At 40.8% G+C, this 65507-nt stretch overlaps 2 protein-coding genes across 2 annotated transcripts; both read right to left on the bottom strand.

Annotated features, from left to right (window-relative positions):
- Nucleotides 1-10748: 10748 nt before the first annotated feature.
- Nucleotides 10749-18128, bottom strand: LOC114568387 (probable histone deacetylase 1-B). Its single transcript, XM_028597988.1, has 12 exons — nucleotides 17916-18128; nucleotides 16624-16736; nucleotides 16180-16297; nucleotides 16013-16087; nucleotides 15090-15228; nucleotides 14342-14483; nucleotides 14163-14255; nucleotides 13885-13993; nucleotides 13415-13798; nucleotides 12998-13153; nucleotides 12870-12915; nucleotides 10749-11712 (listed from the first exon to the last, which is right to left on the bottom strand). The coding sequence occupies exons 1-12, from the start codon at nucleotides 17962-17964 to the stop codon at nucleotides 11685-11687; spliced, it is 1452 nt and encodes a 483-aa protein (XP_028453789.1). The 5' UTR covers nucleotides 17965-18128; the 3' UTR covers nucleotides 10749-11684.
- Nucleotides 18129-21401: 3273 nt separating this feature from the next.
- Nucleotides 21402-24165, bottom strand: marcksl1b (MARCKS-like 1b). The gene is made up of 2 exons (XM_028597600.1): nucleotides 23852-24165; nucleotides 21402-22872 (listed from the first exon to the last, which is right to left on the bottom strand). Exons 1-2 carry the CDS (start codon nucleotides 23936-23938, stop codon nucleotides 22324-22326), a joined length of 636 nt encoding a protein of 211 aa, XP_028453401.1. The 5' UTR covers nucleotides 23939-24165; the 3' UTR covers nucleotides 21402-22323.
- Nucleotides 24166-65507: the final 41342 nt, after the last annotated feature.

Here is a 65507-nt window from a genome sequence, read left to right as displayed (position 1 = left end):
CCATGTTTCCATAATCATAATATACAATAATAATAATAATAATAATAATAATAATAATTACAAGGTCCTGATTATACAGATTCCCTGGATATTACATTTTGATGTGATGTCATAAAAAAGATTTATGTTAACATGGCACACTAATAAACAAGAAATTTTGAAAATGGCACTTCATATCAAAAAGGTTAGTATGTCAAAAAAAAATCATAAAAAAGCCATAGTATAGGATGTCGAAAGAAGTGATGAAAACGCCATAGTATAGTATGTAGAAAAAAGTCATAGTATAGTTCATCGAAATAAATCATAAAAAAGCCATAGTACGGTACATTGAAATAAATCATAAAAAAGCCAAAGTATAGTATGTCGAAACGAATGATGAAAACGCCATAGCATAGTATGTCTAAAAAAGCCATAGTATAGTATATCGAAAAAAGTGATGAAAACGCCATAGTATAGTATGTCTAAAAAAGCCATAGTATTGTACATCGAAGAAAATCATAGAAAAGCCATAGTATAGTATGTAGAAAAAAGTGATGAAAAAGCCATAGTATAGTATGTAGAAAAAAGTCATAGTATATAGTAAATCGAAATAAATCATAAAAAAGCCATAGTATAGTATGTCGAAAAAAATGATCAAAACAGCATAGTATAGTATGTCGAATAAAGTCATAGTATATAGTACATTGAAAATAAATCATAGAAAAGCCATAGTATAGTATATCGAAAGAAGTGATGAAAAAGCCATAGTATAGTATGTCAAAAAAAGCCATAGTGTTGTACATCGAAAAAAATCATAAAAAAGCCAGAGTATAGTATGTCGAAATAAATGATCAAAACGCCATAGTATAGTATGTTGAAAAAGCGATAGTATAGTATGTAGAAAAAAGTCATAGTATAGTACATCGAAATAAATCATAAAAAGCCATAGTATAGTACATCGAAATAAATCATAAAAAAGCCATAGTATAATATGTCGAAACGAATGATGAAAAACGCCATAGTATAGTATGTCCAAAAAGTGAAAAAAAAGCCATAGTATAGTATGTCTAAAAAAGCCATAGTATTGTACATCGAGAAAAATCATAAAAAAGCCATAGTATAGTATATCGAAAAAAGTGATGAAAACGCCATAGTATAGTATGTCTAAAAAAGCCATAGTATTGTACATCGAAGAAAATCATAGAAAAGCCATAGTATAGTATGTAGAAAAAAGCCATACTATGTTGAAAAAAATTATCAAAACGCCATAGTAAAGTATGTCGAAAGAACTGATAAAAAGCAATAGAATAGTATATCGAGAAAAACCATAAAAAAGTCAAAAGTATAGTACATCGAAATAAATCATAAAAAAGCCATAGTATAGTATGTCGAAAAAAATGATCAAAACAGCATAGTATAGTATGTCGAATAAAGTCATAGTATATAGTACATCGAAAATAAATCATAAAAAGCCAAAGTATAGTATGTAGAAAAAAGCAATAGTATAGTATGTCGAAAAAAATCATAGAAAAGCCATAGTATAGTATGTCGAAAGAAGTGATGAAAAAGCCATAGTATAGTATGTAAAAAAAGTCATAGTATAGTACATTGAAATAAATCATAAAAAAGCCATAGTATAGTATGTCGAAACAAATGATGAAAACGCCATAGTATAGTATGTCCAAAAAGTGATAAAAAAGCCATAGTATAGAATGTCTAAAAAAGCCATAGTATTGTACATCGAGAAAAATCATAAAAAAGCTATGTATAGTATATCAAAAAAAGTGATGAAAACGCCATAGTATAGTATGTCTAAAAAAGCCATAGTATTGTACATCGAAGAAAATCATAGAAAAGCCATAGTATAGTATGTAGAAAAAAGCCATACTGTGTTGAAAAAATTTATGAAAACGCCATAGTAAAGTATGTCGAAAGAACTGATAAAAAGCAATAGAATAGTATATCGAGAAAAACCATAAAAAAGCCATAGTATAGTATGTCGAAAGAAGTGATGAAAAAGCCATAGTATAGTATGTAGAAAAATGTCATAGTATAGTACATCGAAACAAATTATCAAAACGCCATGGTATAGTATGTCGAAAGAACTAATAAAAAAGCTATAAAATAGTACATCGAGAAAAACCATAAAAAAGCCATAGTATAGTATGTCGAAAGAAGTGATGAAAACGCCATAATATAGTACATTGAAAAAAATCATAAAAAAGCCATAGTATTGTATGTCGAAAGAAGTGATGAAAAAGCCATAGTATAGTATGTCAAAAAAAGTGATGAAAATGCCATAGTATAGTATGTCGAAAGAACTGATAAAAAAGCCATAGTATAGTATGTAGAAAAAAGTCATAGTATAGTACATCGAAATAAATCATAAAAAAGCCATATTATAATATCTCGAAACGAATGATGAAAACGCCATAGTAAAGTATGTCCAAAAAGTGATGAAAACGCCATAGTATAGTATGTAGAAAAAAGCCATACTATGTTGAAAAAAATTATCAAAACGCCATAGTAAAGTATGTCGAAAGAACTGATAAAAAGCAATAGAATAGTATATCGAGAAAAACCATAAAAAAGTCAAAGTATAGTACATCGAAATAAATCATAAAAAAAGCCATAGTATAGTATGTCGAAAAAAATTATCAAAACGCCATAGTATAGTATGTCGAATAAAGTCATAGTATATAGTACATCGAAAATAAATCATAAAAAAGCCATAGTATATTATGTAGAAAAAAGCAATAGTATAGTACATCGAAAGAAATCATAGAAAAGCCATAGTATAGTATGTCGAAATAAGGGATGAAAAAGCCATAGTATAGTATGTCGAAAGAAGTGATGAAAAAGCCATAGTATAGTATGTAGAAAAAAGTCATAGTATAGTTCATCGAAATAAATCATAAAAAAGCCATAGTATGGTACATCGAAACGAATGATGAAAACGCTGTAGTATAGTATGTCCAAAAAGTGATAAAAAAGCCATAGTATAGTATATCGAAAAAAGTGATGAAAACGCCATAGTATAGTATGTCTAAAAAAGCCATAGTATTGTACATCGAAGAAAATCATAGAAAAGCCATAGTATTGTACAGTATGTAGAAAAAAGCCTTACTATGTTGAAAAAATTTATCAAAACGCCATAGTAAAGTATGTCGAAAGAACTGATAAAAAGCAATAGAATAGTATATCGACAAAAACCATAAAAAAGCCATAGTATAGTATGTTGAAAAAAAATGATCAAAACGCCATAGTATAGTATGTCGAATAAAGTCATAGTATATAGTACATGGAAAAAAATCATAGAAAAGCCATAGTATAGTATGTCGAAAGAAGTGATGAAAAAGCCATAGTATGTCGAAAAAAGCCATAGCATAGAAGTGGAATTTTTTTTTGAAAATGCCATAGTATAGCATGTAGATAAAAGTCTTGGTATAGTATGTTGAAAAAAGTGATAAAAAAACCATAGTATAGTACATTGAAAAAAATCATAGAAAAGCCATAGTATAGTATGTCGAAAAAAATCATAAAAAAGCCATAGTATAGTATTTCGAAAGAAGTGATGAAAAAGCCATAGTATAGTATGTTGAAAAAAGTGATAAAAAAACCATAGTATAGTACATTGAAAAAAATCATAGAAAAGCCATAGTATAGTATGTCGAAAAAAATCATAAAAAAGCCATAGTATAGTATTTCGAAAGAAGTGATGAAAAAGCCATAGTATAGTATGTAGAAAAAAGTCATAGTATATAGTACATCGAAATAAATCATAAAAAAGCCATAGTATAGTATGTCGAAAAAAAATGATCAAAACAGCATAGTATAGTACATCAAATAAAGTCCTAGTATATAGTACATCGAAAATAAATCATAAAAAAGCCATAGTATAGTATGTTGAAAAAAGTCATAGAAAAGCCATAGTATATCGAAAGAAGTGATGAAAAAGCCATAGTATAGTATGTCAAAAAAAGCCATAGTGTTGTACATCGAAAAAAATCATAAAAAAGCCAGAGTATAGTATGTCGAAATAAATGATCAAACGCCATAGTATAGTATGTTGAAAAAGCCATAGTATAGTATGTAGAAAAAAGTCATAGTATAGTACATCGAAATAAATCATAAAAAAGCCATATTATAATATGTCGAAACGAATGATGAAAACGCCATAGTATAGTATGTCCAAAAAGTGATAAAAAAGCCATAGTATAGTATGTCTAAAAAAGCCACAGTATTGTACATCGAGAAAAATCATACGAGTGTGAAGCAGTTGGGGTTTTGTTCGCAAGTGAGGGGACAATGGAGCGGGAGATTGGTCGGAGAATCGGCGCAGCGGTTGCGGTATTACATTCAATTTATCGCACCGTTGTGACGAAAAGAGAGCTGAGCCAGAAGGCAAAGCTCTCGATCTACCGGTCAGTTTTCGTTCCTACCCTCACCTATGGTCATGAAGGCTGGGTCATGACCGAAAGAACGAGATCCAGGGTACAAGCGGCCAAAATGGGTTTCCTTAGGAGGGTGGCTGGCGTCTCCCTTAGAGATAGGGTGAGAAGCTCAGTCACCCGTGAGGAGCTCGGAGTAGAGCCGCTGCTCCTTCGCGTCGAAAGGAGCCAGTTGAGGTGGTTCGGGCATCTGGTAAGGATGCCCCCTGGGTACCTCCCTAGGGAGGTGTTCCAGGCACGTCCAGCTGGGAGGAGGCCTCGGGGAAGACCCAGGACTAGGTGGAGGGATTATATCTCCAACCTGGCCTGGGAACGCCGATCCCCAGTCGGAGCTGGTTAATGTTGCTCGGGAAAGGGAAGTTTGGGGTCCCCTGCTGGAGCTGCTCCCCCCGCGACCCGATACCGGATAAGCGGACGAAGATGGATGGGTGGATAATTTGTGTTATTAGTATATTTAGTTAAATAAACTACCTTTTTTCTCTCAATCTGTGTGTGACCTCTCTTTTGTTGCCGGCCTTGAGCCAAACCGTAACAATAGTACATAAAAAAAAAAAATCAGAAAAAAGCCATAGTATAGTATGTCCAAAAAGTGATGAAAAAGCCATAGTATAGTATGTCCAATAAAGCCATAGTATTGTACATTGAAAAGAATCATAAAAAGCCATAGTATAGTATGTCCAATAAAGCCATAGTATTGTACATTGAAAAATCATAAAAACACCATAGTATAGTATGTCGAAAAAAGTGATGAAAACGCCATAGTACAGTATGTCAAAAAAAGCCATAGTATAGCAAGTGGAAATATAAATATATATATATATATATATATATATATTACTCTTTGGCTCACGCAGTGAAAGAATAAAAAGCGGTACATTACATATGGGAGAAAGAAGTGATAGAAAAGCCATAGTATATCCAAAAAAGTTATAAAAAAGCCATAGTATAGTATGTCCAAAAAAGCCATAGTGTTGTACATTGAAAAAAAATCCTAAAAAAGCCATATTATAGTATGTCGAAAAAAATTATCAAAACGCCATAGTAGAGTATATCCAAAAAAGTGGTAAAAAAGCCATAGTATAGTATGTCCAAAAAAGTGATAATCAATCCATAGTATAGTATGTCCATAAAAGCCATAGTATTGTACATTGAAAATAAATCATAAAAAAGCCATAGTATAGTACAGGGGTGGCTAACCAGTCCAGCATAAAGAGCCAAAAAAAAAACACATGCACACCCACACTACAACAGCGGCTTACAGTTCTAATGATGTCATAATACAAAGCAGAACAGTTTTATAGGTTTCTTTCTTACCTAGACTGACTCAGTGGGAAACTTGGCAGTCTTTGTTATCCACAAGCCTTTTCAGATCTGGCTTTTACTCAGTTGTGGCAACTCGAAGCAACTCTTTCACTTGTGTGTCGGTAAGAACAGAACAATGTTTTGACTTTACTTGTTTCAGTGTAGAAAACACTGATTCACAGACATAAGTTGCTGCAAACATTGACATTGCAGCCTGTTTAACATTGGGATATCTGTCTGTGGGCACTGTTTTCCAGAACTCTGTGGTTCCTTCTCTCAACACAGATTTCAGTCTGTCATCCTCAAAAAGTTCAATCATCTCCAACTGGGACGCTGCTTCATTTGTCACTAAAGGGGCTTTCAAACAGTCAGATTCAGCAGTGAAAGGGTTAATGAGGAAGGTGATCTGTGGCCGTTTTTCCCTCAGGTTGCAGAATCTGTCCTCAAAACTCTGCTGCAGATTTCCAACCAGTGTTGCATAGCGTGCAGTGCTCCTTTGTAAGACCTCAGCTGCTCCTCCACTTGCCTTCAACAAGGATGGGAAATGTGTGAGATCTCTCTTTTGAAGATGGTTCTGGAATAGCTTGAGCTTGTTGACAAATGTGAAAACACTTTGCACCAGGTCAGGCAGCATTTTTAACTTTCCTTGCAGATCTACATTCAGTTTGTTCAGATGATGCAGCATGTCGACCAGAAACCCCAAATCTGAAATCCACTGGGGGTCATGTAGCTGAGGATATTCCTTATGTTTCACTCCCAGAAACAGCTTCACTGGGTTCAACATTTCAAAAAAGCGGGAAAGCATGTTACCTCTTGAAAGCCATCTCAGAGTGCAGTGGAAAAGCAGATCACTGGGAAGATCCTCATCAAGTTCAGCTATGAGGTTTTTGAACGGTCTGTGATTGAGAGCATGAGTGCGAATAAAATTCACAATTTCTAGAACTGGTTTCATGACGTGGTCCAAGTTCAGCTTCTTGGACACCAGATGCTCTTGATGGATAATGCAGTGAAATGTCCAAAAATCCGGGAAACGGTCATCAGCTTTACACAGCCCAACAAGGCCATTTGCAGCTCCTAACATAGCTGGCGCACCGTCTGTGGATATATCTGTCAGTTTTGACAACTGCAAATTTGCCTTCTCAGCAACAGTCATGAGTGTCTCTTTCAGGTCGATGCCACGGGTCCTGTCTTTTAACGGAACAATGTCAAGGAGCTCTTCCTTAATGATGCAGTCTTCTGACACAGACCATAAAAATATTGCCAACTGAGGCTTATCTTGAATGTCACAACTCTCATCCAAAGCAATGCTGAAATACAGGCATTTCTCAAGGTCCGTATGTAACTGTGTTTCAATGGACTTGTTAATATCCGATATTCTCTGTTCAATTGTGTGCCGTGACAGCTGCAGGTCTGACACAGACCGCTTTAAATTGTCATTTTCAGGCGCGAGGATAGCAATGACATCTTTGAGACATGTCTTCACAAAGTCCCCTTCACTGTATGGCTTTTTGGCACGAGCAATGTTCCATGCTACCTGATATGATGCTAACGTGACAGTCTCGGAGTGCTTCGCGAATTTTCGAAAAAGCTGAGTCTGCTTCTCTGACTGCCGTTTCAACGCCTTTACCTTGTGCTTGCGAAGTTCACTGCCTTTGGGGAAATCCCGAGCGATGTTAGCATGGAGTGAGGTGAAGTGGCGCTCCAGGTTTGATGCTTTAAAATGCGATAGCGAAGTCTCGCAAATCAAGCAGAAAGGCTTCCCATTTCGTTCCACAAAAAAATACAGTTCCTCCCACTCAGATAAAAATGTCTTGTGCTCCTCTTCATATTTGCGCTTAGCTTTACTTTTCCCAACTGACTCTGCCATTATTCACTTACTCACTAGCAGCACCTACCCTGCATTGTCAATACACGATATACAACTAGCTACGGCAACACCACTTAAACAAACCACATAGTTACTGTCCTTACCAATGGTCCTTACCATATGGTCCTTACCGACCGACGCGATACGAAACGCGAAAGGGTCCATATATAAATATATACACAGTATATATTTTTTTTAACCCAGCGCCCAGCCGCTCAGTAAGAGCCTCACAGGAGCAGGCAAAGAGCCGCATACGGCTCACGAACCGCAGGTTCGCCACCCCTGGTATAGTATGTCGAAAGAAGTGATAAAAAAAGCCTTAGTATAGTATGTATAAAAAAGCAATAGTATAGTACGTTGAAAAAAGTGATATAAAAGCCATAGTATAGTATGTCGAAAAAAATCATAGAAAAGCGATATTATAGTATGTCGAAAAAGCCATAGTAAAGTAAGTGGAAACATATTTTGGAAACGCCATAGTATAGTACATCAAAAAAAATCATAAAAAAGCCATAGTATAGTATGTCCAAAAAGTGATAAAAAAGCCATAGTATAGTATGTCGAAAAAAGCCATAGTATAGTAAATCGAAAAAAATCATAAAAAAGCCATAGTATAGTATGTCCAAAATGTGATAAAACAGCCATAGTATTATACTATGGCTGTTTTGAACGCAGTCAACTCGGGTGTGACGACATTCCTGTCTTGCCTGAGTAAGAAACCTTATTTATCGATACATGTGTAGAATTCTACAAGCTTTAGCCCACACGTGATTTTTAGCTCTGTCATGTATGCATCTAGTCTGTGGAGACATTGGCGCTCCTGTTTGTATATACTGTAAATTACAGGTGAAGGTTGTTGACCTTTAATTAATTTATATGAATTGTACTGTATATTTATTGTTAAATGTTTGTAAATATTGTCAATTTTTAAAGTACTATGGACCTCTCATTTGTATCCTGAATAAAGTAATTATATTATTTTTTGTGTACTATGGTTAGTTTACAGTTACAGCAGTGGAGGAGAAGACGGATACACAAGGATTCATCACTTTGACCCACAGTACTTTGACTTTGAACTGGAGGCTCCAGCTAACACCAGAGGAAGGAATAATTTAATGTCTACTAACCACCTCGACTTATTCCCTTCATCTGAACTGATCTGTGAATCAGTGTCCTTCTCGCAGATTACTTCAAATAAATGTAATGAGGTCAAGAGATGTGACTGTGTCTTAGTGACCAGAGGGTTTCTGCTGTTTTTTTAAGTCATTTTTCTAACATCACTTGGAAAGCAATCTTTTCTACCGTGGACCTGCAGAGCTATTGTGTGAACTGGACTTGACTGGCTTTCCAGTTACACATTCTGACGGGTCACAGATTTCGGTGTAACACCGGAAAAGCCTGGGTTTGAGTATCTCGCCAGGTAAAAGGTAGCAGGAGATTTCTTTATATAGGCCTAGTTGTATATTGTATAGAAGTTAGGGGTTACTATTTTATTTTTTTCCCCCTTTACTTGTGTAAAGCATCCTTGGGTTTCATGAAAGGCACTATATAAAACAAGTTATAATTGTGTTGGTTGCTACAAAAAGCTCTTGCTAATGCTTTGGCTCTTGACAGTGATAGTGACAGTGATTTAGCCCAGGATACAGCCAAAGTAGGCTAAGTTAGCGTATACATTACTTGAAATGCAACGATGCATCGGTAACGTATTCTCTTATTGTAAATGAATGATTTTCAGTCTTTAGCAATACATTCATCGCAACTGTATGACCTCCTGCTAACGCTAACTCTGTAACACAGTGGGTAGTACAGCATCAGCAGGCGCACTACAAAAGGTCTTTACGACAGCAGGTGTGGTAGTAGAATTTGATTTGATATATTTTCTGTTGTAAGCCATTCCACCCCAAGTCACCATAAAATCACTGAATTTAATGGTGCCATTACATGAAAATTTCACTTTATGAGGGTTTTTAACATTAATATGCGTTCCCCCAGCCTGTCTATGGCCCCCCAGCGGCTAAAAATGGTGATATGTGTGTAAACCGAGCCCTGGATACCCTGCTCTGCCTTTGAGAAAATGAAAGATCAGATGGGCCGATCTGGAATCTTCTCCTTATGAGGTCATAAGGAGCAAGGTTACCTCCCCTCTCTGCTTTACCCGCCCAGAGAATTTGGCCCACCCATGAGAGAGACATCATGGCTTTCAAACGAGCAAAGTGGCAGTTGGTCAAGGCCACACCCCTCTCTCCTCCTCAATAGCTACAGACACAGAAATGCCACATCCTAAGGAAAGCTCATTGTGGGACTGGCTCTAGTGGCTGTAATTCTGCACCAAGGCTGAATTTTGGGAAAGAGACTTCAGATACAGTATTAGGGGACCACTAAGGCCGTTATTAAAGAGACTTCAGATACAGTATTAGGGGACCACTAATGCCTATATAAAAGAGACTTCAGATACAGTATTAGGGGACCACTAATGCCTATATAAAAGAGACTTCAGATACAGTATTAGGGGACCACTAAGGTCTATATAAAAGAGACTTCAGATACAGTATTAGGGGACCACTTAGGTCTATATAAAAGAGACTTCAGATACAGTATTAGTGGACCACTGAGGTCTATATAAAAGAGACTTCACATACAGTTTTAGGGGACCACTGAGGTCTATATAAAAGAGACTTCAGATACAGTATTAGGGGACCACTAAGGTCTATATAAAAGAGACTTCAGATACAGTATTAGGGGACCACTAATGCCTATATAAAAGAGACTTCAGATACAGTATTAGGGGACCACTGAGGTCTATATAAAAGATATTTCAGATACAGTTTTAGGGGACCACTAAGGTCTATATAAAAGAGACTTCAAATACAGTATTAAGGGACCACTAAGGTCTATATAAAAGAGACTTCAGATACAGTATTAAGGGACCACTAAGGTCTATATAAAAGAGACTTCAGAATGCAGTATTAGGGGACCACTAAGGCCTATATAAAAGCACCAGAGCACCATGTCATGGGACCTTTAAGTTGTGTCTGCGTGATCTATGCAACAACTGCTAATTTATTAACATAAACCTTCTAAATGTAATGCAATATTAAGCAAAAGAATTGCAAATATATGTATAAAAAAAATTAACTCTGGAGCAAAAACAGTGTAACAGTTTTTTTTTTTATTTTGTATTACAAAGTTATGATAATGCACATTTCACAAGGATAAAACTCAGAACAATCACATGTAGAGGGGGCATTTAGCCAGCTTACTCCACCTTTATGTTTAATGGTGCAAAATATCTTAAAACAAGTCACTCACTTCCAAACACAAGCCTCTGAGATGTTCACACCCATTCATACTTCAACATAGAAACAATGCAGAAATAATAAAAAAAAAATATTACATTGAACAGATATTCATATGAAGATAAAGGGACCGACTGTTCATGATTTAAAATAAGTTACTGAGCAGAGATCAGGGCCCATCTGGCCAAAGGGAGCAATATGAACATGGTAAAGGCAAGATCATTCTAAACATGCATTCACTGATACATTAACGCAGCAAGCCAAAACAAGTCTGTCCAATGCTGGTTATTCTAACAGTATCATAAACAAATGTTTAAAAACTGACAGAAAAGCCTTTTTGCATGTGAGCACTAGACTTATAAATCATCTACATCTGTGCAGGTATTTCAACGTGAGCCCCACAAACTTGTTTGAATCTGAAACACCATGATAGGAACAGTAATAATTTGAGTGCTTTTCTTCACATTAAAGCAGACCTGGTTCACGCAACAGCTGGAGAGGATTTGTGTCACTTGTTTTATGCTACATGAAGCTCCAGTTGGGTGGGGTTTACACCCAGGGGCACATTTCCAGATAGGCAGCTGTAGTTGTGCAACGCCCACTCAACTGTTGCTTCACTGAGGCTGGAAACAAATGTAAATAATACAATGTGAACCAGGTTTGCCCATAAGAACACACAATAAAACAGGAATACAAAAAAGGGTCCTATTGTGGCAGCAGGAGAATATAGGAACCGGTGGGGTGGGGGGGGACAACAGTACAACCAACCATTTCTCCTTGCGCCAGACTTCAAGTTGCCTTCACCTCTTCTTTTGGTCTGAAACACAAACCGTTGAAGAATTTTAGCAACAAAATACCAGACACGCTGTCAGGTCTAGGCTGTCATTTACTTCAAGTCAGTCTGTTCGGTGTGTTCCGTGCTGTCGTCAGTCGGAAGAGCCTTCGGCATTGACAAGTAAAATTCGGTCAGTGGGCAGTCGGACTCAATGACCAATCCGTTTGGTGGAGTGCTAACCCTTGACTAGCGAATCAGTGCTTCTTTCACAAGAAGAAGCCCGAGAGCTGACAACGGCAGTATCTTCTTATTGCTAGCCATCGTATTTTCTTCAGTTCAGCGAGTAAACAACGATCTAGGGCTGGGCGATAAATCAATTTTATCGATAAAGTTCAACGTCAATTTTTTTAAATGAAAAATTGGTTCTCTCCTTAACATTCTCCGACTCTCCCCTCTGGGCTCCCGTAGTTCCGAACGGGCTCAGCCGCCCCGCCCCCCCGCGCGTTTGCCATAGAGATACACAAACATGGCAGCGACAGGGGCTAACATTAGTTCTATTCTTAACTAGTCCTTTCATTACCTACTTAACCGTAATCTCCGCAGAAATGACCGGCAGCTTGCGGTGCTCTGTACACGGCTGACAGTCACGTATTCTCGTATAACTGAACTACCAGCTAGTGCTGACCTGAAGGAGCACCACAGCCGGTGTTGAGGAACTGTTGCAGCTCATCACATCTACTAAATGCTGCTGATACGACCGAGCTGTGACGGAGGTCTGTAGCGGCTTAAACAACTAGCAACCGCCGCTTTGTAACACGGAGCTCCTCTTCAACAGTTTTTTTTTTTTTTTTTTTTTTACCGCTAGCTACTTTGAAGGAGCTTGCTACAGGTATGCTACATTCAAGAGACCATGGGATGTTAATGCACGTTACTCAGCAAGAGGTGAAAATAGGGGCTAGGTTGCACGACTAAAGTCCAAATGACTTGAACTTGTAGGCGAGGAACGAGAAGTGAATTAGTGCATGTGAAAACAGCTCTAAGCTCAAAGACTGGTGTAGTGTACATAAACGTTCAGCTTTTAATTTATTCAGTAGTGCTTCTTGCAACTTGAAAAAACTGTTACTATCCACATGTTTTCACCCTACCGGGTTTAAAATGTTCATATTCTAATAATTAAATCAGAATGTGCTTGATCTTACCCTGATGTGTCCATCTTCTCTTCCTCCTTCTCCTCCTCTTTCACTTCTAGGAGGCAGAAAAACAAGAGTGATTATTACAATATTTACTCCTCTACAAATACCAGTGGGGCTTGAGAATCAAGTCTTACCTTTCTTTTCCTCTCCTTCCTTCTCTTCCTCCTTCTTCACTCGTTTCACCTTCTTGTGGTTGGCCGCGTTCCTGCGGCCTCCTCCCTGCCCCTCCATCTCATCCTCAGAGTCAGAAAACTCCTCCTCGCAGGCTATCCTCTTGTCGTGGGCCCGGACTGAAACACAGAACACACACCGTTGGTTTAGGCATAGGTCATTCATTTTCCTTTAAGAGCAAACACAGACTAGAGCTGGACAATCGTGTAGGATACATCTTACTCTATCTGTAGTGTCCTGGGATAACTTCTGTAATGATCTGACACTATAAATAATAAATTGAATCTTTACAACCCGAGCCCTGTCACGTGTATCACGTCGATGCAGGTGACCATTTTCTTGTGATCCCGTCTAAATCTATGCCTGTAGAAGTCTCTTACTAGAGACGCGTTTGTCGGGGTCCTCCTCCTCCTCCTCGTCGCCGCTGTCCGGGTGGGGGGCATCCTCGGGGATCGCCTGCATCTGGACACCAGGGGCGTGAGGCAGCATACGGAGGTTTTCAAACAGACGCTGCTTGATCTTCTCCAGGTATTCGTTGGTGTTCTGGTTGGTCATATTGGACGGGCTGATGTGCAGCTTGAAGTCGGGCCCAAAGTACTCAAAGTAATCGTTGTAGGGCAGCTCGTTGGGGATGGAGCAGTCCAAGGCCACGGCGGTTTCGTACGTCCAGCAGCGGGCCACGTTGCGAATGGTGTAGCCGCCGCCGCCCAGCATCAGCAGGGGCAGGTTGAAACTTTTGATGTACTCAACGCATTTGGCGTGGCCTGGAAAGAACACACAACTGTCAAATTCTCCGAAGCGCAAAAGGACTTTGCGGTATTGTCGTGGGAAGAGTGAATTGTGTTTATACCTTTGATGGTGAGGTTGAAGCACCCCAGTCGGTCCCCAGAAAGAGAATCCGCTCCACACTGGAGTACAACAGCACTTGGCTGGTACATCTCCATGACTTTAGCCATGATCTAACACACACACACACACACACACACACACACACACACACACACACACACACACACACACACACACACACACACACACACACACACACACACACACACACACACTGACAAACAAGCTCGAAGAAACCGTCTGATTGATTACGTAGTACCTAAATAAGAGCAGACTTACAGGTTTGAAGATGGCTTCGTAGGACTCATCGTCAATACCATCTCGAAGCGGGTAGTTTACTGCATAGTACTTGCCCTTTCCAGCTCCGATGTCCTGCACACATTGGGAGATATTGAATTAATGCCCGCATTTGCACAAGACACGCCGATGATCTTAAAAAGGGAAAAACAAAAACACACCCTGAGGTCTCCAGTGCCAGGGAAGTATTCCCCATACTTGTGGAAAGAGACAGTCATGACCCTGTCTGTGGTGTAGAAGGCCTCCTCCACTCCATCACCGTGGTGGATGTCAATGTCTATGTATAACACCCTCTGGTGGTACCTGGAGAAGAAAGAGAATTCAGTTCAGGACATTTTAAAAAGGGCATTCACATAACATAGACACCAAAAACATATCAGGGCAGAAATCAGGCAGCCTACACAGGATAATGTGGCTTAAAAGGTTAATTTGCTCTAGTAGGTACTTCTACAAGACAAGTTTTTTTTTTTTTTTAAACGGGCCTTCAAATGATGGGGGACGGAGGTGGGAAGACTAATTCAGGTATACAACTAGTCCTGATGCATTTGATATCCACCTCCAAAAAGCGGCCCAAAGTGAGTTCGACCACCTTAGCAGCAAATCAAACTACTCAAAATACTCAAACAGAAACTTGCCAAAATAATTTTTAAAGATGGCATTGATTGTCATTTCTAAAAAAGGCAGAAACACTGCGAGAAAATGACGAAGGCAGCAATCTAGTGTTTGGCACGGAGTTGTCTGATTGTGTGCATTTTATCAGAAATAAAGCTCCATAGCAGGTGTAGATCTAATTCAGCTAATCTAAAATGTACATTCCAGATTTCTTTGAGGGCCCAGATTAACTAAAACCTGACAGATGGTTGGAAAGACAGGATGATTCAAATTTAAAAAAGGAAGGCAGGATCTTACTTGAGCAGCTCGAGGATGGCCAGGACAATATCGTTGACGTAGCAAAAACCTGAGGCCTCAGACTTCTTGGCGTGGTGAAGTCCGCCGGCCCAGTTGATGGCGATGTCAGTCTGCTGCTTGTTCAACTTCAATGCCCCAGCTAGAGGACAGAATGAACAGAGTTAAATAAACATGAGTTTAATGGCCTTTGCGTGTTTTTTTCCGATACCGGTGCTAAGGCGAAACTTTTAAAAACGGTGCCTGAACCGATACTTTTTAAGAAAGTAAAAAAAAAAAAAAAGAAAAGAAAGAAGGGTACTAAACAGTCAGCAAAGGGTATTTTACAATAACTGTTACGTCCCGGTGTTGGAATCCTCTCCAGTGAAATTCAGTCACACTTTACACCGTTTAGCTGTCAGCATTTTAACCGTGTTTAATCCAGCTGCTAACTAATGGTAGGCTAACGTTAGCTGCTGTTGAGTGTAGTGTTAACTAGCGTTACGTGCAGCGATGCAGAACCGTTGCCTCTAATGTCCATTTTCGGAGCATCAGTGAGCAGCGCAGGCATATCAGTGGCACCAGAATGAGGCACCGAAATCCGCGTTGCTATTCGGACCAGTCGTTAAGGCACCGGTGCCGTATTAGTACCAGGTCTTGGTACCCAAACCTAGTCTTAACACTTATAAATGTGCAAAAAATGTTCTTGTAATCCAATATAGATTTTCTAAGCACCCTCTGGACAGTGCTGTGTGGACATATATTTCCCAGCAAGGATGACCACTGGTAGTTGAAATTATGTTTAACTTAGTCCAAGACACCATAATCACTAGACTAAATTAAGGCCTATACTTAAGATTTATTCCATGCACACAATCATGAATATCCCTCTTGTTTTAGGGTGGTACACCAGAGGGATTATGGGAAGTGTGGTTTGAGTAACTTACCGACAGATCCACCTGTTGAGAGCTGGCAGAACTCAAACAGACCATCAAACACTGGACAGTCCTCTCCGACGTTGACTGCGAGAAAAAGAACAAGACAAAAAGATTTAACATTATGCGGAGAGTAAGAATACTCCAGCACCCGTTGGAAGAAAAAAGCGGACACTCACATCGCTGCATCTGTTTGCTATACTCAGACATGTTGTCTGGTCGGATGGACCTCAGGAACTTAATGTAGTCATCGCTGTGGTATTTTGTCATCTCTTCACCACTGGCTTTGTGTGGTCTCTGGAAACAAACAGAAAGACGATGAGGAAGAAAGTGACAGCTGACAGACACTTCCCCATTCATCAGTAGTCATTGGGTTTGTCCGATTTTGACACGTTTCTATTCACTTACATGTGACAAGGTCATCCAAATATTCAAACACCAACTAGCCAATTAAATATGAAAAATACTCGGATCACAGTCAGAAACTATCAACAATTATGTTCTCATATGAGACACTAGCTTTAAAGATTATGAGACTCTATGCTTTAAAGAATATGGCGTAAAGACACATACGTTTGGATCTGAGTGTTGGGGAATGGTTTGTGTGGAGTGATATAACTCACATAGATCTCCATTTTCCTGTACAGTCCATAGTTGAGAAGGAGGTTGTGTGTCATGCGGATCCTGTGAGGTTTCATGGGATGGCCCTGGCCATAGTAGTAGTTCCCCACGTCCCCTTAGAAAGAAAACATTATCCAGACAAGTTTAAATTACAAATGTTGCTTAATAATCTATTGCCACGACCCAATTTGCCTTTTCTGACTTGGCTGTAAAGACAATTTAATGCCAAACTCCATTCGAAAATGTCCTGTTTATCTGCAAATGTTAGAACGATTTACTTACAACAATTTTATGTTTTAGGGTAAACCAGTCTTCAATCCAATCCACCAAGCCGTTTTTGTTGCAACGTTTTTTTTTACAGATTCGCCTGTTATTCACACAATTTTCAATTGCAGATTACACTGTAGGCACTAACATGACCTGATCTTAAAATCTGAGAAATAAAAATAGGAGATGGTCAATTCGCTGGATTGTAACGTTAGCTTGATTTATTCATATGCTACTTGACCTAGCTAGCTATATGTTTGCAGGCGATATAGGGCAATAATCAGCTGTGTTTGTACCTGCAGGTATGGGATTTAGTTTGGTTTTTTTGTTCCATATGACAAAAATGTAATTTTCATTAGAAAGCCCGAGAATAATCAAACCCTAACCCTTACAGTAATTAGCAGCTTAACCATCCCACTTGTACTTTCTACACTTGACGTTGCGTACGGTGTGTATAATTGTCCTAAGAGTGCTTATGCATAACAGAAAAGATAAATGCAATATAACTTAACGGCACTTATTTGAACGAAAACTTTTCGTTAAATAATCTAACTGACAACCGGTACACCGGTCCCCACTTCTTGGAAGTTAATAGCAATTTGGGGCAAAATTGATGTGATTAGCGCCGGGTAGATCCATGGCTCTCGGTTCCCCAAATGACCAAGTTACCGCAGATACACACATCACAAGCCAATAAAAGATTTCAATAATTTAAGGGCATTGTTCTGGTTATTGGGTAACTTGAAAATGAAATGAACACCGGATGATACATCGCGTGCAGTTTCAAGCTAACAATTAGCTAACGTCCATAGATATATCTATGGCTAACGTCAAGCATACCATGTAGCTAAAACAGGCTAGTTAGCTAACCAATCGTGCAAGCTAATGTTAGCTCGCTACACCGGCTAGCTAGCATGGTCGTACTGTACACTTTAAAAAAATACATGTGCAATTTCCTATACAGCTACACGCCTTCAAGGCCGCTTCAATCATGGGAGAACCCGAGGTGCACAAGTTGAATATTTACCGTCATAGTAATAGCAAACTTTTTTCTTTGTTCCTTGAGACAGCGCCATTTTACACCAATTACCCCAATGTTCCGTGCCCACCGGTTCCTCTCTTGCACCAGGAAACTAGCGTGGAGCTCCAGTCAACCAATCACAGACGTTCAACCGCCCGACTGGGAGGCGCCGGTATCCAAACCAAGGACCGCCGACTCGAGGTTGAAACTACATCCAGACAATGTGTAGAGATACTGTCTATGGTAGAGACCGGTGGAGCACAGCACAATTTTGTCTTTTAATTGAGTTATGTAGAGGCGATCTTATTTGTAATCCCCAGCAATTGATAATTAGTTAATTAATGACATGAGCAGCTTCTTCTGTCTTAAGTCATTGGGGTTCAGTGTTATGCCCAGTTGATTGTGTCAAGGAGGACAGGGATAGGGACACTTAGGACATAAACTAAAAGCAAATAGACAAAAAGACCCCACTTAGTGCTGTCAGTGTTGTCATGTGTCTTGCTTGTCCCCAGGACAAAATTATTTTCAAAGCCCCCCCCCTTCCCTTGGCAACCCTCCATTCTGAAAACCCACCCTGCAACCACACTGTACCAGTAACACCATTATTTCATTGATTTACAATTTTGTAATTTGTCAATATAATTGTATTCTATTATTGATTGGTTAAAATGAGTAGTCAGCCCCAGTTTAATTCTGCTAAATAATAAACCTTTATTTCAGCCTTCAAAAGTTAATATAGTGCTTAAAGATGGGTTTCCTCTACATTGATTGATGATTCAGTGATCTAGTTTTATTAAAGTATAAATGTATCTAAGCTTAGATCTTGGCGTTTGAAATCTACAATACCCCTATCTACATATGCATATGCCTATTTCCTCTATTATTTCAGCTTAAACCTATAACAAGAAGCCATGTCCTTTTCAGGTGTAGACATTTAAAAACTTAAAATGCCACGTTTTATTTATGTCTGTTTTTTTTTGTGGGGCATTTTTTCAATAGGATAGCTGAAGTCATAAAGGGGGAGCTAGAGGGGGAATGGCACGCAGCAAAGGGCCGCACGTCGTAATCGAACCCGCAGCCGCTGCGTTGAGGACTATACCTCTGTAGGCTACATGGGGCACAGGCTCAACCAGGTGAGCTACCCCAGGCACCCCTTGACAAAATATTTCTACATTTATTTTATTTCATTTGTTTATTTGACAGGGACAACTCTCATTGATCAAGAAAAATGTGTCCTTGGCCAAATCTTAGGAAGGTACCCTAAAATAGAATTTAAAAAATCTACTCACTGTCCTTTTTTATAGTGTAGTGTACAATAAGAATGATTATACATATTGATGCAGGCTTAGTACTGGAACAGATTGGGAAACCAGACAAGGGGAGGAAGGTCTGGCAAATGTGATAATAGACAATAGGTGATCAGCTTTGTGGCATTCCACACAATGGCCACCAGGTGACAGTGTAAGCTTACGTTTTGTTTGACTGTAACTCCCAAATCTCTGCAGACCCCTTCACTGCTGAATGAGAAATGCAGCAGCACCCCTAATCTGATCACTCACATACTATCATGTGTAGTATGCTGTGCAAACAAAACACTGGAAAGATCAACTCCTTGTGGAGCAGCCATAAATTATTTACAGCTTACCGTACCTGCTGCCACGCAGTGTAAGCTGTATGTGGAAGATTGACACAATTTAGGTATGAGTTGTGATGAATTTGCTTTGGTATTTAGAGACACTTACAATGAAATAGCTGTTCGAGCTTATTAAACAGTTGGCTTCAAGAGGCAGAGAGCCGTATCAACGCGGAGCCCCGGTTTTGTTTAAATAATCCACAATTGTTTGAAGGCTGGGTCCAAATGTAGCTCAGATCTCAACTCATCATATCACCATGTGAACTAGGTCAGTTCACCCAGAGCAGGACTGCTGTGTTCAGTTAGCCACGTTCAGGGAGGCCAGTCGCCTCCTTCAAATGGAAGGAATACTGTTAGATGTGAAGGAGGAGGGGGAAGTGTGTGTGTGTGTGTGTGTGGGGGGGGGTAATGGTGCTGATCTCAGGGCCAAAAGCCTAATTGAGGGCCAGGTGGGGGTCATTGGAGCCAACATGGTAGTGTTTGATTATCGCCAAACCCAATAGAGCTAAAAACACGTGGGTGTTTTCTTGTTTCAGATTCACAGTGATGTGTCGTGGGGGAGTGCCACCTAATCTCAAGACACTGAGCGTTTGCTTTAATTATTATTAGCAGTGGATCATTGCCTTTGTTGTTCAATTATTTTTGTTTATTTATGTTAACGACAGAGGGTGTCGAATGCTGTACAGATTGTAGAACCCCCCCCCCCCGTCCCCCCGTCCCCCCCCATTGAGGCAATAGCGATATTGGGCTTTATAAATAAAATGAGTCTTGACTTGATATGTTTGTTTGAAGCTGGGCCAGAGTGAGTGACAATCCAATAAAGGCTAATAATTACATGAATTAGCAGAATACAACTTTATTGATGTCAAAGTCTGGCCTTAGTGGGTTGCACTAATAAACCTTATTACCATGTGCTGTAAGCACCTTTTGTTTCCTTGTGAAAATGACAATGACAAGCAAAACTAGGTCTATGTGCTGAATAACAGCCACAGGTGACAATTTACAAGAACATGGGAAATGGTCAAATGTGTGACAGCACCACTAGTAAATACCTCGCTAACACTCGCCACCATGAGCTACTGGTTATACCAGACCAAGACAGGCTGTATGTGGCAAACACCCTCAGTGTTTTGAACTGAGAAATTATGTATTTCTTGCTTATGAATTCAACATTTAATTTGAAGAAAAAAAAAAAAAAAAAGAAGAAAAGAAAAAGAATGTTACTTCATATTTCAAAAGTTACAGTAAGTTAAAATCTTTAAATTGAGTTTTGACGTCAAATATTGAAGGACATGGTGTAGCTACTCCAATTTAAGTTTTCTTATATTTGTCTTACATGCAGACACCAAAGCAATGCTAAATGTCAGACAATGAAGCATCAGCCTTTACACAGTGTCTTTTTCTTCTTTTCGATATGTGGATGAATTAAAATTTTGTGTCCCTTACTAACTTTGCTAGACTACTCCCAATGGGTGTAGATCGTTGTGACCCAGACAATAACTACTAAAGTAAGTGCTAGTCTACAGATGGCTTACTTCAAATGATTTCACTTTATTTCATCCTGGAGGGTACTCAGCATGTCCTGGTGTACCACACCGGTCATATCAAACGATTATATTTCTTTACTTTATTAGCTTTACCATGGCCTAATTATAGAAGGCATAGAAGACACTACCCAATCAAAAGACCTTAATCATTTTGGTGTCACTGATCATATTACCTTGGAACATAGCTAACAGTACAGTTACGTAAAACGTAACGTAATTTTAATATGACAAACAGGCTCCACACCCTCTCATTAAAGTATACTACTTCATAACAAATGTAATGTGTGATGTAAATAACCATGAAGACACATAAACGGGCAGGAAACCAATATTTATTTACCATTATCAACTTTACAATAAAACCAGTAACATCTGTCAACATTAGCAAAATAAAGAACAGAAATCAATCCAATGTATTTACAGAGACAAAGCAGATTCAGGCTCACATACGACAGATAAACAACTCTGCTTCATATCAAACCGCAACAGTGAACATAGCAAGCTTAAGTGTTCTTTTTTTCATAGTAAGGTAAAAATCAAAGTTGTCTATTTTTTTTTTTTCTTTAAACAAACAGGTAATAGCTTCTCTGAATCTTTAAGATGGTTCTCTATAATACACCACAAAATACTTCAAATTTGGGTTAAAATATAGGAATGTAAAAAGTTGGCGAGTCTCTTAAATTTCTGATTTCATTTTTTTTTTTTCATTTTTTTGTTGTTGTTGCTCTATTCAACAGTCATTTCAAGTGGTGATGGTGTCCTAGTATCTTATCTAGCTGCATTCCTTCAGCAAGGAGGCATCTTTGATCTGCAGATTTTTAGGGAAAAGATGCTTTGACTCCTTCCTTCTCCATCCATCCTTCACCCGTCTATATACTTCACGGTGTCATTAGCTCGCGTTCTAGCCATTCAAATCCAATTTCCGCATAGCGACCAACCCACAGCCTAAAACTCAGTCCAGGTCCACATGTTGAGCAGTAACCAGGGAGGTGATCTAGTGAATCTAGTCTGTCGTCTTGTTATCATGACGAAAAGTGGCACGTCGAAGGAGTCTCTCACATACATGTGTATATATTTACATATACATATATCCATATACATATGTATACATATACACACATATATATAAATATATATATATACTCTTAAATTTTCTCTCTCTCTCTCTCTCTCTCTCTCTCTCTCTCTCTCTCGAAAAACAGTTCACCCAGTTCATTGTGAGCTAAAGGTACAATCACTCTTTCTTTTCAGAGGGAGCGGGGGTCGAGCTGCTCTCCTCTGTTGGTTTCGTGGCCTCAGGGGCCGGGGCAGCTGCCACCTCCTTGGCCTCCTCCTTGGGGGCCTCCTCTTTAGCCGGAGCCTCCTCTGCCTTTGGGGCCTCGGCCACAGGCTCAGCGGCAGCCTCCTCCTTCACCTCCTCTGCGGGAGCAGCGGCTCCGTTCTCGGCTGGCTTCTCCTCAGAGGGGGTGGCAGCGGCGGCGGCGGCGGCAGTGGCCACTTCCTCTTTCACAGCCTCGGTCTTCTTGCTCTTCTTCAGATTCAGTTTGAAGTTGAAGGACTTCTTCAGGGAGAACTTCTTCTTCTTCTTCTTGGGGGTCTCCTTAGCCGCAGCCTCGCCTTCAGGTTTGGCTGCCTCTCCATCTGCAGGAGGCGCCGGCTCAATAGCGTCGCCCCCTGCGCTGGCTTCAGGCTCCTTGGCTGCTTCGGCTGAGCCATTGGTGGCGGCAGCATCCCCATCAGGCTTTGTGGAGACCTCACCATTGGTTTTTACATGTCCATTCTCCTGAGAGAGAAAAAAAAAAAAAGTCGACACAAAATAAGTTCTCTATTTCTAAAGCTTCACCTTCTGACACAGAAAATTATGTTTACATTTAAAAAAGCCTCTCTGTACAGCGATTTTAGAAGTGCATTTCTCGTTTCTTTTCAGAGCATCGTCGTGCTCATCCATTAACCACCGTCTCGCCTGGCTCAGAGGCGACGCCTTGCAGTACCCGAATAAGGCGATAGGCGGCGGTAGCGCCACACAGACCGCCTGAGGTACCAGACAGACATCGGCTCAACAAAGACATGACTAGAGCCCATCGATGGAAGAATTGAGACACTTCCAATTAATGTTTATCAAAAACAACTATCGTAAAATGTGAAATTGCTCAATAAATGCAATCAGTACTTAAGTAAAGTAGATGTGTGTCACCTGAAGTGTAATTAATATGTCATTTTAATTTACATTAAGATCCAATAATGGTTTTAAGTATCAAATGTATGATTAAATGTGATTCATTTAACTGATTTCACATTTTGGAAAGTGGGAAAATGGGTGTCCAGACATATGGGTGTTTTTAATCAGGGAGGAGTAGGCTAGTGCCTACGTGCGCTCGAGCCCCCCACTCCCCCCACCACCACCACCACCACCACCCTCCCCCTTTAATGCCAGGCACTATCAAACACGTTGTGCGGATTTTGGGTTAGACCTCAGTCACAAATACTCGCAAACATACTCAACATACTTCAACTCAAACTGTCAACCGACATAGACTGAATAACAACACGCTAGCTAGCTCATTTTGGGTTGCTCTGTGACCAACCCATCAGCAGCCCCACCTGACTTGCCCAAAATGTCCTCACATTCAAGTTTTGTCGATTCAACGTCGACTAAATTTGCTAAACTAATGTTTTCGTGTGAGAAATTAAACTTTTATCAATGACTACGTATCTCCTCCATTAGAAAACACAGTAATAACGGCTCGGGTAAGTGTAATTACCTGTCCGTTGGTTTTGACAGCTGCACCATCAGCGGCAGCAGCGTTTGCCTCCGCGGCCACATCTCCCTTGGATGCCTGGGATCCCATTGTCTTCGGTGAGTTTCGGAGTTTTCTAAAGCAAATTAAAAAGAAAAACTAAAAAAGAGTGGTTTTAAGTTAATCCAACCCCAGGGCGAGTTACGTATCCAGCGGTGAAACGATGAAAAGTGTATTTTTTTTCTTCAGCTACTTCCTCTCGGTTGCTCCTATGCTCGGACTTGTCACCCCGCTAGAGAGAGACCCTCTAAACTCAACACTGGTTGAACGCAACGCTTCAACATACAGCAGGTTCAAGGCGCCACCCGTGGGCGGGACCTGCTGAGGTCTGACCAATCATCTTACAGTCTAAGGGCAAGTCTAGAAAGCTCTGGCCAATCACCTCTGACTCCCTAATTGGCCCCGCCCCACAGGAGGACCCCCAGCATTGAAATTAATTTAGTTCAGCTGAATTCAGTGTTTTATAGATTTGTAAAGAAAAAAACAACAACACTGACATGATATCAAGATAAAAGATCAACATTTTAATTTCCATGAAATCATGTTCTCTCCTTTTATAAGTGTGTATGTTAGTGTGTGTGTGTTCATGTACTTCGGTTCCTATGATGGTTGAGCATTCAGTCAAAGTTGAGGAATGTCCGCCCAACTCAGGACATATTGCTGGTATTAAGGCAATAAGGAGGACTTCTTACTTTATTGTCAATTATTACAGCATTTTCATGTGTGTGGGTATGTGTCAAGTGCCTAGGTCATAGACTGTAAAAATAAGGCCTATAGACAAGGACCTTGGTTTCCCCACTACACTCATCCTTATCCAGGTAAGATAAGCAGATACAGATTGTATGATTATAACAGGTATACATGGGGTGTTTGTTTAGTCTTCTGACAAAAGTGGATAAGTTGATGTAAACATAATAAACCTGTAATAGGAAATAATGAGTTCTATTGACTCTGGTAACTATATTCACTGTAGCTATTTGCTTACACATCATCCAGATTGGCTGATAAACAAATGACAATGCTTTAGCTAACAGTTATTTTCGTTATTAAATTGATCTGTAGGTTATTGTCTGGATTAATCGCTACATTTTGCCAGAATGTTTTCAGAGCTCAGGTTAACCAATCAATCAATCAATCAATCAGCTGGTGGTTTCAGTTCTCGTTTTTCCTGATTGTCTTAGCTCATGGCATGAAGTAATGCACTCCACTGCAACAGTTTCACTTTTGGGTATGTCTTAAGCAAGCAGGGAAGTTTGAGAGTGTGTATTTTGGTTTCAGTATCACTTAAAATACTCACACATCTTAAATTACAATCTGATTCAGCACATAGTCAGAGTTTCAGTAAAGTCTATTTCAACAGGATCTTAAATTACAATCTGATTTAGCACATAGTCAGAGTTTCAGTAAAGTCTATTTCAACAGGATCTTAAATTACAATCTGATTTAGCACATAGTCAGAGTTTCAGTAAAGTCTATTTCAACAGGATCTTAAATTACAATCTGATTTAGCACATAGTCAGAGTTTCAGTAAAGTCTAATACAACAGGTGTTTCCAGAGGCATATTTTTGTCAGAGAGCTGTATAGCCATCATTTGTTGACCTGTATGACATGACAAGACAATGTTTATTTAATGACGTGTTTTATCTGTCCTACCAATACATACACTTCTCCAGAAACAAAACAACTTTACGACTCAACGTGCGACCAATTTTCATTAGCTGTAGCTGGCCGGTTCGCACGGCAATGATGCGAAATAAGTGAATTATGATGGTCACGAGATCGTGGTTACAGTCTCTCAGAAATTAGTGCAACATTTGTGACGGATGGCATGACGCAGGGCAACAATTGTGACAAAATGTACAGGTGAAAAGCTCGGTAAGAAGAGATAGAGATGTGAATTTGAAACGTTATTTAAGAGTTTCTTGCATCTATCTCTCCAGCACACCCTTCTCCTCTCTGTCTATCAGTCCATCAATAGGAGCAGCTGAATAGTAAAATGGACCTACTTTTGTCATACAATGGTCAATAAGGGCTTAATCTATTGTTCGATGTTGTGCTCTCATTGTGGGCATGGGGACATGGCGATCTGACCATAGAACAGGATCAGCGTCGGGACTAACAGCATGTCACGCTGTCTCCTCATCGCTCCATGACTAGATGTGTTGTTCACTTCCGCTTGTCAACAACTTACCAGGAGCAAAATACATCAATGTGATGATCATGCACATTCCACCTGATCATCTTCTCCCACACACATTCCTCGCAACAGCTGTTACAGCTACAAATCTCAGTTATGGGAGGAAAAGGCTTCAGTGTTCGATATCACACATGATCTTTGCTGTGACCAATCAGCCTAATTGATTTTGCAAGACTTGGGATCATTGGAATGCATGTCAGCAGCCCGTCTTGATGCTAAAATCAACCTGCTCTCTTTGCACATGTAAGTTAATGCAGACACTTATGGAGTTACTGGCCACATTGCACGATTATGAAAGAAAATGTTTGTAATGCAGTTTGGAGAGTTATGTGAGTATCATGTCTGTACGCTACATTTTTAGCTACAGCCAGCGAAAGTTACCTTAGCTAGCATAAAGACTAAAAGCAGGTGAAGATAGCTAGCCTGTCCCAAACTGTTGCCACGAAGCTGAAAGCACACGGTTGTCTAAAATATTAGTGTAAGCTGTAGCATTATATTTCCCTCGATTGGAACCAAAATTATATCAAAAAACAATAGGCCCTAGACTAAAAAAGTACAGGTAGGGGTGTCAAATTGTTAGCCAAAAAGTACTTGGCCATTTTTATTTTGAACAAACATCCATGATCACACAAAACCCTAACCACGGCCCGTAGCTGCCAGTAGCTCCTCACCTGTTGCCTATTGGTTCTGTAAGCTGGTAGTTCACACACTAACGCATTACTTGAAGTCTGACAAGATGGATTTCCGTGTAATATGAGATCCATTGTCTCAAGTCCTTTTTGCATTCTCTCAATTTAAATAAGTAGACGCACATCGCCATGTAAACATGATTACTGTGGGGAGTTGTAAGTGGTTTTATTGCTGTTTTGCAGGGCTGGATTTTTATATGCATCCAAAAGTGATAAAACGTCAATCCAGCCCTATCTACTTTCCTTCCTGCGCTTGCTTCATAGCAGTCCCACTGAGAGGACAACTTTTCCCCACACGTATCACGCCGTATCTATCTAGCCGGCCTTGTAAATGTCATAATAATGTGTCCACTGTGTACTGTGGAATGCCTGGCACGCTGGCCCTCCCGTCTCCCCAAGCCATCTTCTCCTGTGAATGGGCTTCTTCAGCCTGCTTGAGGTAACTCAGCCCTGGGGCAGAGGCAGCGAGAGAGACGCTATCATGGTTAACTTTTGCAGATGGAACTACATCAAGTGCTCCTTTCTTCTTCTTGCATGTAAAGCCAGTCCCTGTGTGATTGTAATGGCAGGCAGTGCTGAGGGCAATGACGTGGCGCAGGCTCATCTTCTTCTCATCGCCGCACTTGACACGTTGCTCTATGTAATGTGTGTCTGTGTGTGTTTGCACATGTGCGTCTGTGTGTTATGTGCATATAAGGGAAGCATTGTCAAGGGACCAGTGAGCGTCAGGGGGTGAAAGGCACAGAGAAGCAATCCTTCACACATAGACACACATTATGCACCCAGCACATACAAAACAAGGAGGGCATCAGCTGTGACAGAGTTCATGTAGATGGGACGGGGGTTGGAATGCAGAGAGGAGGAGGCCTTCTGATCTGTATGACAGAGTTGAGGCCTTAGATGGAAAGAAAAGTGACAGTTGGGGAGAAAGCAGACAACCACAGGTACTGTAGATGCAGTCACATCATTGATGGATGTGATTGGCAACAGAATGCCGTGCTGATAGCCGAGCGATTGCGCTAGACGGGGCCAGGGGATGTGATAAGAGGTCATCAAACAATCGTTAAACCCCCCCACCACATAATCTTTATGAGCGATGCATTCTGGGATTGGGAGGAGGAGGGCAAGATGTAGGAAAAGACCAGGGAAGATCCATAAAGAAAGCTGGGAAAGCAAGAGTCATATTTAAGGATCGAAGGACAGGATTTCTCCTGAAGTTCCAACTACTAGCTAGTTTCAAACTAGCTATTTACTAAATCAGTTGCACCGTTAAAACTTAAGGTATGTCTTAGAAAGTAAATACTTTAGTAATGTGTAAATCGATTTCCAGGACACGTCCATATTGCTGTCCAATCAAAAACATGCAACTATATTAGGAGGAAGTTACTGTTGTACCAGGAGACATTATTGTCAGAATATTTTTAATATTTTATAATTGTATGTATTATGCGTTACATTATCTTTCATTTAAAACCTTTGTTGTTAAACAGAATTTGTGTCAGATGTGTCAATGCTATCCCATTACCTCTTTTACTATTTTTTTTATGATGAATTTTTTATTATTTTTATATTTTTGAACACACAACATACAGAACAAACAAATACCCAGAGCGTTTAGATATGACGCTAAAGGAGACTTTTAGAGTCAATAACATTGGCATATAAATGCAGAATCTGTAGGTAACGGGACAAGATTTTGGTATCGGAAGCATTCTGGTTTCCATTTGTAGCCTGTTTGTAGCTCGAGGAGTATAATTGAACAATCACGTTTGAGGCGGGCTTTGGTTGCATGCCGGTAAACAGTCCCTGTGGAGAGCAAAAGAGACGAACGCATTGGCCGAAATAACCAGCTGCGTGGAATCTGATCAAATGGTATGGTCAATTCATGTTGGCGGCCGGCTGCTAATAAACACCTATGTTACATTCATAAATTCTGACCTGAATTAATGCTGACATTTATCCATCATATTCGAGTTGGACAAGGTTAATGGAAAGTAAAAGAACATTAGGATGATTAAAAGGAATGAGAATGAGCATGATCACATTTTCCCCTGACCTGCTGTTTAGGTAGGTAAACAAGCAATGACATTTAACTTTCCTCTGAGGAAGTCACCTAACTCTCTCATGGCTCTTTGTTTTACTGAGTCAAGGTGTGCCAGAGTGAGTAAGGTGCTTTCCAATCAGGCAGTGGTGTAATGGTAAATAAGAAGGTGGGGAAACTGAAAGGATCATATTCACAAACATTCTCCAATATGAAACCGATCAGTTCATAACATGACTTTGACACAACATAGAATGATTTTTTAATTGACCGTCCATGCTTAAATGATGGACAAATGGTACTCTGCAAATCAAAAGGTTCAGTTGAATGTACATGGTTCATGGTTTTCAAAACTAAAGCCTTGACATGAACTCCATTAAAGCTGTAAAGAGCAGATATCAGATTAGTCTCTCAGCCTGAACTGGTCATTCACCACCAACCTCAAACGGCCGGAAAAGGATTATTACGATCTTGTTACCTTATTGGAAGTCTAATTGAGCCAATCATACCCTTTAACTTTCTCCAATGCTTGCTGTCTTTGTTACAGCACACCAAAGCCTCAGGGGATAGTCCAAATTGTTCCTATCCCTTTGACCCAGTCTTCAATCACCCTGTGATCGCATGGCTGGAGCCTATCGTCTGAGGCTCATCATACAGAGGGCTTACTTGATCTCTAGATCACTGTTACCTGCCCCGTAGTCTATATCCACGATGTTCCACTTCCGGAATTGCTCCGTTTGCCAATGGAAATTCCGCCAGGGTTTCACTCATTTAGGTTGGATATCCGTTGCCTTGGGCTTTCTTTTCGTTGTCATTTTAAACTCTGTTCGATTTATGAGGACTATCGTTGACCTTTACTCAGATCTCTGCAAGGTAAATCAAGTCAGCTAGCTCGACTGTCTTTCCAATCTGAGTTTTCTGTTGCACGACTAAAAGGGGTATTTTGCAGAGGCACCGTTGCTCCGTCCGGCGCTTAGACGATTGCGATTGGTTTAAAGAAATGCCAATAAAGCAGAGCACGTTTTTCTCCCATCCCAGATTGCTGTGTGGACTAGCCAGACCCTCCTCCGCAGCTCTGTGGAGACTACCTGCCTTGCGGCTTTCATCCTATAGCAGTCGTTATTTATTTTCTATTAGCTACCTCTTTCAAGTTAGAATGTTTTATGTCGTTGTATAATCCCAAATGCCACCTCCTCATTCTCTTTTCTGCCTTGCTGCCATCGATGAAGATTTTGTATCTATGTATTCCTGGATATTGGGCTGTGCGTGAGCTCTGTCTCCCAAAGCCTCTATTATTTTGTACTTCATCACCCTATGGATGAGCATCACAAGGTAGCACTGGCCGGGTAAAGACAGATAGAGAGGTTGAAGAGACAAAGTATTATGGGTATTAAAACAGCAGAAACTGAGCTGATTACTGAAGAGAACGTACTGAAGTTAATTAATGCTATTTCTGGACGATGCCATCAAAAACAAACAAGCAATTTAATGTTTAGATGATTAAGTCAAATCTTTTGAAATGCATATAGAGTCCCTGCACTGGATTACAGTCAGCCATTTTAATCAAAGCCAGCCTAGCTGCGGTCAATATCTCTTAAGTGCTCGCTCAATCGTATAAGCACTGATTGACAGACCTCGCGGAGGGACAATAGATAGCATATGGCTTAGCGTTTGAGCCGACAGATGTCCACGCTAGACAAATAGAGAGCAGGAAAAAAAGATAATCATGACTTTTTGCTTTGAGCCCGAGTGGCCTGGAGTTAAAAGAGGGTTAAAGGGGGTAAGAGTTAGAGGGCAAAAAACAATGGTGCAAGGAAATGGGGAGGTGGAGTGTTGTAGTATACCAGTCTTAATAAAATAACAGCTAAGTAGGTCACATTAACATGTTGTCTGGAGTGACAAAGATGCAGTTTGAATTTACAGTTACAGTGGTTTATCTTCCTAATTTTCTAGGATTGGGAAGTTTCAGTGTTGAAAGATAAATTGTACTAAAAAGTCCAATAAGCAGTTTCAGAGAAGTGTTTGGGACTTTCCATTTACAACTCAAATACTACTGCTGACCCATTTAGATCAATGGATCACCCTGTTAAGCACACTCACAACATTTTACTTTCACTTTCAGCCCACTTCTTCTTTCTCCATCTCTGGTTGGTCAGAGACGGGGGAATCCCTGTGGGGATTTCCCTACAGAAGGTGTTTATGTGTATGTATCACAGTGTAAATACTGTAGTATGGAGAGGACAACGAATGTTGTAAAGCAATGCGAAAATTTCCCGTTTTTTTTTTAGGGAGTATTACTATAAGCCTTGATTTTGAAATGGGCCTACATTTTCAGGCAATAAAGCATAGATTGTCCTAAATGTTTGCTGTACACACCAATGAAGAAATTCGCTGTACACACCAATGAAGAAATTACCCGACTTAGCCTTTCAGTCTGTCTTTGTCTGACATACTGTACACACACACACGCACACACACACACAAACAAACGCGCACACACACACACACACACACACACACACACACACACACGCCTGGCACATGCAGCACTGGAAATGGTGTCAGCCCTGTATAAATCCCTTTTGACATATGAGCATGCCAGTGACCTTATTACCATGACAACAGTTTCTACAGGATTATAACGTTGTGGCAATGCTGACACAATATGACACAACAATGTAGACACTTGGTGTGCGATGTGCTGCTGAGAGTCGAACCACTTTTTATTTTTATTTTTTTCTTTCTCTGTCTTCCTCCTTGCCCTCTTGTGCTTCATGTATTTTTTTCTTGTTTTGCCCTGATTTCCCTGTGTTTCTGTGAGTGTGTGTGTGTGTGTGTGTGTGTTGTGTGTGTGTGTGTTGGGTAATTTGTAGTGCATTTGGAGGTTTCAGGTAGAGAGAAAAGCAACCAAAAAAAAAGCTTTCAAAACAAGAATGATATGCAGGTAGGTCAGGCCTATCTCTGGGCTTGTGAGCTCTCACTTCCAGTGTGTGTGTGTGTGTGTGTGTGTGTGTGTGTGTGTGCGTGTGTGTGTGTGTGTGTGTGTGTACACCCACGCACGAGTCCTAAAATAAATGCTTCTTCTTTCATACATGTGAGCACATTCAGCAGAACTGAACAACACATCCACCCCCTCCTATTCCTGTTTTCTGCCTCCTCCTCTCTCCTCCGCTTTCCTCCATCCATCCTGAGAGGGAGAGACAGGGAGAATGTCAGAGGAAAGTAGGGGAATGGGAAGACCGGGAAAGAGAGAGAATCAGGGTTTTGCATGCTTTTTTTTGGACAAAAAATACCAGAGTCTTAGGCTTGGTTTGTCTTTTTGTGTTTATCTCATGACTGCATGGAGCGCAGGCAACTTCTGGGAAGGGGAGAATAAAAAAGGGGTACAAAGGAGACTAAAGATTGTAGAAGAGCTGGGTATTCAATATGGGAGCTCAGCTTAATTCATTTCATAGAAAAGGGCCACTCAAACTAAACTTCATGAATAAAATCATCAAGTTTAGTTTGATCATCACAAGGAGTACTACTCAGCCAGTGAAAACAGTTATAATAGTTATAATGTTTTTTTGTGGTTCTGGACAGAGCTTTCCAAAGTTTGGAGACATAACCCTGATGATGTCATCATCATATGGAGAGATGCTATCTGGTTACATTATGGAAAATGTAGGACTCTGTGGTTTTGTTCGATTTTGACCATTCTTGTTTTAGTCTGTCTCTTGTGAGTACCACAACTTTATGAAAGTTAAAATACTAATACAAAAAAAACAAACTAAATGCTTCCTGTAACCATCTCACACACACTGGACTGAACCAATATTTATATGAATTTGTTTGTAATAAAACTGATCTCAGCCTTTGAGTTTGTTTCAAAGAGCACTCCACCAATTTAAGCCTTGCACTGCCATAACATTGTTGGACTCACAATGGAAAGTTAATATAATATATAATCAAAATTGATGCAGCACAACCTGAGATGTCTTTTTTTCTTCCCCCCCACGCATTCTTCTTCCTTGTCAAGATCTGGTGCCCACGTTACCCACAATGCCCCTTGAAAGTTGGCGATACAGTCAGAGGTTTGGTGTTCTATGTTTAGCGGCTAATGTAGTCTCGAGCTGCTAGCCTCAAGCAGAGATTGATTTTTTTTTTTCGTTTTCAAACTTGTAGTTTTCAGCCCCAACTGACCCTGACTCAAGTGACATCACTCGAGGCAGCTTTCCAGATTTCACACAACTCCCTCTGGAGACACAACAGGCGTTATACAACTTTTTTCACATATGAAGTCCCCAAAACCTGTACACACACTTTGATGATTAAAATCGGTGGAATCCCCCTTTAAGAGTAAGATATGAGTGACCATCCAGAAGCAATTGTGCCTCTGCAAAATAGCCTAGGGAAGGAACTTGTTTTGGTGGAACATTTGCACGTGGGGAGAAGATAAATAAACATATAAACATTTCAACCTACTACTTTCCTATCTATGACCTACTTTCACTTTATTTGGCTTAATTACATAATAGGTTTCTTCACCCACTCTGAACAAATGGCCCTATTGATTTTTAAGGAAAGTCAAAATCATCCAGTCAATATTGGAAAATGTTGAATGCTGCGTGTTGAAAGCTGCGTGGTGAACAGTGTAGCTATATGATAGCTTTGACAGACCCCTTATATGTTACAGTTTTTTCCAATTGCTAAACGACAGTGGGCACAACTGGAGTCACATGTGCAAAACTCAAACTACAGTCTGCACTACCAACAGTCACCTGAGCTAAACAGTTCACATCAGCTGCAAAACAGGCTCAGTGCAGCCAAACACTATGCACACTCCTCACTGAGATAACACACACTGTCACTCAGAACACACTGAGAGTAAAAACACTAGCATCAAACACCAATACACAAATTACAAACTTTCTCATCTTTACAGTTTGAACAATTTGAGTGACTTGACACTACTCAATAGTTTATTTAAGGAAAAGATATAGATTGTATAATATACCAGTTTTACGTAAGGTAAACAAGAATAATGAAAATCAGCAGTTTTCTTCAATATAGAATTTTATCTCTAGTAATTTATGGAATTACTGGGAAAAAAACTAAAGGTACATACGTAACAGTAACAAAGAATAGTGTGACTAATTCTGCCTCTCTCCAGCATCACGTGGCAAGTTTTCTTCATCACATTAGATGTCTGCATCATCTCTAAATACTAACAAATGTGGTGTTTCTATTGCTTTCACCTCCATTACTTTCTGAAAAACAGTAAGAATGCAGTTTTACTATTGTAAAGATATAGTGTTTTTCACTATTTTTATAGCTGTGTACATAACCTCAGACATCTTACCTGGACATATTGGTATCTTTGCTCTTTTACCTGTTTCTCTCAAACGGTACAGTGTATAATGGGTTCATTCTTATTTGGTGTTTGTATACAAAAAAAGGCTTTCTGAGCTTTCTCTATATAAATACCATATATGTTCACTAACTAGTCTAAAACAAGACACCTACTTAGGCTTTCAGCTAAAATTGCAATCAGCAGTGTTTGATAGGCACCAGACTGAAATCTATTCTGTTTTGAATGCGTGGTTAACAGTTTTGACAGCAGTGTGTTAGCATTTGAACAAAGTGCTGTAAATCTACAGTGTTGTGCACGTTGTGGTTAAAGTCATGGGATAAGTGTGTAGAGTTTTGAAAACTGTGTTCAAGCAATGAAAAACCAACTAGAGTTTGGTCCACATGAACTGCTGCTGTGTAGACTGTAGTTAGAGTTTGGCACATGTGACTCCAGTTTTGCCCACTGTCGTTTAGCAATCAAAAAAAAAACTGTAATATTACATCAGTTTTCAAAGTAGTTTTGACATGACGTTCGAAAATCTCAAATGCTGAGCTTTGCCACCACCTGCACATTTCCATCTGTCAAATCCGTGCTGGGAATCCGTTGACATTTCCACTGATATTGCGTGCATGCACCTTGTCAGCTGACCACATTTGATTTACACACCTCATTTGGCATCGCCAGTCTGAAGGAATTCATTCAGAACTCAAAAACAATCAGCATGTGGACACTTCACGAACGAGAGGGAGTGAGAGGTAGGTAAAGGGGGATGGATGGATGGAATGCGTGGTGAGTCAGAGGAGAGATGGAGGCAGAGAGAAGAGAGGGAGAAGTGCTGATGAATGGGTTGATGGCACACTGACCCACTAATGTTGCAGCTGCATTGCCAGTGGCTTCGCCTGGACTGGTGAAACACACACACATACTCACTCATGAATAAGCCCTTTTGACTGGACTTTCCTTAACATCAAACCAAGAGCAAAGGTTTTAAGCCAGTGTCACTCGTGCATCACGTGCATTTCCTATTCTTACGCTTGGATATGTGCTGCAGAATTAAGCACGGAAACCACACGCTGGCACACTTCTGCTAATATCGCTGACTGTCTGCTGTTACTTTAAAGGTCATAAAATGGAGGAAGCAGTGGCATGCCCGCACAGGAAACATACAGCGGGTTTCAGAACTTTAGCCCCCACTGGGTTTCTAAACCTGTCAAGTGTATTTTTGGGTTTGTGCGCCTAATAAGTTTCAGAGTATAGCCATTTGTCATGGCAGTGTGGGGGAGGGGGAATTTCAGGTTAAGTGTGCAACATGTCAGGTCTTCTGACAATGATCATGTGATGTTTTCAAGTTATTTGGAAGTTCACCTTTAACCTATAGCCCTGGGCCTTGAAGGCAGGACCTGGAGCTAAGGTTAAGAATATACATGAATGAATGTATGCATGTACTAAAAAGCTGTAGTAAGCGTTGGATGGAGACCCGCCGTAGATGCCGGTGTGTAATTCTGTCAACTCTGTTTCTTGTTCATACTCCTCCTCTTCTTCTTAGACTCACTGTTCCTATATGTTTCCTCTCTATTTGGTCAGGCTTAGGCTTCAGGTGTTTGGCTTTCTTTTCACGGCCTTGTTTTCATCCTTTGATTTTACCGTTGGAGTTGAGGACTCACCTCTCCCATCCTGCGGTGTGCGGCCAGTGTGGAAACTATTTTGGGTCACACTTTTTAGAGAATCCGAAGCAATGGCTGCGCTGGGTGCTGCTGTGTTCCAGCAGTGCGTAGCGCTAGAGGAGAGGCTCGCTTTGCCAGACCTTTCTCCACGGCGCTGGTGTGATGCGGTGGAAGGTCTGGTTAGTCCACACAACATTCCTGGATGGGAGAAATACGTGCTCTGAATTATTTGCATTTCTTGAAACCAATCACAATCGTCTTGGGTGGCGCTAAGCGCCGGACGGAGCAATTGTGCCTCTGCAAAATAGCCTAGGGAAGGAACTTGTTTTGGTGGAACATTTGCACGTGGGGAGAAGATAAATATAATTTGATTGTCGGTTCTAGCTCGGAGGATGTTTTCCCAAATCAACTGGAATTTTGAATGACAACACAAAGAAAGCGGGAGGTGAGGGACATCTGGTCGAAAAAATGAGGGACATCCAGCGGAACCTCCGGCGGCGCTGGAACTATCCCGTAGATGGAACGTATAGACTACTGTATAGTGAGCTAATTAAGTCAATCTGAGAGACTGCATGCTTAGATTTAGAGCTAATTAAAAGCTCAACACCTTCGAAGGACATCAGTGCTGCGAGTGATGGATGCGTCTCTGAAAGGATGTTTTATACACAAACACACACACACACCAAATAAACAAAATGACACAAATCACCAGGGAGAGAAATCACACACACACACACACACACACACACACACACGCCTGGCACATGCAGCACAGGAAATGGTGTCAGCCCTGTATAAATCCCTTTTGACATATGAGCATGTGCAGTATTAGGATGTGATATGACTGAGAGCTAGTGACAGGTTGGTGTGAAAAGGCTGGCTGGATGTCCACTCTTTCAGGGTGGCTTGACACTGCCCCCCCCCCTTTAATATCACCAATATTAGAGACCTTTCACAATGAAAACACACACCAGTGGGATGCCATCTCCTTTCTGAAAAAATAAAATAAAATAGGCCAGACAGTGTTGAGGATTCAGTGAATGCAGGGCCTTTGTTTGTATTTGTAGTTATTAGTGGCATAAAACCTTTCATTATTTCATTTGGTGTGAATAAACAGAAGAGGAAGGTGAGACAGGTTCTCTGCTGGCCATATGGGGCTTTAGCCCTAAAGTGCTGCTTATGTAAGACAAGGCAGTCAGCCGGTTAAGGGGGAATAAAGGTTTACTATGTAAACCCAAGACACTAAACCACATCCCCAGTCTAACCCAACATGGGGCTGTAGAGACTGCCGGCAGGTCACATCGTTTCCAAGGAATGTGGAGAATTTGTATCATTCTCAGTATGAGGTGAATTTGTTTATCATGTGGTCTGTGTGATTTTGAGGTAATGAGGTCAAGTATGGGTGATGGAGGAAGCAGTGTTGGAGGAAAAATGTAGACCGGTAAAATAAAGGGGAGTGGCACTGACATACTGGCAGCCTGAAAAGCTACAGTAGCAACGCTGCCCTTGGCATCAACACACACACACACACACACACACACACACACACACACACACACACACACACACACACACACACACACACACACATCGACTTTGCCCTCCCAGCACACCCTCTAGGCTGGCACATGGAGCGATGGGGGGAGGGAGGCTGCATGCCCAAGGATGAGACTGAAAAGAGAGAGGGGGTGGCAAGATGGCTGCGCGGCTCAGCCTGCCTCTCGCACTCCCATTACATTAAAGACTGTATACCGACTGTGATTCTAGACCCGCGGAATAATTCATCTGCTGAGATCAGAACATCTGCTGCTTACGCCATCAGCAATCACAGGCCGTGCTTTTAAAAAATCCATATCAAAGAAACACACATCACATATTGTGCAAATCCCAAAATGATTCCTGATGGATCATTTTTGCTGGAAATGCAGATTGTGCACCTTTGAAAGGGCGCCTAAAAGACATCTAGAATTTGATCTTTACCGTGGCCGCAATATGTGCATGTTTTTGTGGGGGCGGGGGTGTTGTGCTACTGGCTGATGATTATAAAAATTACAGTAAAGAGAATTGATAACTAGGAAGCTAGACGAGGCAAATGAGTTGGTAATCAGCAAAGACAGAGAAAGAGAGGAGGGGTGTTGTGTGGAGAAGTGTTGACCTAATTCTGTGCAAATGGCTGCTCATGGGATAGACAGAATTGATGGTGCTAAATATTGTAATGCCTAAGACTAGGGTTGAGCCAGGCTTCTGTGTGTGTGTGTGTATTTTTCTTGTCATACTGCTTATGAATGTGTGTGTCTGGGTGTCGGGGGAGGAGAGACAGTGCTGCAAAAAGGAGTAAGGGGAGAAACTGAAAACAAATTCATGCATTTAGTTGCCTTACAGCCTTTTTAGGGTTTAGGTTCTTGAATTTCAGTAATATGATGGATTTTTGAGAAATCTAGACCAAATGGTTGCTCAATTGTGTGGATAATTCAGAGAGTAACAGAAAATATTGGATACATATACTGTACATTGGACACATATATAGCAGGCTGTTTTTTTATGATTTTCTGTACGCTGCGGTGGAAGTCTTTTACATTAGCAAAACAGGAGGGCATTTTTTTTTAGGTTACAGTGGAAGCATACATATATGTCTGTCTGACTTTCTCTTCTCTCTCTCTTGGTTTTTCTCTGTCTCTTGTTACCTGTCCTCCTAGTTGACAGAATCATACGTGACACCAATTACCCCGGTCTCCGCCTGTCAACTCGACGAGAGCAAAGCCAGAGGAAGTCAAAATGACAGCTGAGCGTCTCCTTAGCCTCCACTGTTGGTTCGGAGGATCTCACAGTAGGGATACACATCTCTGATCCAAAAAATGAATCTGTGTGTGTGTGTGTGTGTGTGTGTGTGTGTGTGTGTGTGTGTGTGTGTGTGTGTGTGTGTGTGTGTGTCTAACACTTAGTCTGCAAAATCAATGGACGTGGCAGCAGTGACATCACCCATTGGTATGTTGACTGCCGTTTTGAAGCCTCGGGTTTGGCAATGTGGCCATTGCCATCTTGGTTTTTTGAAACCGGATGTGGCGATTTTTGACAAGTTGATGGAGCTGAGAATGATGATTACCAAAAAAATGATAAAAAAAAGCAACAACAAATCGGAAGCCTGTCAACTGGAAGTTTTTCTTGTTTTTTTCCCATGTTTTTGAAGCATTTTTATTAAAAGATTTTTCATCAATCTAATAAAATACCCAAATTAATAGAAAGTATTGAACATTTATTTTACACTAAAGAATGTTGTAAGGAACCATCCACGTTATTTTTTTTGGACAATTTGTTGACAAAAAAAATGTTTTTTGACTATGGGTCAAATTGGACCCGAGTTCGGTGTGTAGCTACGCCCTACAGCAGCCCCTGCTTTAGTCAATTTTAAAAAATATGGGACCATAAGAATAAACATCATGCTATATTGAAGAAAACTAGCGATTGAGACCATAAACTCATCATAAAAATGTTTATTGAGGTAATACATCAAGTGAGAAGCGACGTCGACTTGAGGTTACGTGCGCGTGCGTGAGTCGTAATACATCTCCATAACAGCAGGCCCAAAAAATTAAAACCGGCAGCTGATTGGACGAACGCGTCACGTGGGTCTGGCTCATCTGAATACGATCTCATAATTTCTGAAAATAGTTCACCGAAATGTGTTTCTGAAAACATTTTAAGCGAGAAATAGGCCGTGCAGTTGCTGAATCTGTCTTCATTTCAAAGGTCAGTTTAAAAGATTTCCGTCAGATTTTGAGAGACTCTAGTCACGCTCATCCCGCTCGTCATTTCTGGGTTAGCACTCCACCAATCAGATTGGTCATTGAGGCTGACTGCCCGCCTTCCGATTCAACATGTCAAATCGGCCCAAATGAACATACCGAACAGACTCGGGTCACCGACCTTGCCAGACTGTCTGACGGCCGATAATCGGGTTGGTGTGTCAGGGCCTTAACACTAAACCAAAACAATACAGCACAGCTTTAATGAGGACTACAAAATCTCAATGTCTATTGGATGGATGACATAGAATTTTTGTACAGACATTCATGACCCAGAAGATGGATCCTAATGACTTTGGTGATCCCCTGACTTTTCCTCTAGAGCCACTTTGAGGTTGACATTTGTGGAATTAAATTAAATGGCTAGAAAACTTGAATGGATTGCTATGAAATTTGGCAAAGACATCTATGTTCCCCTCAGGATGAATTGTAAATACTTAAGTGATTCCCCTGACTTGTCATCTTGTGCCATCATCGGGTTATAAACCTTAGAAGAAAGTGTTGACGTGTGAGTGAATATTATGGATATGAGTTATAGTTTTGTTGTGTGCTCACAAGGTAATCACTTAACTTTGATAAATAAAACAAAAGTTTTAGTTTCTAATAAATGCTGTAATGGATGTCAATTTGTCTAAGAATAAAAGTAAACCTCAGGAACGCACAGATTGCATTAAGTTACAGAAGGTAGCAGAACATTGAACATAAATACTTGCAACATTCCCATCAGCTTTAGCTTTGAGTGCTAATTATCAAATGTTAGCATTCTAACTCATTGCATTCACCTCAGACGACTGGAGCTGGTAATGACATCACACCCAAGCTGATCGCATTCCCGTCGACGTTTATGTCACAAGGACCTTTCTCAAGACAAATGATAATGTTCGAGCCTACCAGTAATACCAGTACCAGGTTAGCCATTGTTAGCAATACAAGTTGATAACAATGCATTATGCAGTGTTTTGTGCATACAAACACTGTAATAACAGGTCCACAAATGGAAGTTGGACAAGACTGTGTGTACAACTGATTTAATGAGACACAAGAAAGACAGAAGTGCTATTAAACAATATATTGCGACAGCTTGATGCAGCTTGAGCAGCCATCTTGGATTTTAAGGTAAGGGTTGGTGAGGTTCTTCTTACTTTCTTTCCGACTTCCCAGTTCAAATGGAATGTGCTATAAGATGGTAAACGTGACAGAATAGCATTTAGCTCTGTAAGCATTTAGCTAGGCTGTTAAATATTAGTCTGTCTAACTATCTGACTGAATCTAATATGATAAAAAATTAGACGGATTTTGAGTGTATATCGACATATATTTGGTCACATATTGTTTATGGTAATGTCTTAACCTGAACTGAGCACAGTGCAATATTTTAATTGAATTCCACCTAAGTATCCATAAATATGTTTTATTACTATTGTTGAGCTGGACTTTAGAGCCCATTATCTTAATACTGCTGCAGAAGCTTTTCCAACCTGCCATTAATAAAACTTGATGAATTGTAATTGTGCGTCATTAAAGTTGTCCCAATTAATGATACTGAATATCAGCACAAAACATCTGCTATTGGCAGCATTGGGGATAAATTATTGTCAGTGTGATACCACAGCGTTTTGAGCTTTGCATGTGTGGGAGCCTGCTAAGATCTGCACCAGAATGCCTCTGCATTCTTTGTTATGAATGTTATTCGTTATAAAGTGCCAAAATGAAATCGAACAAATGCTTTTGCTTTCCAAATGAGTTTTCTATTTTCGAAATGCATCCACCAGAAGTGAAGGAATGGCCTTGATCTGCTGTCAGCGATCAACAGATGGCTGATTAGCATTTCCAAATCTGTAGTCAAACTCTGGAATGAAATGGAGAATGATTGGAATTCAGCTGGAGACTTTATCTGCTCGCACACACACCATTGAACAGTCTCTTTCTCTTGCCTCTCCTCCTTTTGATAAGCAAGTAAAACATTACTCTGATGGCTCATTGATCGCCTCAGAGTTTTACACAGATAGACAGGATTTATGGCTGTGTGCCCGTGGAAAAACACAAACAAGGGCAGCGCAATTTACTTCTCCTTTCACACTGCTACCTCCTCATCTATAACTCACACCCTCTGTCTCTCTCTCTCAACGCTGGCACTTTGCTCCCTCTCTTTCTTTTTTTCCCCTTCTGTCTCTCTATCTTGCTCGCCCTCCTCCATATCACTTTCCAATCAGCTAAATTCCCCTGGCACGGCTGAATAATGTGTCATCATTCACTATAGCTAGCACCTGTGCACACACACACAAACACACACACACACACACACACACACACACACACACTGGTCCTGTGCTATAATGACATTATGGCACCCACTGAGTCAAATTACACTGAATCAATAGGTCTTGTTTATCTGTTGGGGGCCTCCCTGCTCTCAATTTCAGCCCAGGGGAACGTCTAGGGAGGGGAGCGTGTGTGTGCGTGCACGTATTACTGTGTGCATGTGTGTGTGTGTGTGTGTGTGTGTGTGTGTGTGTGGTCTCTTTTAAGATGGCCTTGGCATTATCAGGCTTGCCTCTACTTGACTCAGTGTAAAGCCGGCCCTGCATTGGGACGTCAACAACAACATCAAGGCAGACATTGCCAATATCTAGATAAGCTAATTGACTCCCTGACTGTCTCAATGAAAAGCCCATTGAGATGCAGCCTGGCATCTGAGAAGCGGCACACAACAATGAAGAGAATGTTAATGACTTGCTTTTTAGGCTGCAAGGTAAACAGCACACCCGCCCGAATGCCTCTTAGCGTTCATTCCGCCACATTATCACACGCCACACAATGCAACAGTTAAAGGTTTTAGTCATAAACATTCCTGGAATCACAAGCAGTTTTTGTAGAACGCGGTTAACACTCGGATGATGCCGGCAGGAGGGGTTATTCTAGATTAACACACTTTATTTTCATTTTACTTTACCCATAACAAATTATTGTTGCAAGTCATATAACTCATCTTTTAATGGTAACATGAGAGATATCAACCCTATTGTAGTCACTTCAGTCCCTGAGTCTGACCTCATCTGCCAAACTGATGGCAAAACCTGAAATAGACAACAAAGTGGAATGATGACTCGTGCCTGGCAAGATTATTTACTCAATGTGATAAATGATTAGGCGTAAGTCACCTACTATTATCTTAGAGTGAATGTTATCACAATATTTTTTTCATATCAGTCAATAAAAGCTTGCCTCTGCGCATGTAAACAGTAGTCGCATTATAAAATGCAGAATTTAACTGCACAACCGCTGCTATCATCGACAACAAGGTCAGAAACGGCTGTAATTCGGTATCCATGTTGAATTAACCACCGGTAGTAAATGCTGATGTTCTTTATTGGTCATGAGATAGGGCTGTACCAAATAAGGAAAGGACACATCAGGACTGATAAGACCCAATCAGGTAGCAAACCTTGGTGTCTGCGTTATTGTTGCAAAAGGGGGGGGGGTCGGTCAACCCTTGTGTGGACACTTTCACAGACAAGCAATTAGCACACTGAATACAGACCAGACATCCAATTAGAGCAACACTGTTATGCCCCCCACCCCCTGTATGTAAATGAGGCAAGGAATTGCAGAAAAGCGCTCAAGTGCTGCCGTAGATGGCAAAAGTATCGACAACAGAATTGAAAGAAATGAATGCAGATGTAATTAGGAAGCTGCGGAGAGCGGAGCTACATATATATATATATATATATATATATATATATATATATATATATATATATATATATATATATATATATATATATATATATATATGTGTGTGTGTGTGTGTGTGGGAATCCAAATTATGAGAGTGGGAAGAAAGCAGCAGAGTAATAAAGGGAGGGGTGGGAGATTAAGAATTGAAGGGCAAACAGCAGAAGAAGAAGAAGAGAGAGAGAGAGAGAGACTGGGATCTGACCAAATGCAGGCCTACATGAATGTTTCAGAGACGTGGTGAAACAGGCTTCCAGTCACCCTGCATACCGGTACTAACACAGCTCGCTGTGTATTTATAGGGCACATTTGAGTGTGGGACTGCATGCAGGTGCAGACTCTAGGCATGCCTTTTGATCATATAGACGGGATTGTGTGTGTGTGTGTGTGTGTCTGTGTGTGTTGATGCCAAGGGCAGCGTTGCTACTGTAGCTTTTCAGGCTGCCAGTTTACTCAGGTTCATTTTCCATCACAACCACAATTCAGTGATTACAACCTCTTGTAAAATTAAAATTTGCACTTGTAAAATTAAAATTTGCACTTGTAAAATTAAAATTTTGACCGGGTGCGGGGCTCTCCGTGTCCCGCTGGAGCTCCGACTGCAGGTCGAGGTCGGCAGCGAAGCTTTCTGGCAATAACAGCAATGTTGCTCCGCCGGCCGATCCCCACTGGTGACGGTCCGTCTGCGGCTGCAGGACCTGGAGCTCACCGCCAGTGTTTTAGTTTGACTGTTAAAAAGTGTTAAGATAATTAAACGGTATTTATTTAGAAGCAGGCTGGTTGGTTAGTTAGCTAACGCTAGCTTGCTATTCCACCAGGCTTCCATGCTACATAGCTAAATAACCCGGACCGAGTTGTCCCTCATCTGGCGATAGAAACCCTGCTTTCCCCGCTCTGTTGGCTCAGAGCTCCACAGCCTAAGTCCACAGGTACAAATTAGTTTTGCACCAAATGTATCGCAACAAGTGCTGCAAAAGTCGAGGCGCAGATTCGCCACTTTGTGATGCGAGAGAGCGCATACAGGGACAGATTCGAGAGGTTGCAATCACTGAATTGTGGTTGTGATGGAAAATGAACCTGAGTAAAAAAAAAAGTACACGAGTAAATGTTGCATTACAAGTTTGCAGCTGTCATTGTGTTCATGCAAATATCAATCTACGCATTTGTGAATTTTTTTTCTACAAGTGCAAATTTCAATTTACAAGTTCAGATTTTTTTTACAAGCTCTCGTGTTTTTTTTCTTTTTGTGACTTCAAATTCAGATCACATGTGTGAATATTTTTTACAAGTGCAAATTTTAATTTTACAAGTGCAAATTTTAACATACAAGTTCAAATTTTTTGTTCTGCAAGTTCTCACATTGTATTCTACAAGCTCTCATGTTTTGCACCATATTTACCTTCATATGCGTGCAGCCTTTTCGCACCAACCTGTCACTAGCTCTGTCATATCACATCCTAATACTGCACACTGTGTGTGTGTCTGTTTGTGTGTGCGTGCATGTTTGTGTGTGTGCATGGGAGGATAAATTCAGCTGCAGAAATTTGATGAAAACCCTGCCATGTGGTGAATTTTGAATGAGATCACAGTATCACACTTGATCACTTGAAAGACGTGTCATGGCACAGCGCAGAGTATGCAACACCTCTGACACCTTCGAGATGCACACACACACACACACACACACACACACACACACACATCTATCTTCTTCCTTCCCTTGGGTTTCATCATGCTTCATTTATTGAAGCACAATGCACATATCTGAGCTCATATTTGCTGTAAGCAGGTAGTATATTATTTGATTTGGTTTTGTGAGGTTGTTTCTATCCGTGGTTGGCCAGTGCCTGTCATGTCATTCGTTTGTGCGTTTAGCCCCTCATCACATTTACTCATGTTCAGTAATCTCAGCATGTCACACTCATCTGCTTGACTGGAGCCGTGGTTTAGCAGAGACTGAGAATATGTGTGGTAATGGGATTGAGCTCATGATGGTAAATCCAGTCACATCAATAGTATTTCCTCCTTTTTATTTTCTAGTAATTGTGGCCCTTTCTGTTTGAATATATTGTCACTGGCAACAAAGTCTTTTGGTCTAAAAGAAAGTGACATGGAAACACTGAGGCTAGATAACTCCTAAAAAAAAAAAAAAAAAAAAAAAATAAAAAAAAAAAACAAGACAACAGCAAGTCACTCCTCCCAACAAAAAAATTGTTTGGCAAACAATTCCCCCGTAAAATTGAATTTTTTACACTTTAGTGCGTAACTCTTTAATATTAATGAACGTCCGTTACATTCAAGCCATTGCCAAATGAGTTGCTACAAAGCTAATTAAGAATCTGTATTTCTCAGTATAGCTGTGTTCAGGAGATTATGTCGTCTGGTGACTTTCGCATGCAGAAACTCAAGTGAAGATAATTACCTCTTCTGAAGAGTCCATCATGTCCCATGGCATGACAGTTTCACTTTATGAGTTTTTTTTTAAACATTAATGTGAGTTCCCCCAGCCTGCCTATGGCCCCCCAGTAGCTAGAAATGGCGATAGGTGTAAACCGAGCCTTGGGTATCCTGCTCTGCCTTTGAGAAAATGAAAGCTCAGATGGGCCAATCTGGAAACTTCCCTTTATGACATCATAAGGGGAAAGGTTACCTCCCCTTTCTCTGCTCGCCCAGAGAATTTGGCCCACCCATGAGAAATTCCAGCATGGCAGTTGGTCAAGGCCACACCCCCACCCTCCACCTACAACAAACAACAAACTTACAAAAAACTTTATTCCTTAATCATCACATACACACAGTACAATGTAGTGAAATTCTATTTCTGCATTTAACCCATCGTAAGTATTAGGAGCAGTGGGCAGCTATACATGCAGCATCCGGGGAGCAACTTGGACACTTTGACATGTGGCCTGGACGACCTGGGATTGATCCGCCAACCTTGTCCCGCCTCTCTCCTCCTCAATAGTATTTAAAGCTACAGACACAGAAATGGCACATCCTAAGGAAAGCTCATTGTGGGACTGGCTCTAGTGGCTGTAATTCTGCACCAAAGCTGAATTTCAGGAAAGAGACTTCAGATACAGTATTAGGGGACCACTAAGGTCTATATAAAAGAGACTTCTGATACAGTATTAGTGGACCACTAAGGCCTATATAAAAGAGACTTCAGATACAGTATTAGGGGACCACTAAGGTCTATATAAAAGAGACTTCTGATACAGTATTAGTGGACCACTAAGGCCTATATAAAAGAGACTTCAGATACAGTATTAGGGGACCACTAAGGTCTATATAAAAGAGACTTCAGATACAGTATTAGGGAACCACTAAGGTCTATATAAAAGAGACTTCTGATACAGTATTAGTGGACCACTAAGGCCTATATAAAAGAGACTTCAGATACAGTATTAGGGGACGACTAAGGTCTATATAAAAGAGACTTCAGATACAGTATTAGGGGACCACTAAGGTCTATATAAAAGAGACTTCAGATACAGTATTAGGGGACCACTAAGGTCTATATAAAAGAGACTTCAGATACAGTATTAGGGGACCACTAAGGTCTATATAAAAGAGACTTCAGATACAGTATTAGGGGACCACTAAGGTCTATATAAAAGAGACTTCAGATACAGTATTAGGGGACCACTACGGTCTATATAAAAGAGACTTCAGATACAGTATTAGGGGACCACTAAGGCCTATATAAAAGAGACTTCAGATACAGTATTAGGGGACAACTAAGGTCTATATAAAAGAGACTTCAGATACAGTATTAGGGGACCACTAAGGTCTATATAGAAGAGACTTCAGATACAGTATTAGGGGACCACTAAGGTCTATATAAAAGAGACTTCAGATACAGTATTAGGGGACCACTAAGGTCTATATAAAAGAGACTTCAGATACAGTATTAGGGGACCACTAAGGTCTATATAAAAGAGACTTCAGATACAGTATTAGGGGACCACTACGGTCTATATAAAAGAGACTTCAGATACAGTATTAGGGGACCACTAAGGCCTATATAAAAGAGACTTCAGATACAGTATTAGGGGACAACTAAGGTCTATATAAAAGAGACTTCAGATACAGTATTAGGGGACCACTAAGGTCTATATAGAAGAGACTTCAGATACAGTATTAGGGGACCACTAAGGTCTATATAAAAGAGACTTCAGATACAGTATTAGGGGACCACTAAGGTCTATATAAAAGAGACTTCAGATACAATATTAGGGGACCACTAAGGTCTATATAAAAGAGACTTCAGATACAGTATTAGGGGACCACTAAGGTCTATATAAAAAGAGACTTCAGATACAGTATTAGGGGACCACTAAGGCCTATATAAAAGAGACTTCAGATACAGTATTAGGGGACCAATAAGGTCTATATAAAAGAGACTTCAGATACAGTATTAGGGGACCACTAAGGTCTATATAAAAGAGACTTCAGATACAGTATTAGGGGACCAATAAGGTCTATATAAAAGAGACTTCAGATACAGTATTAGGGGACCACTAAGGCCTATATAAAAGAGACTTCAGATACAGTATTAGGGGACCAATAAGGTCTATATAAAAGAGACTTCAGATACAGTATTAGGGGACCACTAAGGCCTATATAAAAGCATCCAAAAAGCTCCAGGTCATAGGACCTTTAATCCTCCGTGTCCTCCTCAGCTGCTAGCAACTGCGTGGAGGAGGAGTGGCGGCTGTGCGTGATCACGGATGGCTTGCATCATGTCGACGCGCCAACAGTGTTGTTGTCATTACTTAGAATTCCTCATAGGGGAGACAGAAACTACGCACTATATAAAATGTAATGCATGTAATGTAACGTTAGTGAGCTTTAAGGTGGCTGGTAGAGGATTTTGTTACCTTTGGACAGAGGTGTCAATTCCAGGTCCAGAAAGTAAAAGTCCTGCCATGTGTTTATTCCACCAATGAACTCAGCCAGCTGATTTCACTACTAATTAGTGAAATCAGCTGCTAATTAGTAAAATCAGCTGGCTGAGTTCATTGGTGGAATAAACACATGGCAGGACTTTTACTTTCTGGACCTGGAATTGACACCTCTGCCTTTGGAATGAGCCAGGCTGCCTGTTTCCCCCTGTTTCCTGCCTTTATGCTAAGCTAGGCTAATTGTCCCCAGGCTCCAGCTTCATATTGAATGGACAGATATGAGCACTTTAAAAAAAACATTTTTTGAGACTTTCAAGATACATATTGTTGTGGATTCCCTTTCTCTGTCTAATCCTCTGTTTACATCTGGTCCCTCTGTCCCATGCCTCATATCTCCTCCTCCATCTGTCTTCCATCCTGTGTATTGACTCCCTGTATATAGTATGTCTGTTTACCGAGAAAGTAAACAGTGTAATGAATGTGCGGGTCAGTGTCGGGGTCACTTTCTCTGCATCCTCTCCTCTCCCACCATCCATCCTACGTTCCCCGCGGCCCCATCGTCCCATCCTTCCCCTGCCCCCTGATTATGTGCTGGTAATGAGAGGTCTAGACATGCTTGATCAGGATTAAGGCCCGGGAAGGCAGACAGGCAGAGCCAGGTCAAGCAGGGAAAGGCGGCTTTAGCTTGGACACATACACCGCTGTGGGCCTGGGATGGGCACCAAAAGGCCCAGTCTGAGGTTTTTAAAGAACGCTTTAAGGGTCATGGAGAGGGAGAGGAATTAGGAGATGCAAGGGATGAACATATGTAGCCATCATGGAAGTCCTAGTTTCTGCAGGCTCTCTGTGTACTAATGCTCCACTGATGCGCCAATATTAGGAACAAACTTCCAGTTCTGTGATGGGATGGCATTGTGGAAAGAGAAAGTCATTAAACTAAAAGGTGAAACCCTTTTAATTACACTTTTAATGCACTTACTTTTATTGATCCACTTTATGTAACCGTAATGTAAAGTTACTACCCTTTGTAAAAACAGCTATCGGGTTTAGTTCCTCATCTCGCCTGATTTTCAAATTAATGATGGAACCCACATGAATAAAGCCTACATTGGGATCTTGTGGTTACATATATCCACATTCAATTCAATTCAATTCAATTTTATTTATAGTATCAAATCATAACAGAGTTATCTCAAGACACTTTACAGATAGAGTAGGTCTAGACCACACTCTATAATTTACAAAGCCCCAACAATTACAGTAATTCCCTCAAGAGCAAGCATTAGCAGTGGCTATTGCGACAGTGGCGAGGAAAAACTCCCTTTTAGGAAGAAACCTCGGCAAACCCAGACTCTTGGTAGGCGGTGTCTGACGGGGCCGGTTGGGGGTGTGATGGCGATAATAGTCGCAAACAAATATTCTTTGTTCTTTATTTTTTGTGCTTCCCGTAGAAGTGGAAACATGTAAAGATGTGTGGTAGCAGGCCAGGAATTCTTTGTCTACAGAAGCAGGTGCCACAACGTCAAGATGAGTTAAAAGAGTGCTTTTTCCATCTACTTTCATGACATGCTCTCACTTTAAATATGCAATAAGACTGTGACAAAGATCAAACAAAACAAAAACTCCGGCACTCAGGCTTCTAGCTGAAACACATTCATTTTTTGGCCACATTAAACAAGAAGATTAATTGTCTGTGAGTGCCGGAGTTTTTGTTTTCTTCAAACTCTTGGATATAGTCATCTGCTTTTCATTTGCAATGTAACTGAAGTACAGCCATGACATTTTAACCCTTCCATCTCTGTGTTTATTGACTTTTCTTTTCAGGTGCACGCAAATGCTTGCGAGTGTGTTTGAGGTACAGGACACCAGCTGTTGACATAGGTGGTTGTCTGTCCACTGGGAATAATACAGAAGAGGTAACAGATAGCCAGCATCCAATTCCCATACTCAGAGCTCCCAGATGGATCTGATTTATGGTCATTCCTTAACATCCAGGAGAGGACAGGGATCCGTACACTGGGGATGTCCAGGCCGTGACAGGATCTCTCAGTGAAAATATATAGACTGACTGGGAAAATAGCTTCCAGCAGGCGGATAGTTCAGAATTTAACCCTCATCACCTTTTTTTGGAACCATGATGGTCCAGAGAGAGAACACTGCCCTTCTGCGGGATGACATGATGGACAGTGTGGACTTCCCAGGTGACCTTGAGCAAAACACTGAGGGTCCAACCATTTTTGGAAATGTTAACATGCTGCAGCTTCGGAGTGGGATCTCTGAGGCACATTGGATACAGCGTAAAAGGTGAAGGTTAACTGAAAGGATTACAAATGTTTCACTTTGATTTATAACATTCACACAAGAAGACACAAAATAACACACAAACCACAGGTTTGGGGAATATAAGTTACAATAATAAATCCCTCATTCTGACTGTATAAAATATTTTGTTCAATATTTTAAAGAGGAAATCTGCTAAATTTGCTATTTTGTCAAGGTTCCGGATTTTATTTACGTGGTAGTCAGTTTTGCACAATTACTGGTGAGAAGGAAATGTCTGTTTTAAAGCGTAACTCTCGCCAAAATGCAAACTAGGGTCTTTTTGTGAATGTACCCGAGTCAAATTTTCATTTAAAAGCATATTTAGGATGGAATCGCCACTTTTAAGATTTAGTGTATTTTTGTTTTTCGGTCAAATGGCTTCATGTTTGTGCTTGTTGTTAATGCATAGTGCTGTGCAACACGTTTGTAAGGCTATAGACATGCATGTAGAGTGGGGGACTTGATGGAACAGCTGATAGAGGTACATAGTGATGGCTTTGGATGGAAAATGCATCACATTGTTACGCTTATTTTGCAAGTTGCGAGTTTCTTTTGCAATAATATCAGACATTTCGCATTTCTCTTGTCCAATATTTTGATTTAAACAGCCAAAAAGTAATATATGCTAATATCTAGAAAGAGATTGTGCTCTTACCTTAAACAGTAGGAATTTAATGTATGCTAATGTTATGTATTTTTATGATAACGTTACTACCAGCCTGCCTTTTCGCACCGACAATTGTCAGTCACATCGCAACCTAATGCTGCATGTGTGCAGTCTGTATGTGTGTGTGTGTGTGTGTGTGTGTGTGTGTGTGTGTGTGTGTGTGTGTTCATTTTCTAACTTACTGTGGCGCTTACTTCATGCAGTCACTGTTAGCGTTACTGCTAACAGCTGCCACTTCTCAATGAAAATGTGTCATGTTAGCTAGCTAGCTAAATGTCTATACAGGAGGCAAGCAGTAATAAAAAAAAGACAGGAAATGCTACGATGAGTGCTGCATCCAAATGTACCTAAACAGTATTTTAAATGTATTAAAAATATTGAAATTGTTCATATCTTAGCTATCATGACTTTGTAGTCTTTTCTGACCTCTGCTGCGCCTGCATCCTAAATGAGAAACTATTTATCCCATATTTTCTTTTCATTCCTTCTACAATTGTTTTAACTGAAGAACTTTTGAAATTTCACATATGTGTCTTGGTCCTACAAAGTACTAACACATCTGTGTGACTTGTTTGTTATTGGGTAATGTTGATGTGAATCAAAACTCACTAATGCAAAAATGCAACAAAAACCTTTCCACTGTGGTTGATGTTTGTTTTTTTAAAGGTGGTATCCCTCCCAGCTTCAATACCCGTAGTTCGATGTTGTCATACAACAAAAGCTTGTGTCATAAATCTAGATAATGAGTGTAATTAACAAGTTATTTTGCTTGTCTGATCTGTATATGGATCTGCTGGCTAACACACAGACGCACCTCTGTGACAGACTGTGATAGACTCACATTGTTGAAAAACACACATTCTCGCTTCATCCCCATTCCGACTCTTTCTATACACACACACACACGCACGCACGCACACACACACACACACACACACACACACACACACACACACACACACACACACACACACACACACACACACACACACACACACACTTTAAGTACGCACAGGGACTCTGGGACACTGAGGGAATGATAAAGACATGTTAATGTGTGCTAATGATGTCATTATCTCCTGACGAGTGCAAATGGAGCGAGAGATTAACACCTACGCAACAGGGAATGAGGTGTGGGTTCCCTGGCACGTGTGTGAGTGTGAGATGTGTTGGAGAAGGTCGCTACGTCTACTGTATGGAAGATTGTGGAGCCGAAGGGGAAGATATGAGAGGGTTATGTCTGGATGTGTGTTTGTGCGAGTCACACTCGGCTTTTACGGACCCCACTTCCCCTCAAACTTTGACCTCCTCTTATGCCTGCTGAGCATCCCACAGGAAGACACTCTGCCCCCCCAGAGAGCGGATGAGTCTCTCTGTGCATGTGTATTTGTGTGTCCTGCCTTCCAAATGAACTGGACACATTTTTGCATTTTCTCAGGACAGCGTGCTCCTTCTAAATTTTAGCTGAGTAAAAACATGTGCAGTGAGCAAATCACAAGTTGTCACTTGCTCAATTACATCCATTTGACTCCACGGCATGTCATTTAATTGCCACTACAGCTGTGTACTTGCTTTTAGTGCATTTAGCTCACAGAGCTACATACTTTCACAAGCTTGCATCATGAACACCCACACATGTAGGCCTACACTCTCACTCCTCTACAAATGGAATATCTCTCTGTGAGTGTCTTAAAGGAACACAACAGGTTGTTTTTTTTTAAGGAAATTGCTCCATGGATCCTCTTACCTGTTCAATGGTAAGAACATGGCCATGCATGAGTTCCTAGTAAATTATACCTGGGGCCATACATGCCCTCAGTGTCAAAGTGTCAGTTTTTAAAACCGTTATTCAACGATGACATGTCTGTGTTCTGATGGGACACAGCGGTAACCTCTGTATCAGCACCAATCTCACACGGAAGCTCGGCCCAGTTAATGCACAGTGCAGACCGGCAGCAATTAGCTAGGCAGTGGGAGCACTACTGCCACCATATTACGGCTTAGCCATGTTTTACTCGTAACGTCAAAGGCTAAAGCCGTGTGCAGTCATTTTTGGCCCAGACTCCATCAATTTCCACCAAACTCTGGTGAGAGCTGAGTGGAGGCAATCCCAGCCCAGACTGAATTTTTTAAAGCTACATTGTGTAAGAATTACTCCCATCTAGCGTTGAGATCATATATCACAATCAACTCTCTCTCGCTACGCAGTATTGCAACTACGGTAGCCTTCACGCTTCAAAAAGCGAAGGTGTACAAAAGGCCGTCTATCAGCCGTCATTGTTGGAGTTCATACGTTCTCTTAATACATCCATGAGTTCATGTCGGAGAGTGGCGTGGACACCACGAGCGGGCACGCGCGCCACCCGACGGAAAGGAGAGAGAAAGAAAAGGAGACTGCAGCAGTCCAGAGGATAATTAACTAGTTGGGATTTGGTGTGTGCCTCCAAAGCAGCTCCAATGTTCTCTCTTTTTCCGATCTCTTGCTCTTTTCAATATCTGTTTTCTTTTTCTGGGCAAAGAAGAAGACTCCTGTTCCCAAAATTTGGATTTTGAATACGTGTGGTCCTCCATGTTTCCTTCTTCAAACTTGCCGGGCCGGAAAGCGACGATACCCATTAGCAGCAGCTGTGAGTCGAAAACGCGAAAGGCGGAGTAGTATGTCCTGTATGTCCCTTACCGGCTAACGTATTTCAAGATGGCGCATCATTATGGAGCGTCTACCCCAGTTCATGCAAGCGCAAATGTAAAATTCCAAGCTAATAAGAATACTTGAAATTGATGGTGGTGGTCAATATTGATGAAAAAGGACAAGTTTGTGAAGGGCAATACCGATTTTGATAATGTACAAATACAAACGTTACACACTGGGGCTTTAATACCTATCCTAATAAGGGACACATTTTGGATCTAATTATTCCTAAAGGTCTACACACTTCTGAGGTTGTAGTGCCTAATGTTGCCCTTTCTAGTCATCCATCTCTGCTGATACCAGCAGAATTAAAAAGGAGATAATTAGAAAGTGTTCAATGGAAACACTTGCATTATTCACTGAGGGTTTTACACCCACACCAGCTGTGCCTTTCATTTCTGTTCATAATTTTGGAACAGTTTTCAATTTAATGTCATGAATGTTATTGATGCCAATGCCCCCATGAAGCTTTGATCTTTATGTGGTCAAGCTGGTAAAAAAAGCACCATGGAGGAATGCCAGTGCCACACTGGTAAAAGCTCAAAACAGAGATTCTAGAAAGGCAGAATGCAGGTGGCAAAAAGAACAAACTCCAGGTTCATTATGATATTTTTAAAAAGAGACATATTTTACTTCTGTAACTTTGAACTAAAAAGGGCAAGGCAGTCCCCTTTCTCTTAGATCATTAATAAAAATAATGCACATACTATTTTACTGTTGTTGACAGACTGACAAACACCTCAGCATCAGTCCCTCCTGAAGTGTTATCCACCAGGTCATGCAATGACTTCCTTTTACACAGATACAATTCTTTTTTTTTTTTTTTTTTTTTTTTTTTTTTTTGCCATTTTAGGCCTTTAATGATAGGACAGCTGAAGAAATGAAAGGGGAGAGAGAGGGGGAATGACATGCAGCAAAGGGCTGCAGGTCGGAATCGAACCCGGGTCCGCTGCATCGAGGTGTAAACCTCTACACATGGCCGCCCGCTCTACCAACTGAGCTATCTGGGTGCCACACAGATACAATTCTAAAGATAAGATAACCGTTTGTAACTCTAATTTGGGCAAAGTGGTAATGTCACATGTCCTCTGCAGATGACTACCAAAGTGAATATAGCACACTTTCTCCCCCTAGATTTTGCAACCTTGACAGAAAACCTCAGGCCTACAACCTGCTGCTTTGACACTGAAATTTGTAACTGCATAGTTGTGCTATGCAGTTATAAATGTACTCCTACTACTAATGCATGTACTACAAATGTTCAAAATTACTCTTCATTCAGGTCCTTTTGCAAGGGCCCTGAAGACCACAGTTAATAAATCTCTTTTACAAAATATAATCTGGATGCCTCAGTAATGAATATCTACAGGCCCATATCAAACCTTTTTGGGGAAAGAACATTGAATAAGTAGTTTTTCAGCAGCTTAAAGCTTTCTTGATGCAAAAACAATTCTTTGATGCTTTTCAGTCTGGATTGTAATGCCAACAAAGCTCTGAGACTGCATTTTTCAAAGGGTAAATGGCATTCATTTTAGCAATGATGCATTAAAAACCTATTTTGGTATTACTGGGTTTCAGTGCTGCATTCGACATGGTTGACCATAAGATACGGCTCAACAGACTAGAAAAGAGGGTGGGAATTTCTGGTGCTGTCTGGAATTGGTTTGAATCATATTTACAGGATAGGGACTGCTTTGTGTCAATTGGTAACTAATTTGAGCGAACAAAAACTTGGGGTTCCTCAAGGGTCCATTCTCGGACTCCTTCTATTTAACAACTTTCTATGCTTCCCCTTGCTCAGAATATTGAATATCATAAAATTTCTACCATACTTATGCTGATGACACACAACGATATATAACAGTGTCACCACATGACTACAGTCAATAGTACACTTAAAACCAAGCACGATGAAGCAACTTTTAATTTCTATGCTTCCGACCTGTGGAACAAGCTTCCTGAACACCCGAGGTCTGCTGAAACTGTCAGCTTATTTAAATCAGGGCTTAAAACATTATTGTTCAATGCGGCTTTCCAATAAATTAGATACATAACTTAAAATTTTTAATCTGTAACTATTTATTTGCCTTTTGTTTGTAAGCTTTTGGGTTTTTTGTCTTTTGAATGCAATGTTTTCTTAAAGTCATGTGAGTAATGTATTTCAATTCCTTTGTAAAGCACTACAAATTTTCTTGTGTCTGAATGGTGCGCTAGACAAAATAATAAACATTTTCACCTCTGTACACCTGGACGATTGCTGCATTAAGTGGGCATGACTGTCTTTCGACTTTGTACTTTCGAAAGTTACACAAACTGTCGGACACACTCCTTCAATTCCGATGTCGGACAGGTGTGAGGGTAGAGGTTTCAGACGCTGTTTGACTTTACGACAAACTATTTGTTTTAAGCATACTGACCAGTTAAGTCTTGAAGGTAGCCTGGTTGACACCAGACCTTTCTCAGTTGTAACTGAGAGTGTGTCTGGGCAAGACTCATTCATAGCTCATTTCCAAAGGGGCGTCACCAATGGACGCTGCTCAAATGCCTCTGGGCGCAATTGGATAGTCCTTCAACCAATCAGACCAACGAACACGGGTGACGTAGCAGCGACAGCGGCATTAACGGGTTGCTGTGCTTCGACAGCCATCATGTTGAATGTAAACAAAAAGCTGCTTGCCGTCGCTGCGCTATCGTCATCGTGTAAAGCCCGCCTCAACGGTTGTGATTGGTGCCTCGATTTGGAAAAATTGAAAATGGGCTCTTGGCCAGACTGACTTGCAGAGCAAATCTCAAATTTGCCAGAAGTTCGTCAGGGTTTTTCCAGGCTATCTTGAAGGTGCTGACTTGGGCCAATTTGGACTGAGTGTCAGCTTCAGTAAGTAGCGTTCAGGTCAGAGTTGGGCAAATGTTGGCACCTGGAGTCAGACTGGCCTAGTTAGCATTGATTTGAAATTTTCAGGTATATACTGTATATCTATGTTAAACTTATAGTACATTTGGTGAAAAGTGTAGGTTTTCTAGCTGTTAAGTGATTTAAAGCACTTCTTTTCAACAAATGATGGCCAAAATTATGAAAATAAGACCCCTGTTTTTGAAAGTTGTAATCATCCTTTAAAGTGTATGTGCATGTCACTGGTAGCAGACCCAAATAATGGACTGTGGAACTGGTTTGCTCCTGTTTCCACAGAAGGTGAATGTTGTAGCTGTTCATATGGGAACAGCTAAATCACGGTACAATAGATGAACACATGGTCGCTCACCTGAAACTGTTCCAAAAATAAACCCTCAGTACATCAGCTGTTTTGACTTGTTACCATTTAACAGCTCAGTTGACCAACAAAACAAAATGGGTGTAATTCTTCACTAGTTAGGCAGTAGAATGTAAATCAGGGTCTGTCATTTCCCCCACTACTCTCACACGCTGTCAGGGCTGTCACTCCACCCTGATGTCTATATTTTCCTCCACCTCCTCTCCCACCCTCTCCCTTCATTCTGCCTGATGCATTTCCAGTCTGTCAGACCCTCTATCTCCACCCTCCTTCTCTTTCTTCTCCCTCATTCCTGCTCTTTCTCTATCATTTATGGCCTATTCCTGTGCTTCTATGCAGGCTTTGGCTGAGGTTTGGTTAGTCGGTGGTGGGGGGTGGGGGGATGGGAGATGGTTGGTTTGCACGTTTTCAAACAGACTGAAATATTCATGTATATGTGCCTGTGTCCCTGTGTGAGAGCGACTTCACGTGTACCCCTCCTTGGTCTTTATACGCATGTGTGTCTATTCATGTCTGTAGTAAGACGTAGAAAGCTGCTTGTAAAGAGGTCTACATGTTGATTTGTGTGTATTTTTGCGCATGTGTGCTGCATTTTTTGCCAGGTGATGCGTAAAGCCCTATCGTTTGATTTCCCTCCCAAAATAAGACTCAACACATCAATTACCCATGAACTGCTCAGCATGTGCTCATGCCGACCAAGGAGAAGGAGGAATTAGCAGAACATGCTTCTCTTATTTGCCATAAAGATATTCAGTGCACTTAAAAATATTCCTTTTTTTAGCCCCTCCAAATATCTAAATTTCAAAATAGCAGTTGAAGGATTTCTTGAAACGTCACAATTATATTGAAACAAGGCAAGAGTCAACACATTTTTTGACTATTTTTGTAAAGAAAACATTTAATCAGTGTTTTAGTGTTTCTAGTCGTTTGTTGTCTGCAGAAAACACAGCATTACAGTGAGTAATACACTTGTCTTTTATTGCCTCTCCGTCTCTCCATGACCCACATGGCTTTTCAGAGAGCTGTCAACCGTGAGTTCACTCTCTTCTCCTCTGTCTTTGCCCCATCTCTCCATTCTCTATGGTATACAGACCAGCTGATCCCCTTTTCTTCATCTGTCTCTGTCTTTTTTTCTTCGCCCCAGCCTTTGGATCTCACTCGCTCTTCCTTTCTAACTCCTACAAACATGCACACACACACACACACACACACACACACACACACACACACACACACACACACACAAAACACAAATTGACATGCACACCCCCCAATTTCCCAGCCTTCTATCCTCTAATGTTTTTCCCCGACCTCCCGCCCCTCTACTGCCCTCCTACCCCCCCCCACCATCCCCCCTCCCTCACCCCTCATCACTGGAGTCGACCGGAGGCAGCAGCCGGTACATGTATAGCTGGTTGCTATGTGGGCGCCATGACAACCGTCATGAATTCGACATGGCGCTCACGTATCCAGGCGGATGTGAGCCTGTGTGGATGAAGCGCTTCAAATGGCGCTCACGTATCTGGGGGATGAAACTCTCAGGGGCTTTGGTATAGATGTAGACTTTTCTTCCTCTTTTTATACACTGTGTGTAAATGTGTGTGTGTGTGTGTGTGTGTGTGTGTGTGTGTGTGTGTGTGTGCACTCTCATGTATCATTGTAACATTGTCACATTAAGATGTGAAAGATCAATGTAACTGTCCAGCACACCAGTTGTATTGATTTCTTCATTAACTTTTCACACACATCTACATTGCACGTGATCACATTAGTGTGACAAATATAACCCTTATAAAAAAAAAGACATTACAGAGATACATTAAATTAGATATGATCCTATCTTAAAGTATACATTAGCAAGGATTCCTGTGGGAAACACAGCAGGGTGTTAATTTACCGTTTCAAGATGTGCTTAAGGCTTTTCATGATTCAAAGAAAGTGCTGTTCAGAACATCTAATACTGCAAAGTCATATATTGACATTTTGACATCATTTGAAGTTTTCTTTATACTTCTACCTTCCTGTTGTTACAAACGATGTATGGAGAGAAGCCGTGTTGTTTTCTGATTTGGCCATTTTCTGTTCGTTCCTTCCAAACATGCCTCAAGATCTTCCTGAAGCTGCTTCAAAGTAAAAGCCCTCACATAATACGATGTAGCATGGAGGTGCTGCTGGAAAAGGCTTTTACTGTTAGACAGCTGCAGAAAGTGTAGTAAGTTTTGCTACTGAGATTACCCACAATGTTGCTGTGAACATGCACCTCCGACCTCCTTCATGAAAGCCAGATTCGCTACCCACCCATCCACCACTCCGATCTCCTCATCTTTACTTTCTGCCTCGCTATGTAAAGGGCACACTACTACCTGAATTGGCACTGCACATTAATACTAAGGTGCAGAATCGTCCAATGAGAATATAATTCCTACGACGCTGGGCTGGTCAGTAACTAACTCCTGAGCTGTATTCTCATCTTGCTCTTATCTTTGCACGAAGGCCCTTTTGTTTAAACTATTGTTTTTATCTGATGTGGCAGCGCGATTTCTTGTATGATTCAGCCTGATTGAGACATACCAAAGTCCACTATTGCTAATCATGCAATCGTGTTTAAAGCATCTTAAAAGAAGCTCATCAGAAAAACACCTCACAGACCCTGGATGCAGAGGTTGCATTAGCCCATGGAAACCAAGGCCCAACACAGAGCAGATTAAACCAAATGTGAGCAGCGAATAGTCAAACTAATCAGGCCAAAGTTTTCCAGAACAAAAGAGATCTAATCAGACCAAAGTGAACCAAACCAGTAAAGACCTGTGTAGCGGAGTGAATGATTCCACTTGCCATCACTGTCACTGTGTATTCATTTCAATTTCGTCAGTTTATTTTTATACTGTTAACTGTCTTGTTCTATACTGCTTTTTTAAAATCATGTTTTGAATGAGTTTATTTTTCCGGAGATTAACTATAAAAAGGGAACCTGGTTGTGTGTATCAGGGTCGGCCTCTGCTGCGCCCCTGCAGACTTGAGCTGTGCTGCTGCCATGCCCGGTGCGTTCCATACAGACGCTAAAGGGTGATTTTTGCCTCGGTATCTGACGCTGAGAGCGACTGACCAAGCAGCCGTATTCAAAGCAGATCAGGCTGTCTGACGACTGTGCTGCTTTACTGTAATCTGTCTGTATGCCAGTCCTGCCAACCAGGGCACTTTGTGTGCCATGCCATGCACAGGCCCTTCTTACCAGCAAGGCCAGCAAATAGGTCTGGCAAGGAATAACACCCCCCCACACACACACACACACACACACCAATACACCAAGATTTCATACATGCCTCACTCATGATAATACGCAAACACCCTCCCACACAAATTCACACACTGTTTTGCAACATTGGGTGCCCAAGGAATTAGAGGATACAGCTTGAAGGTTGGAGGCCTCACGCTCTAAATAGAAACATCTCTCTCCTGAGCATTGTTATGTAAGTTGGCAAGAAATGGTGCAATGACATGTGCGGAATAACACATAAAACAGGCAAATCAAATTACAAACTGATTTTTCTTTGCTCAGTTATTCGTTCTGTATACGTGTTTGCAACATGTGATTTTCACAGCGCACACTTATAAGGAGTTTGAAAATGCAACCGTCATGGGTGGAAGTTAGATGCCATCCACACAAGAGATGTACTGTATGTGTGGAGGGCATCTGAGTTCATCTGTTATAGCGGCAGCGATTGGATGCCTTGTACACCTCTGGATGTGTAGTGTGTGGAAACAAGAAGGCAGAAATATATTTCAGGTTTGAACACATTTGCATGTGCTTGGAAAAATGTGTGTGTGTTTTTCTTTGTGGTAACATACCTACAGACTTCCTTCTCAAAACCACTCGCTCGCACACACACACACACACACACACACCCACACACACACGTTTGTGGCACTATCTTTGTCATGGGTCATTGACATAATGCTTTCCCTAGCCCCTTACCCTAACCTTAAACATCACAACTAAATGCCTAACCTTAACCCTTACCCTCACCCTAACCAGAACCTAATTCTATCCCTAATCCTACAGCCAAGTCTTAACCCTTAAACAGCCCTTTAAACTTGTGGGGTCCAGCATTTTGGCCCCACAAAGCTGTCGGGACCCCACAAGTATACTGGACTCCCGGTTTTTGGACCCCACGAATAATAGTTAAACAAGCCTCCCCCACCCACACACACACACACACACATTTGTGGCACTATCTTTGTGGGGACCCGTCATTGACATAATGCTTTCCCTAGCCCCTTACCGTAACATTAACACACACACACACACACACTCTTTCCCTGCTTCAGTGACAGGAGTACCTGATCACGTCTTCAGACTTCAAACAAGTCTATGAGCTCACAAGGACGCCGCCGCCACCCCTCTCACCTCCTAGACTTCCTCCGTGCACATACACACACTTGACGGTGAAATGCCTTTGGGTTTGCTTTGTCATTATCAAGTGACAAATGACCTTGTGAGTGGCTGCTACATTAAAGTGGAATGTGTTTTTCAAAGCTGGAGGGAGTAGACCCTGCAAGCGTCAGTCAAGGCTGAGGAAATTTGGACAAAGTGGAGAAAGACGCACGCACACACGCACGCACACATGCATGCACACACGCACACACACACACACACACACACACACACACACACACACACACACACACACACACACACACACACACACACAGTAAAAAAAAGTGTTTCTACTGTTAAAAACTATTTTCACAGGATGATTCTTAAATCATTTCTTTAAAATAAAACAGGCTGCATCTGCACAGCATAAAAAGTACTAAAGACAAAACTCTCCCCCAGCCGGTCACACCCGTGATTCTTTTCCTTCTCCTCTGCACCTGTGACATCATCAATCTTTAACAAGCCCATCTTACTATCCTGTGGCCAACCCTTGAGCTGTGGAGGGAGGGGGTGGTCCAGTCAATCACTGCTGCTTCTCACCACCTTGATTCCCAGTCAAACAAATAACAAAACACAGCAAATCCTCAAAACCATGCAAATAATAACTGTTGAAACACAAATAATAACTGAAACACATCTACCAATAAAACCAAATGCAAAATACACACTGCTAAAACTCAAACTGGGCAATTAACCAAAAATGCAATGTTTGGATTAAAATGAAAAGCTGCCTAAAGTCCCATTCTGAAACACACACACACACACACACACTCATGCACGCACACACTCACTCACTCAGTGCCCTCATAGCTGGCATTTAAGTCCATATTTTTGCAGTGCAGTAGGTTAGTGTAAATGTACTTTTCAAAAAAGTCCCTTTATGCAGTAACGTTTACCAATGCAGTCTCATAAACAGGTTCATATGATATCTAATGAAAACATATGCACAACAATTCGAAGAGGTGTCAAAAGTATTCACATTCATTACTCAAGTAGAAGTTTAGATACTAGGGTTTAAAAAGACTTCTGTAGAAGTTGAAGTATCAACTCAAGCTTTTTACTTAAGTAAAAGTGTAAAAGTACTGGTTTCAAAACTGCTTAAAGTATAAAAGTAAAAGTAATGTAAGGGGAAATAAATGCCATTAAGGACAAAAGCTTAGGCCATAGTGCACTACCCCACCTCCACTAAAAAACATTTTTCTAAATGCCATAATGACTATAATGTTATATTAAAATGTTAATGTTGAAAAAATTTGGGATGCACCTGTTTCAGCCGCATTTATGCCCATTGAAAATGAACGCATTTTAGTACAATACAAATACATTAAAGAAGCATATATGTGTAGGCCTAAAATCTGAGCATTAACATGTGTTTCATGGAGCGGAAGATATGACTAGTTGCCTATAAGTATTGTAATTAGCTCGGGGTACTTGGGTGCGCAGAGCTTGCTGCGCATTTGAAAGGAGTTGTTTTTGCAGCCCACCATTTTGAAAAATTCTTCCAGGTACAGCCAGGGATGTAGAAGGGTTGGCTGGTCTTCCTTGCGACCAACGTCCTCGCTGGTGCTTGGTTGGGACATTTCGCTCGAGTTCTCTTGAGTCTATGCCACGGGAATCTTCGTACTAGGCTACAAACGTCTGCTATTTCCTTGCTGGAGCGTGACGTGATTTGTGTCATGTGCAGGTGCGATGGATCGCGTACAAACCAAAAGGGTGTTGGAATGGTATATGTTTATACTTCTCATCCAACCACAATCAAATTCACTCTATCCGGATGGCGCGATTTATCTGGATAGGTTTTTTTTGTTTTTTTTTTTAACGATGACAAGCCGGAATGAAAACAAGCCGAACTGAAATATGAGGCTATTTTTAAAATGTGAGGAGTAGAAAGCAAAGATAATTGCGTGGTGAAAATGTAAGGAGTAGAAGTAAAAAGTCTGCTGTTAAATAATTACTCCAGTAAAGTATAGATACCCAACATTTCTACTTAACTAAGGTAACAAAGTATTTGTACTTCGTAATTTGACACATCTGATAATTCGTGAGATATTCCACGAAATGACGGTGACTGCTGGCTGATCATGTGACAATCAGTGACATGAAAGTTAAGTTTAACTGTCTTTACAGTTCATTTTAGCTGAGAAAAGGTCACTGCTAGCATGGTAACGGTTACCGCGAGGTGCCGATCTTTCCAGAGGCCGTTGCAGTAGAGTTTAGACAACAAAAGCTGACCGTCATGCAGCAACGACAGCTGAGTTTAGGCACCAAAACGACTAGTTAAGATTAGAAAAAAGACTGTGGTTTTGGATTAAAACACCATCCCCTTTAAATCTTGTGTTTTACCCAGGACACAAACTCCACTCCCTCACTTGAAAGTCCTCTGCTTTACAACCCACTGTGGTGAATACAACAATAATATACGTGGAATACATACGAATTACAGTGCATTACTTTTTCATAGGTAAACGTGCGAATGGTTCGCCGTCCTGCACACTGCCTGCCTGTGTGGCGTGAGTGTGGCGTTTCTGTTGCGTGTCAGCTGCGTGGCGTTTTCGATGTCTTTGCACAACAGAAACATGTCTGACGCGGCACTGCTGCTGCTAGCCTTGTCTGTACACATGTATGTTTCCCCTTAATAAATATATACTGATTTGATTACAGCAAAGACAACGTTGGCAGTATTGACAGAATATTTTGTTCTGTATCGACAGGTGCAGTATTTGATAATTATTTATAATTACTTGTTTAATTACATTTATATCTGCATTAATGTCAAAACCTAGAGACTTTCAAAAATCAAAATGTTATTTATTAAATGTATTTGTGTCAAAATGACATATGGTTAGGGTTGGGCATCGTTTGGATTTTAACGATTCTGATTCCAATTCCGATTCTTCCCTTCGATTCCGGTTCTTATCGATTCTCGATTCCGATTCTTTGAGGGGTGGAGTTGAAACGGGTAACATGCCTATTTTCACAAATAAGAGGAAAGTTTTATTTTGATTCAACAGTGGTTTGCATTTACAGCTTTTTCAACGTAAAATAAAGTCAGACTAGAGCGCCGCTTACTGTGCTCCATGGCTTCAACACAACAAGCACCTGGCTGCTACGGAAACCCAAACTTGCGCATGTTAAATTGGGAAGTGAGGATCGGATTTGAAACCAAATCCTCCAAACGATGGAATCGTAATTTTTGAAACGATTCCGATTAGGAATCGGTTCTCGATGCCCAACCCTACATATGGACATCTTTTCCTATTCTATTTTGCCTGGAAACGCTTCCAACACGCTTGCCTGTCGCGTCAAAAATAGGCGTCGGTCCTATTTCTAGCATGCTCGCTTTTTCAGCGCGCCTGAGACGTGCGTGTCATGCAGGCAGTGTCAAGCTCTAACCTGTTGACATAAACCGAAATAAAAAACGGACACGCCACGCAGCTGACACGCTCACGCCACACAGGCAGTGTGCAGGAGGCCTTAGTGACAACAGCCTGCATTTACCAACAAATCACCCAAACCCCTCAGGCAACAAAGTGAACCGATATCTGGTGACTGACTGCAGAGATTTGCTCCCATTCAGACACAAGAGCATTTAGTGAGGTCCAACACTGATGCTGAGCGATAAGTCCTCGGTGTTGGATAAATAAACGAATAAAAGAACAAGTGCAATGGAGCTAGTCTAGCGGTGGTAACCTTCCTCAAATGAATACATGAAACAAACATGAATACCATGTGTTTTCCACAGCGTGAGCTTTGACTGTTGCTCTTTTAATTACATCCATCCCTCTCCAACCTCCTATTCAAATAACAGTTAGTGGTTGGCGAAAATGTGAATTCATGCGCATTCCCTTTTGCCGATTTTCTGGAAA

Source organism: Perca flavescens, chromosome 14 (genome assembly GCF_004354835.1).
Source record: "Perca flavescens isolate YP-PL-M2 chromosome 14, PFLA_1.0, whole genome shotgun sequence".
Classification (NCBI taxonomy): domain Eukaryota; kingdom Metazoa; phylum Chordata; class Actinopteri; order Perciformes; family Percidae; genus Perca; species Perca flavescens.
This window is presented reverse-complemented; position numbering and strand designations above follow the sequence as displayed.

Coding starts and splice junctions, on each gene's coding strand:
- LOC114568387 (XM_028597988.1), bottom strand. CDS start 17,964: ATGGCGCTGTCTCAAGGAACAAAGAAAAAAGTTTGCTATTACTATGAC. Junction 16,298..16,623: donor ACAGGAAAATGGAGATCTAT/GTGAGTTATATC, acceptor GTTTGTTTCCAG/AGACCACACAAAGCCAGTGG. Junction 15,229..16,012: donor CTCAACAGGTGGATCTGTCG/GTAAGTTACTCA, acceptor TCTGTCCTCTAG/CTGGGGCATTGAAGTTGAAC.
- marcksl1b (XM_028597600.1), bottom strand. CDS start 23,938: ATGGGATCCCAGGCATCCAAGGGAGATGTGGCCGCGGAGGCAAACGCT. Junction 22,873..23,851: donor CTGTCAAAACCAACGGACAG/GTAATTACACTT, acceptor TTTCTCTCTCAG/GAGAATGGACATGTAAAAAC.